The sequence below is a fragment of the Thermobia domestica genome, chromosome 11, assembly GCF_964235325.1.
Source record: "Thermobia domestica chromosome 11, izTheDome1.hap1.1, whole genome shotgun sequence".
Taxonomy (NCBI): domain Eukaryota; kingdom Metazoa; phylum Arthropoda; class Insecta; order Zygentoma; family Lepismatidae; genus Thermobia; species Thermobia domestica.
In genome coordinates this window covers 238,827,228-238,899,316 of record NC_137464.1, presented here as the reverse complement: position 1 = coordinate 238,899,316, position 72,089 = coordinate 238,827,228, and the positions used below count along the sequence as shown (strand labels likewise).

General features: G+C 35.0%; 1 protein-coding gene across 1 annotated transcript; it reads right to left on the bottom strand.

Annotated features, from left to right (window-relative positions):
• Nucleotides 1-27,651: 27,651 nt before the first annotated feature.
• Nucleotides 27,652-53,513, bottom strand: LOC145663787 (uncharacterized). The gene is made up of 5 exons (XM_081729872.1): nucleotides 53,426-53,513; nucleotides 51,811-52,022; nucleotides 39,968-40,173; nucleotides 30,966-31,101; nucleotides 27,652-28,053 (listed from the first exon to the last, which is right to left on the bottom strand). Exons 3-5 carry the CDS (start codon nucleotides 40,111-40,113, stop codon nucleotides 27,832-27,834), a joined length of 504 nt encoding a protein of 167 aa, XP_081585998.1. The 5' UTR covers nucleotides 40,114-40,173; nucleotides 51,811-52,022; nucleotides 53,426-53,513; the 3' UTR covers nucleotides 27,652-27,831.
• Nucleotides 53,514-72,089: the final 18,576 nt, after the last annotated feature.

Here is a 72,089-nt window from a genome sequence, read left to right as displayed (position 1 = left end):
TTTGCACCACGTATTGCAGAGGCTCTAGAAACAGAAGCTACACCGTCCACAATAAAGAATGCATTTCGCAATTGTGGACTGTATCCTTTCAATTCGAAATCCGTTGACTACACAAAATGCATCAAGATTATATGCAAAAACATAGTACTTCCACTCAGCTAAACGTTAGTAAAGAAGATCTTAATGCAAGAAAAGTTATTACTGTGTACAAGGATGAACTTCAAAAGGCTGCAGTTGACTTCAACACTCTCGAAGAGCCTATGGACGAAACACTACAAAGTGATGATAAAAGTTCCCACTTCCCAGTAAATGACGAAGTTGTAGTTGGTGAAATCCCTGTTGTTTATAATAACAATGAATACTTATCTCAAGATACTCTTAATGTTGGTCAGGATTTACTAAATGGTCTTCTCCAGTCATTGCCTGTTGAAGCCAATCTACGTGTAACAACTGAAAACAGAGTGAAAGTAGCACCTAACCAACGAACCTGAAGAATTCAACGCCATTGCAGCACAGGAGAAAGAGTAAATCAATATTGTGCGAAAACAAGAATTAGTCATGTCTGCTCCAACAACAGAATCAGACAGACCTGTAATTATTCTGAGAAAGGAAGCTTCTATTCCAGATTTAGTGCCATAAAATGAGGAGTAATGTAGCACATCAACTCCACTGGATGAAACTGAGCCTATGAAGGATACTCTTTATCCCAAAGAATCTCCTACTGACGCTCTGGTTTCTATGCCAGAACCACAGCAAGGAACAAAGGACGTTGAAAGCGATGCTGTTGCTGGACCAGGTGAATCAAGTCAGAAGAATATCGCAACAACACCTAAGTACCAGGCCAATATATATATAACGACAACTGTTAAAAAAGCATCTGTTCTGACGGAAGAGTCCAATAAAAAGCCTAAGAGGAATGTAGAGAAGATACTGTTAGCAATTAGCTCAGAAGAATATCGCCGAGTGCCGACTGCTAAACAAGAACTGAAAGAACTAGAGGAGGAAAAGAAACGAAAAAGAGATAAAAGAACAGCAAAAAAAGAGCAACAAGCTGGAAAATCCAAAGATCTAAGAAGACTACCACTGCTGTTGTTGAAGAGCATCACAATGAAGAAGATGTAATTGACTATGGAGACGGAGCCATATGCGTAGAATGTGAAGTGATAATTAACGATTTTGCTTTGGAAAGTGGGAATAAACCAGTGGGTTTTGATCAGTGTGATAAATGGTTCCATCTTCGATGTACCGATTTATTTGGCTATGCATGGGAAGTTCATGCAGATAAGCTGTTTCTGTGTGCAGATTGTACCATATAAGTTGTTTGAACAATCAGGAACTTAACTGTTATTACATAAAAGATAATTCAATGTGCTCAAGTAACTCAGAAGAGAACGCTAACACATGAGAAGATAACTCGATGTTCTTAAGTAACACAGGAGAGAAACCTAAAACGGGAGAGAAATCTATTTCACACGGGGAAACGTGAACACTTAGGATTTTTAAAATTATTAGTAACTCGTATTTTGTTTAGAATTTAGAAGCCGTAATACAAGTAACAAGATAACGTGTGCATATAAGCAGGAGAGAAATCTTGTTTCACGTGGAAAAACCATTTAACATTCAAATCCATTGTTCCAAATAAAGTTGTTATGTATCAAACCCTGATAGCCTGATTCTTTCATTTATAATCACTAAGCAGAAAATCATAAAGGAAATTAAATAAAATCTATATTATCCCTTTGTCAAGTTCAAATCTCACGAATATTACAATTTCCAAACATCATCTAAGGCAATCAATTACTTCTACGCAATAGAAACGATAGAAATTGCGCGCGGTCGACTAATAGCATGAAGTTGGTCGACTACTGAACGACGATGGTAAACAAGTGGGAATTTTGATGAGTTTTCGTAAAAGTACTTTTATATCACTGCAAAATTTTAAAAGTGAGCAGTTAACACACGGTATGGTACAAAAGAACCCAAAGAAAGCAAACAATTCAATTTTGTCAAATATTATGAAATCATCACGTTTTATAAGTGTTTAGAAGTAAGATTTTTTTTTCAGCGGATGACTATTGGCGAACTCACCCTACGTAGTATTTGAGGGCAAGTTTAGAGGCTATTTAACTTTATTTTAACTTTTAAGTTATCGATATTTGTTTTCTTCTCTATTCATCCGTGTTTCATTTTTAGGGCTTAGTTCTCTAGCTTCTAGCACATAGTTAACTTTACGTTTTTTCAATTACAACGAGATACTTTGTATCGATTGATAATTACCTGTATTTTTGGGCAGAAAGTGCTTCTACATAAGCACTATACCTGATATAATGTTAATTTAAAAATAACAAAAGAAGAATGTTTTTAATATATGTAAGAAATATACATTATTGTATAATTGGTTGCTAGGTAGTTGTTTATAGATACATAATTAACATGTTTGATTGCAAAACAGCTTGTGTGAATATACGTTAAAAGAGAATCAACGAATAAATTATTTACTACTCATCATCGACTTGTAATTTCAGTATAAAAGGTGAGAATACTAGTGGATATAATTACGGAAGATATTTTAAGGTGTGAACAATTACGGCCACTAAAGATTTATTTATGTTATTAGCCGAACCAGGGTTGGCGACCACCTTTGGTGAGTCGTTGTAAAATTTTGGTTTACCTCACCCGGGAGCTTTGTAAATTCATATCCTGAAGTACAAAGTAAGGGGTGAATTTACTTCAGTAATAAGGTTCATGTCTACGAACTTAACTATACTTAGAAGTGGTAAAATAATCACAAGAAAAATTATGCTCGGTGAGGCAATGGAGAAAGAAACTGGTGACAGTGGTAACGACGAACAAAATACAGCTCCTGTTGTACCTGAAGTGTTGACATTTGAAGACAAAATCTTAATGGCTTTACAGCGACAAGAACAAAAGTTAGCCCAGATGTCGGAAGAATTAAAGCATACGGTTCAGCAGAAATCCGAGGAATCCAGTAAACAGTACGAGGAATTAAGTAGACGGTTGGAGCAAATAGACCAAAATTCAGAAGATACGAAACAATCTGTGATCCAGGCGATGAAAGACCTTACATTACAATTTGATGAAAAGTTAAAAAGAGTATCAGAAGATTGCCAGGATAATTACAACCATGTAATCCAAGAAGTCAATTGTGTAAAAAAGGATTTGGAAGTAATAGAATCTTCTGTACGGCAACAAAAGATTCAGGTTACGGATAATTCTAACCAAATACGTGCAAATACTCAGTTGATATCTACATTACAAGAGGATATTAGGATGTTACAAATTAAGGACAACGCATACCACAACAACATGGCTAATGATCATTTGGAGTTCCCTTGTTCACAAGAGATGACCTCGCATTCACCCGTAACAGATCAACGTGGACCTCATATTATCTCATCTTCAAGTAATCCATCCGATGAGGACATTATTTTGGAAGGAATTCATTCAAGGAATAAAGATGGGCGGAAAAGAGATGGTGGAACCACAGATAATGCAGTAGGTAAAAATTGTCACTCAACACGAACACGAAATGGTGAAAGGAAGGTAAAGTTAAGTGTAAAGATGAGTGAAATACGTGCTATGAGTAAGTTTAGTGGTAAATGTAATGAAAATGCTACCTCTTTCTTAGAAAAATTTCAAGATGAGTGCAATATAATGTGTATAGATAAATCGCAATATATGAAACTAATCCCTCATTTATTACTCCCACCATGTTCTTTATGGTTTAAAGCAGTACGAGATCACATCAATACATATGAGGAATTCAAAGCAGCGCTGATTGCAAATTACGAAAACGACTTTTTGCTTGCAAACAGAGATGCCACGATTAGAAACCAACCTTTTAATCCTCGTTTGCACAAATCTGTTGTCGATTTTGTCGTAAATACATATAACGAATTTAAAGTCGTAAATCCGTTGCAATCGGAATCCAGAGTAATTGCATCAATTCGAAATTTGCTACCGTTTAAACTACAACAGATCCTGTTTTCTACCCAGTGTATGTCTTAATCACCTATTAACGCTTGTCCAATGTTATGAAACTCAATACCACGCTCAGAATCATCAAGCAGGATTAGGCAAAATTAAAAACAATTCAGATCACCTTGTACCTGTTCGGAATCTAAATATCCGTAATGCAGACAATACGGAATATAACCTAAGTCGAGCAAATTTCAACAATCAGAACGGACAAAATAGGCGAAGATATGTTGGGAATCCACCTAACCTAATTAATCGTGGCAATCCGTATGTTAGACCATATAACCAAAATAGATTTAAAAATAGACGAAATACATGGCGAAATTCCAGGAATACAGTAAACTATATGGATACACGTAATCGTAATTCAAGAGATGGCATTTCGCATCCAAATCAAGATAATGACACAATTCCTGTACAGAACAATAATACGGGACATAATAATGATTGTGCGGTACAGTGTACTTTATTGGAACCATACACGAGTATGAATTTAAACTAACTGCAGCTGATGTGGTAGGGGTTAAACCCATATCAGCTATAGATTCTCATGAACATTTATCTTCAAATTTATGCGATAATGTCAAACTCACATCAGCTATTGATTCTTATGAACATTTATCTTCAAATTTACATGTTCATGTCAATGATGAAAACGACCTTTTACACGACGTACCTGTAAATAATTATTCGGAAATAGCAGTTAATAGATGTCAGTATCAATTTATGCCTGTAGTAAATCGTTGTTGGTCTAAAGATGATAGTGTCAATGATGGTTTTGATGTTGAAGAAAATTTTGTATTTTTAAAATCATACAGTACAGGCGTGTCTCCTGCTAATGTACATAACGGTTCTGATTTGATTTTTCCTGTGGAACGACATTTTAATGTCAAGTTAGAAGATTCAACAATCGTAGATTCTTCCAATTTAGTGAATATGGTAAAAATCCGAAGACATAACAAATTTTTGAAACGTAATTCTCAATTAGAGTCTTTGCAAGAAGGAAAATATCGAATCAAGATCAATGACTTAGTTTTTGTTAAACAACATCCACAAAGTAATGCGTTGTTGAAGAAGATTTATAAATTTTGTGACATTTTCTCAGGTCTTTATTTATGTTTTAAGGAAATAAACCCTAAAGTTTTTGAATTGTTGAACGCTAAAACGGGTACGTCAATTGGACTTCGTAATATAGACGAGTTGAAGGTTTGGAGGCCTACCCAGTATACAAGAGAAAAATGGATGCGTTTAGTGAAAAGACTAGTTGCACCTGACATTCTTGCTCAAATTAATAAGAATGAAGGAGACTAAAAGAAAAAAAAATATAAAAGGGTGTTTTCTGTTTGTGTAAAAATAGATTTATTTTCTTCCTTTTGCTCGTTCGAACGTAGGTTACGTTTAATTTTTGATTTTTACTCAATTTAATTTTCTTTAATTCTCGTTAACCAATGATAGTTTTCAAATGATTTTTTAAAATTTTGTCCTGTTAATGCGAAGAATTATAATTCGATCCATAATTGATTAATCACAAAGGTTATTTCCATTATATTGATCTGTGTTGAAACTTTGTTGTCAAAGATTATGTTAAATATAAGATTCATTCTATTAAGCTAATTATTCGACGGCTGTCTTTATGAGCTACCTTATATGTTATTCGAATAAGATCCTTTTGTATCATGACGCCTTATTGATATAATGTATATTTTAAAATATCATCTAACATAATTACTATATAATGCGCCCTGGAAAGATCAAACATCTTTTTCTTAATATGATCGTTTTTAATAATGATTGAAACTATAGATCATTGTGATTTATGTTTTAAAATGTAATTGACTTTTACAATTTTTGACTTCGCACCCTTCAGTGACTAGATTAATAAGCGACGACGTTTCTATAATAAAAGATAAATATTAATGAAATAAAAAATTTATTATAAATGTATTTCTATAAAGGAAGCTTAATAAAGTTATATACGAGGGTCGATCAAAATGTAAAAGGACGTAATTAATAGAATATCATTATTATAAACGGACCAGTGGTTCTTAAATATAAAAGCCAAGCTCGCTTGTAACTTTTATATTCAGTCCCGTCGTCGGGCGACATTTTATACAACGAGATACTTTGTATCGATTGATAATTACCTGTATTTTTGGGCAGAAAGTGCTTCTACATAAGCACTATACCTGATATAATGTTAATTTAAAAATAACAAAAGAAGAATGTTTTTAATATATGTAAGAAATATACATTATTGTATAATTGGTTGCTAGGTAGTTGTTTATAGATACATAATTAACATGTTTGATTGCAAAACAGCTTGTGTGAATATACGTTAAAAGAGAATCAACGAATAAATTATTTACTACTCATCATCGACTTGTAATTTCAGTATAAAAGGTGAGAATACTAGTGGATATAATTACGGAAGATATTTTAAGGTGTGAACAATTACGGCCACTAAAGATTTACTTATGTTATTAGCCGAACCAGGGTTGGCGACCACCTTTGGTGAGTCGTTGTACAATATATCCGTCAGAGTGTAATTCCACATTTGTTATATTGTAGCTGTGTAATGACTGTTACCAATAATCTTTCGGTAACAGTCGATACAACCTTGAATACCATTTTATACTGATAATCAGTGGCGGATTTAGAAAATTATTTTGGGAGGAGCTTTTATTATTAATGTTTAGTTTCTCTAAAAATTACAACTTTTTATTTGAGGGGAGGTTGAAGTTTATGAATAAAGGCATAAATAATGTTTCATTTGTTTTAGAAATTCCGTAATTTCGGGGCACAGGCTTCATTCCGAAAGAGATCCCACACCCTAAATCCCTTCGAAAATCCGTCACTGCTGGTAATTAGTAACAACAACAATTTAAAAATTATAAGAAAGGAAGTCGGCCAGGAATCACAATACATGCACTATCTCTACATTCACAGATGGAATTAGAAAAACTTTTGTCAGAATGGTCGAATGCGGGATTGAATACCGTACTTTTTGATAGAAGCGAAAAGCTAACCACTTACTCAAGTTTGTTGTGCAGTTGTACTTGAAATGTATTCTCTCTCTTTATGGCCTATTGGACCTGAAGGATCAATGCCGTGCTCACAAAAGCTCTCCACTGACTTCTATTTTTACCCAATTTGATCCAGTTTCTACTCTGTATTTCTATTTCTGCGAGATCCATCTTAATTTCGTCCTCTCATCTGCGCCTAGGTCTTCCTAATGGACGTTCTCCGATTGAATTTTCAATTTAAACTTTGAAAGCGTTCCTACTCTTTTCCATTCTCGCTACATGACCTGCCCACCTAAGCCTCCTAGACTTCATAACCCTTACAATGTTTGGTGAACGGTATAAATTATGCAGTTCCTTGTTATGAAGTTTCCGCCATTTCCCATTCCCGTTCCTCTTGGGTCCAAATATTCGTCTCAGAATCTTGTTCCCAAATAATTTCAGTCTATGTTCTTCCCTCAGAGTAAGCGACCATGTGTCGCAACCATACAGAACAACAGGCATGATTATCATTTAATATACTGTGTTTTAAACTTCAAATTCCTCGGTAGGATTCGCGACGACAAAAGATTTTGAACTGAATAATATCTCGAATTCCCTGCTTTTAGTCGACATTTAATTTCTTCGTGAATATGATTTTGGTTTGTTAATATTGATCCTAGAGATTTGAAAGCATCCATTTTGTCGAAAGTAGGCTATTATTTGATATTTTGACGCATCCATAATTTGTCATATTACGATCCCGACGAATTTACATGTATTTAGTTTTCTCTGCATTTACTTCTAAACCAATGTTGCTGCAAGTGTTAATTAAGATTTCTGTATATCTTTCGATTGTTCTACTATCATCCCCTATCAGATTTATATAATGAATATACGCCATTACCTGGTGAATACCATTCAGCTCTAGGTCCAGGTTGGTATCGTTGATTTTTCTTATGGCGTGCTCCAGAACAAAATTAAACAATAATGGCGATAACGGATCTTCTTGTTTCAGGCCATTCGTGACGTGAAACCTCGTGGACAAAAAATTTCCTACCAGGACTTCAATTTGGAATTCATTTAAACATATCTTAGTCAATCTAATTAGCTTTTTCGGTACTCCTAATTCTGTAAGAATGTTGTATAATGTTTTCCTCCTAACCGAGCCGTAAGCCTTTCTAAAATCAATAAATAGTTGATGTACTGCTATATTAAATTCCCATTTCTTTTCGAGTGTTTGTCGAATGATAAATATCTGGCCGATAGTTGATCGATTTCACCTAAATCCGCACTGATAATTTCCAATACTTTCATCTGCGTATGGGGTCAATCTTGCTAATAGAATGTTTGAGAGAATTTTGTAGGAGGTAGACAAGAGTAGAGCCTCGATAATTATTACGAACACCTTTTGTTTGTTTTTATTGTAAATTGTAACAATGATTGATTCTTTCCACTATTCTTAAATGCATTCCGTAGTTTTTCTTTTCTTTTTTAAAAAGGGAGATTCCGTAATGACAGTTGAATTCCTCTTGTTAAAAACTCAGAAACGTTCAGGACTGGATAAACCATGATGGTTGTTATATAGTCTAGATCCTTGAAAACCCCACGTTCAGATGAATAATCTATTACGCATATGATCCATGTAGAAAACATTCGGAACTTTCCCTATTCTAAACAAGTTTAACCCCTTACCGCATGACATATATGGTACATATCCTTTTTTCACTTTAGCTTTTTTGTGATTTATCAAAGGCATCAAATGACTGTTTTTCTGCTGTGTGAGATATTGACGTGTATGAATAAGAGATTTTGGTGTCATCTGACATGTTCTTTGTGAGTTGTAAGTGTGCCATATATGACACTTACTTATTTCCCGTCGGAATTAAGTGAAAAATCTAAAATTCAAGTTTTAATTTATTTTTCAAGTTCCCATATGAGGATTTCCAATACTGATTATTTTTTTTTTTCGCTAAAAGAAAAAATCATGCAGAAAAGGGTTAAGGAACAGTCAGTGCGTTACAGAATTCGGGGCTTTACCGATTTTGCAGGTCCGAAGCATCTGATAGGTGGTAACAGATTATTACGTATGTGATAAATGAATGGAAAATTCGTTCGAAATATTCATACAAAATATATGAAAGTTAAAATTTAACTGTAAAACTTCAAGAATGTACAGAATCACCCAAAACGAAGCTCTTGATGTGTAGTCTTTAAGAGTATCATATAAATGTATTTCTCTCGTGTTTTAATTTAATTTTGTTTCAAAAATATGGTGTTAGGATATTTGAAGTAAAAATACTATATTCAGTTTTGCTAGTTACTTGTGTATCTTTTTCTAAAAAAGGTACTTACTTTTGTATAAATCAGGTTAAAAATTATTATATACATTGGTTAATTTTTGGGGATTCGTAATATAAATATGTTAAGAGTTAAAATTGTTTGAAAATTCTTTTCGAAATTCATGGTCTATTTTCGAGGTTTTATATTATTATCTGCATGAACCACTAATTAAATGAGTTCTTGTGTTGCAGAGAAGCGAAACAAAGTCTACTTTATCAATTTAAAGCAGATTTTTTTTTAAAAAAAGCCCAAATTTTCCAAGCAAAAAAGCGAAGCAGAAAAAAAACACTTTTTTCTAAGAAAACCGATTTTTTCCCGAGAACTTGCATGTCTAAAACACATCTACGGGATGTCCCACATGTTCCATATCTGTCCTGGACATTCAGACTCGCTGTCAAAATTTTTAAGATAATAGAATTATCAATGGGATTTCCTTTGATTTCAATGGGATTTGCCCATCACAGTAGAAACTAAGAATGGCGGAAGGATCCATGGGATTTCCCTTAGATTAAAATAGCATGTGCCTATCACAGTAGAAATTTTAAGCATAATGGAAATATCTATGGGATTTTCATCGGATTTCAATGGCAAGTGCCTGCTAGAGTAAAAAAAAATAAAATAAAATAATAATAATAATAATAATAATAATAATAATAATAATAATAATAATAATAATAATAATAATAATAATAATAATAATAATAATAGAAATATCCACGGAATTTCCTTGAATTTCGACAAAATATGCCTATTACAGTAGAAATTTTGAGAATAATTGGATTTCTGTTGTATTTCATTGGGAAGTGTCTGTCACAGTAGAAATTTTAAGAATACTGGAAATACCCACTGAATTTCCTTTGATTTTAATGGTTTGGCCCTGTTATGGGACAATTTTTTAATGTTCAAATATGATGCTAATATCCCTCAATGATCCCAGCATTGTCCCATATGAATCCTGGAGAATGTTCCGTTTTTGGGACAAGCGGGCATGTGTATTTTGGCAAAAATGAGGCATTCCAATATCGCGCAAATGATATCTCTTGGACATCGAAGAAAAGTCTCTGTGGTATGTGGATTACAACTTGTTTTCTTTGTTAAAACAACTCAATAACAAATGGAGTTTCGTCTCATATTGTGAATCTAAGGTCGTCTTCCAATCTATGCAAAATTCAATATGAAATCGGAAGTATTAAATTTATGAATTCCGATTGCAATAGAGGGCTAATGTCAAAGATAAAACTCGTTCTTCGGACGTTTGATTCATATCAATATCATTTTCTTGTTCTCTCATACAGTCATTGTTGTATAGGAACCAATGTTGAAACTGGAAGTTGTACTGAATAGACTGTACTAATAAGAACTGAATTTAAATGCATACTTGGGTCCCTTATATCATAAAGATATTTCTTAATATCACTTGTCGCTGTTGGTTTATGGGGATCAACGTTGAAACTACAAGCTGGTTGCAAAACGGAACATTCTCCAGGACATTTATGGGACAATGCTGGGATCATTGAGGGATATTAGCATCATATTTGAACATTAAAAAATTGTCCCATAACAGGCCCAAACCATTAAAATCAAAGGAAATTCAGTGGGTATTTCCAGTATTCCAGTTTGTAAGTTCATCTGGTGTTCCGCAAGGTTCCAATCTTGGTCCTTTGTTGTTTTTAATTCTAATTAATGATTTGCCTGAGGTTGTAGAAAATTCCAATTGTTTGTTATTTGCCGACGATGTAAAGATTTATAAATCAGTTACAGTTGAAGAAGATAGCAAAATTTTACAACAAAACTTGAATAAAATCATAGATTGGTGTGGTTTAAATAAACTACAACTGAACGTAAATAAGTGTAAAAGTGTAACCTCTAATAGAAAAAACAAATTAGTTAAATATGTATACAAAATTAATAATATCCAAATAGAGAATGTTACATCGATTAGAGATCTTGGTGTAATTTTTGATTGTAAATTAACATTTGGTAATCATTTAGTTAGTGTTATAGACTCAGCAAATAGAGCCTTAGGTTTTGTTATCAGAAACACAAAAAAATTTTCACAACCATCAGTAATTATCAAGTTATATGCAACCCTAGTTAGAAGCAAATTAGAGTATACGTCGGTAATCTGGAGTCCCCACTTTAAGAGAGACATCCAAGCAATTGAGGTGATTCAAAACAAATTTTTGAGATATTTATGTTATAAAACATTTAAACCAGATTCGACAACTTACTTGTCAGTGTCACTTTTACGCTCGCTATTCAACCTAAGTAGCTTAAAGGATAGAAGAATTGTACATTCTCTTATTATTTTAAGAAATATATTGACAAATAGAATTAATAGTTCAACACTGTTACTACATATCCCTTTCTATGTACCAAGATATCGCTCCAGAAATCAAAATATCTTTTATATATCTATGTCGAAAAGTTCAACTCATGCACACTCACCTATTATACGAATGCTGAGAGTCTATAATAAATTAAATGATAGGATAGACCTATTTTCAGATGGAAAAGTTAAATTTGTTAAACTTCTCTATGAAATACTGAATAATGACCATGTATGATCTATTATTATTTTGTTAACGTACTGATATATATTATATATATGTATATTATTGTTCTCGTGGCTGGATTGTACATTCTTTCCTTTTTATTTTTTAGTATTTTTTCTTTTATTTTTTCTTTTATTTTTTTCTCTTTCCATGTTCCATTTTTTTTCTTTGTAAAGTCATGTTACCATCAATTACGTAAGTCAAGAAGGTATGTTGTGGGTGTATGCCTGTGTACTTTCATATAAATAAATAAATAAATAAAGTCAGTACCTATTTGTAACAATGAATATTCCAGAAAGTAAACAACTTATCACTGTTTTATTTCCATTAAATACATTAATAGAGTGTACAATTTGGTTACTAAGTTACATTTCAAGGTATGTATCCACATTTTCCACACACACTTCTGGAATCTTTTAGGAACAATATTCGCACCTCTTCGTTACTGTTTCGTTACCATACAGCGGTAACATCTTCAGAGCTATGGGTTGGAGTGTGTTGGTCTTACAATTTATATTGTGATCTTAAGGAATTGCTGTGTTTCTATTGATTGTTGTTATTGGCCAATAGCGTGCTCTGATGTTGGCGGTGGAAACTGTTCTCTGATTAGCTGATGGTTCTTTCTGTACTGAGAAGCTGAAGCCAGATGCAAGGTAGATGGTAATCTTCGTCTCTGTTGATGGAGGGCTTGTGTAAGAATCAATAGAGCTTCATGTATTTTCCTGTCCCAGAACTGTTTGCTTTTCTTTAGGACTTCAATTTGGTCCCACATAGCCGTACGATTGTATTTAATATTGTATGCAGTGTTCGGCTATTGCAGATTTTTCAGGTTGTTTCAGTCAGGTGTGTCGCTCGTGTTCTTTCATTCTGTCTTCAATATTCCTTCACGTTTCGCGTGTGATGAAGAATAACAACAACCAATAGAAACACAGCAATTCCTTAAGACTACAATACAAATTGTACGACCAGCACACCCCAATCCATAGCTCTGAAGATGTTATCGCTGTATGGTAACGAAAGCTCAGCACAGCAACATTCACTCAAGCAGCAATCCCCAGAACATTGGATTAATAAAACTACATTGTTTATCGGTTTACTTTACTATTTCAAATTAGACTCTAAAAAATAGCACAAATGACCAGATATTCCCAAATATATTTTACACAGTCACAAACTGTGATCCCCCAGGCCAGTATGTAATTTTATAACATTTCGTTATTTTTATATGTTGTATGTATTTAATATATACATACTGTACGAAAATATAAAAAAAATAATGTTTTATAAGCACTTAGGCATAGCACTGATGCCTCATGGCACTCCATAATGAAATTTATAAGGAGAGGCCGTGAGGCATGAAGTTAATACCTCATGTAGTCAGTGGCGGATTTAGCAATATACTGACTAGGCCCCAGATTTAGTCCGCGGGTCAAAGAGGATCGCTAACTCCAGCCTACATACGTACTCCTTATTGATGTGCTTGCACTTTGTCGTTAAAGAATATAACATATTATTTACTATTACGGTAATTGCATACAAACTATATAAAGTGCATTGTCTCCTTGTTCTGGCTAAAAAAAAAAAAGTGTCATATTCCCGCGACAACTGGGTTGAATATCGGCGACGCGACGACACAGCCTGTCGCGCGTCTTCGACACACGAAGTAGCGTAGTCTGCGAAGCGTCTAACAACAACATAATAAATTGCATATCAAACATCATTTTTGGGGTAATAGCTGATCAGTTGCTACGAAATGCTCATTAATTTTATTGTAGTTATTTATTGGCATTCAAGTATACGCAACGATTAACGTGGCTGTTTAGTTTATTTTGTACGTAGGTATCGAGATATGGGGATAGCTCTCGAATAATGTAACGCAAAGGTTGTAGCGTCGTCACAGATACAGTATTATCCTTTTTATTACAAGGATAAGTAGCAACTCGATCGTAAGCAGATGAAAAAGACCGAAATTATTTTTACTTAATATTCACAGAAAAATGTTCCAAATCGTCTAAATTAATCATTCCGTAGGTAAATTCTTAATTCTAAATCAAATAACATTGCAAAATCGTGAGTGCAACGTTGGACTATTTTGAGATGAAAATAGTCATTGTGTGTTGCTCACGAAAACGCGTAAAAATACGATATACTTTGGTGCATGCGATGAAAGTGGGCGTGTCACGGAAATTGGAGTTCAGCTATTATTTTGAAACAATATTAAAATTTTAATATCCACAGCTGTTAAAACTAAAAACAGGAAAGGTGGAGTAAATTTCGATGGCGATGAACGACTGTTATGAGCCCTGTTTAAGGTAAAAGTTAGAAAAAATAAATGCGACAAGACGGCAGGTACTACTGACATTTTTTTCAGTGCTCGATTGACTTTTTGTTTGGAAGTGTAATTAAGAACAAACATGGCTTGTAGTTAAATTTTTAGTGCGCTGCCATGTACAGTACAGCTAGTAACTTGAGCATTATGTAGATTCTCTCCCTAATATCATATTCAATTAATGTTAGTGTTAATAGTCACAATGTAACCTCTCATCTTCTACACAGTTTATAAGTCTCCCTGTCTTTGTTCACAGATTCAACTGCAATTCAAAATTATAGTATGGAAGTTTGAAGTAAATACTGAGTAAACAAATAAACAAATTAATTCAATTTTCGCATAGTTTCTGAATCTTTAGCATGTTGGCATGCCAAGATTAGTATCTTAGTTTAAATTTCTTCAGACGATAATGCGTGTCTATATATGTGAGTGAATGTTTGTGGTTGATGCGTATAGGGAGTTTCTCTTATTTTGTTAGTAATTTTGTATATTCTCATGTCCATCAATGCATCTCACTGCCATATACATCATCATAATGCTTGTTCAATTTGTATGTATGTATGACCTGATGTATGTTCTTTTCAGGAACTAGAATCCACTATCTAAACTGAGAATCAATACATATTTCATGAATTAAGTAATATGCTAGATTGTTTGAGATAAGAATGTCTACAAGAGTGAGCAAATTTTGTGAGATAGTGCATTTCAGTTTATATGCATAGCTCTTAGAGGGACCCGATCTCCCTCGTGGCTAGGTGGTTAGGGTACGCGCTTTTGGCGCAGGAGACCCGGCTTCGATTCCCGGCGGGAGCTCATGTGGTTCGGATTCCACGTTAATCAGTAGGTCCACATCTCATATAGCCTCCCTACTTAACGGGACGTTAAACTCAAAATCAACTCAGCTCTTAGAGGAACCTTAGGAAGTCCATGAGCTACATAATAGTGAAATGAAAAAGCAATCATCCATTTTCTTTATAAGTAGTTGTAGGTGAAACTACCCGTGAGTACTAATTACTGTTCACCTTAGGTTAAATCTTTATAACTTGTATGTGCATGTATTACTTGCATGTGTATGTAATTGTGTAATTTGGATTTTGGGTCATGTGATTTTAAATGACCAATGGAACTAATTTCGTACTGTGAAATTGTGCTTAAGATATAATTTAAATGTTCAGATACTTATGCCCCCTCCAACCTTCAATATTCCTCAGTACAAGCTTGACTCTTAGCTGCTCGAAGAGCAAAAGAAAAAAAGAATAAATATAGTAATCTACTCGATAACTATTGCTTTGTTGCAATAGCAATTGAGTCTAGCGGTTTTTAAGAAGAAGGTGGCCTCAAATTTGTAAATGAAATCGGCCACCGTCTATCAATTAAATCAGGAGTTACTCTAGCAAACTCTTTCCTGATTCAACGCATTAGCATAGCCACAGCTACAGCCTTCCTTCCCACTTTCCCGATAATCTCTCTTCAATTTTTCTAAAAATTCTCATTATTTTGTTTTAAAATGGATGTCGTCCAATTCTGGTACTGTAACTACCAATGAGTCACACATAAAATAAATCTAGTAGACGACACAGCTTTTTTTGAATGTTCATTTCAATTTAAGCACCCGTGAAAGTTTCACTTGGTATTCTATATATATATGTAATTTTAATTCATGTTTAATTTGTACACATTCCGAGCCAAATCTGACACAGAAATTCGCAAAGTTTCGTCATAACCTTGGGCGTGCATTTGGTTAATTTAAAACGAGGCAATTTTTAATGGTGTCGTATACCCTATATCTGTCCATTCCCGGCGGGAGCTCATGTGGTTCGGATTCCACGCTAATCAGTAGGTCCACGCCTCATATAGCCTCGCTGCTAAAAGGAACGCTGTACTAAAATCAACTCAACTCAACCTATATCTGTCCAGTGGAGAAGTGACTAATGAAAAATGAGAGACAAGACGTTGTAGACTGGTAGATTACAATACAGTTTATTCAAAATTGACACCTCGCAAGTTAATTCACGGATTGAAGTCGTTGTAGAACTGGATGAAGCAGTATTAGCCATATATATTCATATACATTTTAAATAAATAAAAAAATAATATACATTATCTGTTGTATTTTTGTTGCTAGCAGTTATATAACTAATTTTACCATGCACTCTTAGAAGTGAGACCAAAAAAGTATGGGACTGTTTTTATTTGCTTCTTTCTTGTATCTTCCTTCCAGAATAGAATTATGGTATTTTTTCGTTCCCATATTTTTTACTTCCTATTAGTAGTTACTCCATCTTGTCAGATGCATTTCTTTTCTATCTCTTTAATATTTTCTTCCATTATTTTTGTTTGTGGGTGTTTTAGGTGTTTCCTTACTTCATTCTCCTTGTACTTATGACAAACTGTATTGCTACTTTCTTTTTCGTAATATTCAAGTGTTAATTTTGAGCTACTGAGGACTCTTGTGTCCATTATTTTCATTTTCAAGGTTAGTGTTTGTGTATTTTTTGTTGTTTTGAATAGTCTCTGGATGACTTCTGGCGGTTTTTTGCCCCATAACCGCATCACAAGTGCTGAGACTAGAATTTATTTTATTTTATCTTTGCTTATCTCCAAGGTTAGAATAAATCTTAACACTATTTCCAGGTCTTCCAGGGCCGATTCTTCATTTGATTTTAAATGAATTGAAGTTGGTGCGAAACTTATTTGAGGAGTAATATACTCTGATAACTTTGTTTCTCTCTTTAATATCTACATAATACATTTTGTCTATTTTAAAGTTTTCATGACATTTAACCACGTTTTCCGCAAATCCTTTAGGGAATGCTGTCAAATCTGGATTAATGAGATGCATTAGACATGTGTTTGTATCTTCAAGATCAATATATCCCCTTTCTATTATAATATAATTTTCAGCACTGCTTACTGTTGGGCTGTTCCATTTCAAATCATACAACGGGTGTCCATAGACCATTCTGAATTCTTATGAAAAAAATATATATTAAAGATGGACATGGCCAGACTACAGAAACAAAACAGTTTTGGTCTCTGATGATTTGCAACCTCTTAAAAAATCATCACAGATAGCCACTTTTGCAGCAAAGTGAGGAATTGGCGTTATGAAGGTATTATTAAGAAAGAACAAAAGTGCTAAAAACCTTTTTTGTTGTTTATTTTATACTATGTTTCCTACTCTTGCAAACCATACCAAACAGGAACATTAGAGATGTAACATAAACTGTAACAAAATTGTTGAACTTCGAAAAAACTTCGTTGTATACGTATTTTGGATATTTTCAGTATCTAAATGAAAACACGTAAGACTTGTTTTATGCTAGCAATACATGCAATGTAAACATGACATTACAAAAAAATATTATTTCCTACTTATCTGTACGTCACAAGTGAGAATTTAGCATGAGAAAGCGTAACTTTCAGAATTGGTCTATTTTCAAAAATTAATATCTCAAAAATTCCACTTTGAATTTTCATGAAAATTACACAAAGTATGCACACAACATTGTTCTTCAATCCTGTAAAGACAGACTTGCTATTATTTTTCTGCGAAAAGAGATATGAATTTTTATATTCACGTTACAAAGCTGTTAAATCAGGGATGCAAATAACCACTCGCTGGGGGCAAATAACCACTCGTGTTTGTGTAAAACTCCTGAAGATCAGTGCTGGCTACAAAAGTGTGGAGAGTGTCCAGGAGCGCAAGGTGTTACGAAGGAAAGTTTGGGTTTAGATACTAGTGACGATGACATTACATTTGCCGTTTGGGAAGGGAAGGATTTATTGAAAAAGATTGTGAACATTGATCAGTTTGTTTCCATTGCAAACAATTGGATCGTGAAAGGGGTCTGTCATGTTCACATTCGCCGCATTCAAAGAGAGGCCGTTGCTGCTGAGAAAAGATCAAGTATATCAACAAGTGATACTTTTGTCTAGCACTTTGATTTTGCAGAGAACTGGATGGTTGTGTTGCAGGAAGAGATCCAAAGTTATCATTGGGAAACATAAAAATCTCGATATTCACATGTGTTGGTTACTTTTATGGTTTCACACATACCTTGCCGTAGTCAGTGATGATTGGCTAATGACAGTGCATATACACTATGTGCTATCCAGTTGATTATGGGGGAAATATCTGTCCGTGTGATGGACACACGTTTTCTACCCAGGTATTTGTATCTGATGGTGCACTCTCCCAATTTAAAACCAGATTTCAGTTATTTGAGCTACAACTCATAAGTGACAACCTTACAAGAAAATGACTGTTTTCAGAAACTGGGCATGGAAAAGGTCCCTGTGATGGGGTAGGCGGCTTAGTAAAGCATTGTGCAACTAAATTTAATCTGCAACATGAGCCTCTTGACGCAATTAGAGGTGCCAGAGGATTCGTTGAAACTGTCTCTACATTCATGAATAATACAACATTACCATTTTTAGACAAATGTACTGTCGAAGAATATCGTTCAAGTAAAAGGAAAGAATGGTGAATGTGAAACCGGTGACTGGAATTCAGTCCAGCCACATTTGGATTGCATCACATGAGCTTTTCATTTCCAGAACTGCTCCGCATACAAAGAAACCTGCTATTTTTAGTCTCGTAACCAAATCTCGTTATACTGTAATGGATTTGTGTGTACGTGATTTTGTATCGTGCGTATTAGACAATCAGTGGTGGGTGGGACAAATAACGCACGTATCACTTGAATTGGAATATGTTACGATCTCTCTCAGGACTCCACATGGTCCTGCAACTGGTTTCAAATGCTTTCTGTGCAAGATATCTGTAAAATTTCCATACGAAGTGTATTACTCAAGATTAATTCCCCTATTCACACCGGATGCTCTTCTCGTCTGTACAGATTTCCAGTAACCCAACTAAAAGCTTACAGAAGACGTTTTTGCCCACCTGTGATACACTGGTGACTGCTTACATAAAATAAGTTTTTGTTATTACTGAACCTGTTCTTGGTCAAAATATGTACTTACATTGTTACTATGGTAATATAACACATTGGATGTGGAATTTAAATCAACAGCAGTGTTCCCAATCCCACACGTTGTTCACTATTTTACTATTATTTAACAGACCGTGTAACGTGCAATATAAAAATTCATATCTCTTTTCCCAGAAATATAATAGCAAATCTGTCTTTACAGGATTGATGAACAATGTTATGTGCATACTTTGTGTAATTTTCATGAAAATTCAAGATGGAGTTTTTGAGATATTAATTTTTGAAAATAGACCAATTCTGAAAGTTACACTTTTTTCATGCTAAATTCTCACTTGTGACGTACAGATAAGTAGGAAATAATATTTTTACTGTAATGTCATGTTTCCATTGTATGTATTGCTAGCATATAACAAATCTTATGTGTTTTTATTTAGATACTGAAAATATCCAAAATATGTATACAACGAAATTTTTTTACGTTCAACAATTTTGTTACAGTTTATGTTACACCACTAATGTTCCTGTTTGGTATGGTTTGGAAGAGTAGGAAACATAGTATAAAATAAACAACAAAAAAGGTTTCTAGCACTTTTGTTCTTTCTTAATAATACCTTCAAAACGCCAATTCCCCACTTTGCTGCAAAAGTACCTATATCTCGTGATTTTTAAGAGGTTGCAACACTGTTGCAAATCACTAGAGACCAAAGTTACTTTGTTTCTGTATTCTGGCCATGTCCATCTTTAAAATGTATTTTTTCCTTACAAATTCAAGATGGTCAAGGCACACATTTGGCTATCTCCTCTAAGATTTGAAATGAAATGTGCATGGTGTTAATTTTTCGAGCCAATCTTGATATTTTACTTTTAAGAAATTCTTGCTTCTATTTTCAGACCTACTTTTATCTCTTATTATATTGGACTGATTTTTCTTTTTACCTGTTATTTCTTTCCCCTGTTGTTTACAAATGAATCTTTCTGGATACTTATCCATCACAATCTATCCTTCCGATGTTGCGCTCATAAAACAGTTTGTAGGTCGCACAATCCTTTTCTGATTTTGCCATACATTTCTTTTTTCTTTTGTTTGCGTGGTATACAGAGCTTTGCCTTGTCTTTTTCAATACAATTGGAACATTCGTGGTCATGTTTTCCGCATTGTATGCAGATTTTTTTCTCCTCCTTGTAATGTTTACTCATGTGACCATAGTCGAAACAAAACAAGCATCTTGGGATTGTTATAAAATCCTTGACTCCGTGGAACTCATACATCAGATACATTTCACCTTCTTCAATTAGCTTCTTTCTTATAACGGCGCTCGTTTTGATCACAAGATGGCATTTGTTTTTGTTCTTGGGTCCCATTCTAAAACGTGGCTTTATTTCCTCTTTCGCTTTTTCTAGTCTTCTTCTTCTCCAAAGTTCTGTTCAATTAATGTTTCCATCAGCTCTTCGTTGCTGTACCATCAAATATACTATGGAACATCATATATACTATCAACAACAGGATTTTCACTTTTGGTTTTTCGATTTTAACAATTTGTTAAAGGTTTCTGTTATCCATTATCTTAGTCATGTCTGCATTTGAGGCAGTCTCCACAATTAATTTATTTTCCGTTTCTTTCATTGCTGTTATTTTTATTTTTTGTTTAGTGGGATTTACTAGTCTGACAAAGTTCGCCTTAACTGTGGTAATATTTTCATTTTCTTTTGCTTAATGATGATGGCAGATTTCTGTTTGTTTTTGTGTTTTCACTCATTTGCGTTCTCTTGGTTGTCTGTTTTGGCGCCTGTTTTCTTCCTACGATAGTTACATACAGTGGTTTTTCTTCTACACTTGTTCCTTTTTGTTGTCTCAGTTTCTCACTGTCTTTCTTCAATATTTTGTTTTCCTCTTTGAGTTTTTTTTTAATTTTCCATCTTTACCTGATTATTTAACACACCTACTTTTGACTGTTTTATTATCCAATCAGTTTCCTGTTAATGCTACGCGTGATTGCCGAACTTTCTTTACTTTTTTTTAGAAAGCTTGTTCTACAAAACTTAAAGCTGTTTCATACTCCTATATTAACTCCTCCTTTTGTATTTTAGCTGATTCATCCTCATCTTTCGTCTCCTCTCCATGACTTACAATTTGGCTGTAATCGTTATTATCATCTTCCATGTTGTTCTGTTTCTTTGCTGGGGTACTGTCTTTCTTTTTCTTACTGTCCTTGTTGTCTGGCGAATCCCTCCCTCTTTTGTCGTTCTACGATGATATTCTTCCTTGGGCGATTTATCCATTATGTTCGTTCTCGATAGATTAGACTTACCTTGTCGTCTTAAACTTGGTATTTCCCTTTGTTCTTGATACTTTTGATCAAGCATTTCTGTGTAGGAGTTATTCGAATGTATCGGTCCCCGATCCATGTTTATTCCCTTTTGTCTTTTACCACCAAAGAGAGCCTCTCTAGGGGGGGGGGGGCAAAATTTCGTTTAAGCTAATGAATTTCGACCTGTCTTTGTTATAGTATGTAAAATTGTCTCTTATCCAGATGGTATGCAACGGATTCACTATAACGTAATGCTGGTTGCTGATCATCCACAAGCGTTTATCTTTCTTAAAATTGGCGCCAAAAATTAACTATCAATAAAATGTCGTTTTGCACTAAAAAAATTAATATAGTACTATTATAAATCCACTTACCTTGTTTTTGTCTTGTTCTGAATACGTTCTTTCTTACTTTGTTTGTTTGTCAATAGTTATCACTACACTAAACACGTGCTATAGTTTACTACATTATCATATGCTTAGATTTGTTTGTTTTGTATATTATATTTACGCACGTTTGTATACACTCACTCACGATTTTAGTCACTTCCTCTGCGTAGGATATATTTCCTGACAAGCAGGACACTGACACTTCAAGGTTTGCTCACCCATGCAACTTTCTGATTCTTCAGTAAAATCGCAGACGTTGCATTTTTTCTTTCCTTCTCGTCCCGAGTAATCCATGTCTGAAATGTCTCAATCGACTTGAAGAAACGGAAGGAGTGGTTGGTTATGCTGATGACATAGCGATAGTGTTGTCGGCTTCTTCAAGACACGAAGTAGAAAGAAAGGGAAATATAATATTAGAAAAGCTATAAAAATGGTGTTCAACAAATAATTTAACTCTTTCTGGAACAAAAACGAAATATACAATTTTTGGACAGAAAATTCGAAGAGCTCCTATTCTAAAGATACCCAACAAAAACATAGATAGAGTTAAAGAGTAAAGGTACCTGGGAATATGGACAGATGAAAAATTAAATTACGGGAACATATAGAGATTACAAATAAGTGCAAAAAACTAGCACACAAATTACTAATAATAGCAAGAAGGGACTATCAAATCTCTAAAAGGAATTGCAAACTTACAACAAAACAGTGGTCATGCCAGTACTTAGCTATTGTGCCAGTGTCTGGTGACACAAACTTTTTATGAATATAAAACTAAGACAAACAATAAACCGGGCACAAAGAGGGGTACTTATTAGAGCCCTAGATGTAATAAAAAACATGTCAGCGGAGGCTTTACAGATACTGGCTCCAGAAGAGCCAATACATTTCCAGATACTAAGCCAGGCTTATAAAATGTGGACGAAAAATAACGAAATTACAAAAAAGTTTAGAAATACTAGGACAAATTTTAAACAACAAGACAAAGTTAGATAAAAACCATTCAAAGAAAATGGCAAGAGGAATGGGAAAGCTCAAGTAAAGGACAGAAACTAAAAGAATACATACCGACGATACAAATAAGAAGAGAGATGCCTAAATAAGAAGACCATAGAGATACTTTCTGGCCATGGGCCTTTTAAGTCACATTTATATAGAATCACAGTAGAAGAAAATCAGACATGTATCTGCTAAATGGCCCAGACACCCGAACATGTAACATGGACTTGTGTGCACTTTATAACGAGGGGAGATATAATAAATATCAGAGACAAACTCAAAAATGATACATGGGAAAACATCAGACAGGATAAAATGAGGCTATAGAAGTTTCAAGAATTGACAAAACACATAGTAGTAAACATGTGGAATAGAAGAACTAAAACAGAAGAAGGAGAGAACAGAACACAAACTAGATTTGGAGAATAAAAAAATAACACAGAATTCTGTTCACAAATACTAAATAAATAAAATATTCCTGGAATGAAAACCGGAATAGAAAGACGCTACTTTTGTTTTGTGCTTAGTGTCAGTGCTAGTGTCATATTTTTATTTGTGTCTTAAATGTAAGTATTTGGTGCGATCTCAAGAAGTAAACAAAATAATAATAATATAAAAAGAAATAAAAGACAGGAAAAAACTCGGAAGAAACTTGTACTAATCCAATATTTGTTTCGCACTGCGCCTCTTGTCGCTATATTGTTACTAATATATATTCCTTTTAGTTTATTTTCAGATGGCGGTAGAGGAAGCAGCCCAAAATAGTGCAATGAAAATTTTAATGAATGACAAATGATAAAAAAAATATCTTATGTATATTTATATTATTCTTTTACACGGTTGTCCGTTTTTGTAAAGAAAATAATAAAAAAATTAAAATATAATAAAAGAAAAAAGAAAAAGATACATAAAAGGCTTAAAGTATCAGATGTTATGCTAGAAAAATATGCCTCACCTCAACCTGCTGAGGAATAATAGCCGAACAGAAGAGAGAGATAAACTGAAATAAAAGTAAAAGAGAGAAAATAAAGGCATAGGCAAAGTTGCGACTGCCCTATAATAAGTCCAAAAGTAATTGGCAACGGCAGGGGAATGTGGTGGCCTTAAATAAAAAAAAAAAATAAAAAAGTCTCATCTGAGGAAAGAGTCATTTCTGGACAGGGTATTGACATGTGATGAGAAGTGAGTCCTGTACAAAGCTCCAAGGCGCAGTCATCATTGGTTAGCATCCCAAGAGCTGGTTCCAAAAGAGCCGAAACCAGCATTGCACCAGAAGAAGGTCCTCCTGTGTGTTTGGCGGACTGCTTGCGACATCGTGCATCGGAAATTGCTACCAGCTAGTCAGAGCATCAATGCAACTGTGTACTGTCAGCCGTTGAGCCTTGTTCAACAAAAACTCAAAACTCTGGAGCCAGCACTTTTGAATTGCAAATGTCCTGTTACAGGACAACGTTAAGCCTCACGTGGCTAGGATGATCCGGGACACCAGTCTACGCCTTGGATGGGAAACACTATTGCATTGACCATACTCCCGGACATTGCACCGTTGATTATCACCTGTTCTATCCCTTGGAAAATCGCCTTCGAGGACGCCAGTTCAAATCCCTAGTAGAGGTGCAAAATGCATTTAATACCTTCTTCGCTTCACGGCCCACCAAGTTCTACCGCGATGGAATCCATGGCCCTCCAGAACGTTGGCAGAAGGTCGTCGATGGTAATGCGGACTATTTTTGATGTTCCAGGTACGTCTTAGATGACATACGATGCTAGAAGATGGTGGGTGAAAAAGCGATAGAACGTTCTTGGTTACCTTAATAGAAGTCTTGTTGTTATACACCAGGAGCAAAAGTTATTTATGTCATTTTGACGTAGCCCTGAGTTTTCTATAATGTTCACTTCCCTAAAGGTTTTGCAGTCGACTGCAAATAACAGGATTCTTGAACTTGAGTTGAAGCTACTAGTCAGGTCACCTACGTATAATATGAATAAGAGCGATCCAAGTACACTTCAATATGCTACTCCGGATGTTACAGGTTGAGGGTTAGATATCGAACCCTCCAAGACGACTCTCTGGTTACGACCTTATGGATAGCTACTCAACAAAGACAAGAGTGGTCCGAGTATAACGTACTTGAATGATGAAGATACGTACACCTCAGTTTAAATCCTTCCAACGACAACGTCTATGACATTTCTAGGGAAATCTATTAGGCTGCTATTGCCAGGGATTGGTACATGTTGGTCTGTGTATCGAAAAGCCAAATGAGCTTTAGAACAAAAAAGGTAGCCTCGCATGAAACACACGAATCTCGACAACAATGATATCTCATGCTTCTAGTGCATGTGTAGCAGTACTACGTAAGTGGTACTACGTTGCTCTCATTTAATTCAATGACAGACACATTAATCCAACAGCAATGAACTCACTATTGACTAAACAGTTTGCGTACGCACTTTAGGCGTGAAGACTTTGGTTTGATTCGCAGTGGAAATTCATGTGGTTCGGATTCCACGTTAAGCTGTAGGTCCACACCTCATATAACCTCGCTGATGAAAAGGACCAACAAACTCTAAATCAAATTAAGGCTTCAAATATACGTGAATGAAGGAATGTTGCTGAGTTGCTCTCACTTAATTAAATAGCAGACACGTAAACCCAACAACCAGGAGTGATTCTTCCATGAAATAGACGGAACAGTGTCTTCCGTTCTTTATGTGCATGTCTAATTAAGATTTATATTATTCTAAAACCTGTACTTTCTAGGGTAAAATACCATTCACTGTCTTACTGCAAGCAAACGCCATGCCGTCTGTTCTGTAGGACTGCAAAGCCATTGACGTTAATATTCAAATTGCTATAGGTAGTGAGAGGGATGTTTTCTGCCGAATGAAACCGCGCACATAAGAACATAGCAATTAAACCAAAGGAAGCCGTGCATTTGGTCTGTTCTTCCTACCAGTGTATTGGGAATAGTAGAATTTAGCGCATCATACAGTACAGTTTGTTTATATGATTTTAATTTGCTAAGGAATAAAGGAATTTGGTCATCTTTTTATATAATGTTGTATGTTATATTGTACCACTTTTTTGATAAAACTCGGATAGGCTTAGGTTTCCAAACTACTGGTCAAAAATGTGCAAATAGGACGACAGCAGAACAAGTGAATGGTAGCGATTTGAGGCTCACACGAATTCAGAACTTAAGTGTTGAACAGAAATGTACTAGTCCATGTACGATAGATCAAGTGAAATTGTATTCTTTCGGTTCACTGAATTTTATGATAGTGTACGATTATTTCAATGGCATGTCTGTTCCTTACCTTACCGAATTTGAAACAAAAACAAAATCTTACACTAGCCATTTTCTAAGTTATCACCATAATTCTAGAAGCGGTTAACTGGGTGTTCATTAAATGATAATTTGCCAAATTAGTCATGTTCATCTTGTTACTAAAAAAGCGTTTGGAATGTCTAAGAATACAGTGATAATTTTCTATGTAAAAAGTGGGTGTCACTAATAGCTCGAAAATCATCTTCAAAGTACTGCGTAAACATATTTGATTACACGACGATTGTCAAATGAATCGCTATGAGCTATAAAAATGTATATTGAACAGGAAAAGAGAACATCTAGTGCTAGACGTTTTATTCATCAAAGAGATTGAGAGAGTAGCGAATCGATGAATAAAAGCAGTTACATTATTAAACTGCTGAATTTTATTCTAAAATATTATTTTAAATTTTAAACAATTTATTTCAGGTAACTACATTTGCTAGAACTTCCAATATAATTCAAAATTACTTAAGCATACATGTAGTAGAGAAAATGCTTAACGAAATAGGGAGTAAAATTTTGAATTCTCCCCTTGTTGCAATATTACTTCGCAAAATAACAGGCCTGATGACTTTGAACACTGTTACACTACGTGACAAAAAGGAGTCAAGGTGGAAAAATGATTCAGAGATGTTATTGGAAATCCATCACTCGCAATAATGTACGAGCATGTGTAGAAATTAAATCTTTAACATGACGTCCCACGATAATATAATTTAAGCTAAAGAAAACGAATGATTAAGAAAGAATGGTAATATGGAAGGAAACGGGAAAAACCTTGAGAAATCCCATGTACATGATTTTTCCTGTTAGTAACACGCTAATATTACACTGTGTTTGATAATACCGAAGAGTGTACTCAGTCAAACCTGTTCCCCTTTCGGAAACATCATCACACGCCACTGCCAACAACAATGATAACTCACGCTTCAAGTACACACACACACACACACACACACACACCAAGTAAGTGCTAGTCTATTGCTCTCATCTAATTCAATGGCATACATGTTAATGCAGAAACATCGAAGACTTATGCTTCAAGTGTACACGTAACAAGTAAATGCTGGTGTGTTCCCAGATGTACATATGTCTTATCATTCACGCATATAACTCGCACCCATAATTTTTTGTTATAGTTTTGGAGAAAGTGCAGAGTATGCACGAGACAATGGCGAGGGTTAAAAGGTTAGCGGAAAGATAAAAGTTAACCTAATCTTAGTCAAATTTATCCCTGTTGAGCAGGCAAGGGTTAATACTTAAAATCACTGTTCATATATTCGCATCTATTTCTGAGGAACATCGCAGAAACAGCTAAATTCATTTTGATCGTTTTTCAGAAAATTCTATAGATTTACAAATCATATTCGCAAGATTTTTTCGAAAAATAAATTCATTTTATTTATTAAATTTCCAAACAAGAAATAACAGCTCAACTTAACAAAAACATATTTTACACTACACGCAATATATATAACTATATAAACTATTAGCACTACAGAAATACTATTTTTTAAAAAAAACATACCATAATTGCTACAAATATTGTTCTGTTGAAGAATGAAACAAGAAATTGTTCAAAATGAAACAATTATGCTTCTTACTAATGTGTCAAATCATTTTTCTTCAGTTTCTTTAGTTCCATCCGCCACTGAAATATTGAAAGTATCGCTTTCTATAAAACCAAAAGACTTCTCACATTCGTATTCCAAAATTAAAACTAGTCCTACTGAATATGTGATGTTTGGTTCTAATTGTGGATTCTGGTACTGGACATAAATGCCATCGCCATATTCTTCTGAGCCTAATGTAAACTGGTTGTCGCTCTGCAGTTCAGACTAGAAAATAAAATTTATTTATTTTCTTTTGAAATGTGAGTTTCGTTTCACAGACTGCACTAGACTTTCAAACTAAACGAATCTAATATAGGGTGGCCCAAAAGTAGATATACAGTACCGTACTGATCAGCTCATTGCATTTTAAATAATTTCTTATTGTTATCCATCAGGTAGATTTAGTTTCCTTATTATTTGTTCTTAACGTCTTTTTACTTACATCTTAAGTTCGGAAGAACCGAAGCAAATAAACCCATAAACTAGAATATTATACTTGATCAATGCTGTGGTGTATATCTATCTTTGGGACACCCTGCATTGGAAACCAAAACGATAATTCTGGAAATTCCAGCTTCAATATAGGGATAAGCAATAAGGAGAGAGATACAATCTATTTTAGGTATCAATATCCATATCAAAATATTCCTGGATATGTATTACCATTCAACATTGAAACTATAAGTGCTACAGTTCTATTACTTAATAGAAAAATAATGGAGAAGGTTATTGAATCACTAAATGTAAATTAAACATAGATGTCTTTTACCGTTTTTCTCTGATATCTATGACAGGACAGACGAATTTGTATAAAAATTATTCATTGGTATGCATTGCACAGTTTGTAACTCTAAAGCAGTAGTTGCCAAACTTACGAAGCTTCTGAGCTACCGTACCGTTTTCAAATCCCACTGTAAGCTATCAACCAAAAGAACTATCAACTTTTGTTTTTTTAAAAAAAAGAAATTTTACATTTGTTTATTACCTATAAACTTATGTTTCTAGTGAATATGAAAGCAAACTACCCAAATTAGCAAATGTCTAATATACACACAAAAAAACATAACGTTTAGCAAATGTCTAATATACACACAAAAAACATAACGTTTAGCAAATGTCTAATATACACATGGAAAACATAACGTTTAGCAAATGTTTAATATACACATGGAAAACATAACGTTTAGCAAATGTCTAATATACACACGAAAAACATAACGTTTAGCAAATGTCTAATACACACACGAAAAACATAACGTTTAGCAAATGTCTGATACACACACGAAAAACATAACGTTTAGCAAATGTCTAATATACACACAAAAAAAACATAACGTTTAGCAAATGTCTAATATACACACGGAAAACATAACGTTTAGCAAATGTCTAATATACACACGGAAAACATAACGTTTAGCAAATGTCTAATATACACACAAAAACATAACGTTTAGCAAATGTCTAATATACACACAAAAAACATAACATTTAGCAAATGTCTAATATACACACGAAAAACATAACGTTAGCAAATGTCTAATATACACACGAAAAACGTAACGTGTGCAACCCCACGCGTATACAATCAACTGTGAGATGAGGCTGACAATTGCAGTTGGCGCGGAGCAAACAAGCAGTTGTTGTCGTCAGCGCCCCCTATCGTTAGCATCAGTTCAGTGGAGGAATCAAAACTAGCCAACCGGAGCGTTAACGCGATCTATCGAAAATGTCCCGGCGATAGATACTAGTAGCTCGCGATCGACGGTTTGGCGATCATTGGTCGAAAGGAAGTAATGCAGTAGATTCATAATAAACACATATAAAGAACAAAACTACTAAAGTTAATACTTTGCATAACGCGTAGATTTTTAAGCACTTTTCGCACCAACAAAAAGAAAAGGACGTTATTATCAGAATTTTCTTTATTACCAAAAGAAATTTCCAAACGAATATACATAAATGAAGAAATAACCCTTTAGTAAAATTAGAAATAGGGATCTAAGAATTGTTGAATAATAATGAGTTGAAAATAGGTTTACCAAATGTACAGTGTAGAGCAAAAGTTCTCAAAGTGAAGTTCAAGCTCATCTGAGGTAGGCATACTGTTTGCTCAGCCCAAAGAGCTCCCAACACATTTACAAGATAGTTACATGTCAGTACACTATGATTTGTCAAATAAAATCTTTATTTATCGTAAAATAAGTAGAGAGAAAGGCGGGATTATGGAATAAGTGGGGAATAATGAAATAGTTATATATCTGATTTTGTTTCGGGATGTATTCTTAGGTGACCATCGAAAGAATGTCAATGGAGACCACGCATTATATCATTCATAATATGGACACTTTCTGTTAGAGCTTTGAAGGAATAGTGGTTAGAAAAAATAGATTGTCGACAAGCCACAAACTTTCAGACGTGTGTTGTCATTATTTAAGTTCAATGACTATATTTTAGATTATACGTAAAACTTGATTTTAATTTCAAGAGCTTGTGTTAACCTTTAAACCAATCAAATGATTGTTTGTGCACTTGTCTAAACTTGCTTTGTTAGACACAGCACACACACCACGCATGACTGCATTGCGAAAGTCCCATGAATACGGTTGCTGTTACATTGCAGTAATTGGTAACCCGAGTACGGTTGACATTACAATAAATGATGATTAGTGGTACCGTTAATATTCAGCTTTTTATATTAGTATTTATTTAAGTTTCATTATGTTAATATACATGTATTCCTTATAGTATGTAGATTTTTCTGTAATTTAATAACGCTATAACGGGTGAACGATTTATTGTTTAGATAACTCTATTATGATTACCTTCAACAACAATAATCTCTACTTAATTCATTTTTAACTAAATTACAAAAATATACTGTAAAATAGGTTGCCAAATTTTAGTTGTTATAATACAGTAGAAACTAATATTAAACAGCAATCTATAACAATGAATAGTACTTGTATTGTTTAATGTTATTGATTGCTGTTTAATATCAATCATTATCTTTTGTAAGTTTCTATCTTCCGTGTGTACTGTGTTACTGTGATTTGACAAAGACACAATATAAATACTCTTAAGAGTACGTAATTAACTGTAATCTTGTTAGTAAAATGTTTTAATTAATGAGCATTTACCTGTGAAAACTCAGCAGCAACATAAAAAGTTTTGTTTGTTAAAAGTCTAACTTCTTCCTCCAGGCCAGGAATCATGAACTGGGAAGACATCACGCTCTCGTTATACGATGGAGGGAATACCAGCAACAAATAAGCACTGCGAAAAGTAAAACATTAATTGGTCACCGATATGAAGGAAAAACCATATTAAATATAGCCTATTTATTTTGTCACAACCCCATTTAACAATATGCCACTTCAAATCGCAGTCGTCCTCTTCTTTACTGTTAGTCATTACATTTTCTTACTAATAAAGCATATGATCACATGTTAACAACTCTTTATTCACTTATCAATTTCATAGCTTAATAAACATGCTGGCTAATACTGAATACCATCTTGAATTGATAAGAAAACAAGTGAATTTCTTTACAAATGTGAAATCTACGGTATACTTCCTAACTATGCGAATGCAATATTCAAACTTGAACTAGTACATCTATAACTTCTCATTACAATAGAGGAGGAGTAAAGTTAGAGACGAAACATATCTTGCAGAAATGAATCCATATCAAAAGACTGCTTGTCGTTTTCTGTTTCCGTTTTATCCATTATACCTTCAATGTTGTCCCCGGACTTTGTAGATTTTCATTTTCGATTTGAACAGTAAGATAAAATTTGAGTGAAAATTCGTTCCTGGGACTCTTCATCTGGGTTTAAAAACCGCTACTCTGTATTTATTACCGTTTTTTTTTATTTATTGAAATCAATACTGAAATCGGAGAACTAATAAATTAGAACCAATTCTGGTTTTGGTACGATGTAGTAAACGATTTTGATATGTTGTGTTGACACACTAAGTCGATTGCAGGAAACCGCATATCACTATCTATTGTCATTTGTTCTATGGTAATAAACGTTAAATCTGGAAAGAGTTTTGAATAGAGGGTTAACGTATAACAGTATGGATTGGCTTGAATTTTTAAACCAACCCTCGTATTATTCCAACATCAATTCTTGGAAATGAAATGCGACTAATCAACAGTTGGGAGAGAACAATGCTTAGGAATTTCTCACCCAAAAGGTACCTCACTTCTCCAGACAGTCTTGCTTCCTCCCGTCAGCCCATATTTGGAGGAAAAATTTAGCTACTCTCGAGAGAAACGCCCACGCATAAGTCCTCATGACGATGACAGATCTTTACGTGACAATGTAAAAATTATCAATAATAATCAGTTCCACAACTTATTGGAACTATCAGTGTTTTTAATGTGATTTTTATTAACTTATGAACCATTCATTATATATTATTAACATTATAATAATGCAAAAACTCAATGCTCTCTACGAACTATATTTTAGTTTAGTCAGTGTATTCTTGCGCTGTGAACTGGCAACGAGGGGACGCCGGAAGAGAAGTGTGTGTGTCTTGTTTCAGCCACCATGTGAGCTGAATGTACTGTTTCTGTCTTCACGAAAATTATTGAAGTATGTAAAGTCTTAGTGTTTAATTACCGAAACTAATCATTGCCTTTTGATATACCAGTGAATAATGAAAACGACATAAGAAAATAATGAAATCCACAATTCGCAATGTCAAGGAAAGCATCGACTTCTTCACCAGTTGTAGTTGACTTCTTCGAATGAGGAAACTTATAGAAGATGACGCAAAACTCATCCTTCTAAAACGGTGGACTAGTGAATTGTATTCGGTATAGTCGCCGGAACCGTCGTGCGCGTTTACAGATCGTCGCGAAATCCTTCAAGGGCCAATTTCTTTTCGAGTGAAATGTTAAAAGTAATATGAAAATATTAGTATTGTTCTAAATCATATGTAGTGTAACCCACATAGTGCATAATAATACAAAGTTATTTACAATTCTTGTTATCATTTCTAAAAAGTGATGATAGTGCTAACCAGATGAGTTTAATATGTTATGCCCTTTTTCTTAGTGATTGAAATGTGTACCAATTAAAACGTACACGATGTGAAGTGTTTGTCAGAAGGTAAGGTATCTATCAATAGAGAAGTTCAAACATTTACTTTCGTCTCCCACTACTCATCTGGTGTTAATCACGTATGGCTGTCCTACCTTGCACTTTTTTACAGGTATTGACCAGCGTGTCTTGGAGCTGACGCAACAGCGACGGTGGGTATACGGCTCATGCCTCTGATACATTTAACGCCCGAATCCTAGGACCGTGGGAGTGAGACTATTTGTTTACTTGCCAGTTCCTTATTGGATCTATTAGTCTTTTACAAATGAATGATGTTAAGGAAGACTCCAAAAGAGATCCAAGGTTCGAATCCCAATATTATTATATCTGGCTTTCGTTACGGGAACTAACTCCTCTTATAAAACAGGAACAAACGGTAGTCGAACGAAACTCCTCTTATAAATGTCGCTCCGAACAGGAACACATCTTATAAACGGGGAGATTGAGCTAGTGATGTGTCACTCGCGAGTGAGTCGGCTCTTCTGACCGACTCTTTTGGATGAGTGAGTGAGTCATGGCTTACTATAAATGCGCAACGACTCTTCAGGAGCCGGCTCTTTGGGAGTCGTGGTTCTTCGGGAGTCGTTGTTCTTCAAGAGTCGTGATTCTTCGAAAGTCGAGTTGTTCAAGAGTCGTAGTTGTTTTGGAACCACTGTTCTCTGGGAACTACGATTCTTTCACTCGTGAACCGCTCTCTTGCTTCACGATTTACTGTTACTTAATTTAGTCAGTTGCTCTTTTGGTTAGAGAAGTGGTTTCGCTGGTTCTCACTGGACTTTGCGCCTCTTCAGTCTTGTTCAGTAAGTGTGCGTTACCATGTACATGTATGTGTAAATTTGACATTAATGAATTAAAAATAGTATCAACGGCGTAGGCTGAATGTTTTCCACTTTAATGCTACAATTGGACTTAAAATGATATTTCATATATAAAGCACAAAACTAATTCGTAAACTTTTCAGTATTAAGTAAATTCAAATTTGCATAATGGGGTAGTAGGTCAACTAAGTAAAAGGCCTTAGGAGATGGTGTTTTTCTTTTCCAAGAATCTGTTCTTCCAATCTACTATTCATTTGAGAAATTAAACAATGAGAACATAAATGTGCACAATACATCTGCAATAGCGGTAAGAACTGATTACTCGTTCTGCAACTGGTAGTTTTAAAGACAGTTATGTGTTACACAATTCTTAAGGAGGAATGATATGCTGAAATGAGAATACATAATTCAAATAAACTCTTAATAATTGCAGTAAATTTTATTATGTTATAATAAGAGAGAATTAATTTTGATTACGACTTACTGTTAGTTCATTATTTTCTTGCAGAAGGTAATTTCAGCCTAAATAATGAAGGTCTGCTTAAGGGTGTTTTATGGAAATTCTTAAGGCTGTGTGATGTACAAAATTCAAACCGTAATCACCTAAGTTGTATCTGAATATCCCTAAATTTATGGAAGTACATATGGGTTGGAAAGTTGGGGCCTACGCCCCTATTAAGACTTTGTGTATTTAAACAATTCTTAAACGCAATATTATATTATTGACACAATAAATCTATTTTATATAAAAATGACAACAATCTTGTTTGTGATCACGGGAAAACAGTTGAATGATTTAAATGAAATTCTAGATATAGTTATCACCTACCTCGAACTCGGTTTTTTCATATAATTGGTTCCTCAGGGAGAGGGGGTGAGCGGTAGTCACATTAAAAAAAAGATAGTTTCTTACGATGCTGTCAAATTAGAAATATGAAACTCGGAATGTAAACTCTTCACTAAAAATAAGCAAGCCCGTATCCTGTATATATATATATTGAATTCGTGTTGTATTTTTTTTATTTATTATAAATGCTTCTATTTAATCCAAATTGTTTATGATTTTGCAGCTGAATCACACTTTTTCGTATATTACATCTGTTAATTGCATTTAGTCTGATAATAGGATTTTATGTTTTAACCTCCTCCTCTCCCGGTTGTAAAATTATAAGTGAGTCACTAAGTCGTTCAAATGAACCGGTTCATTTTAGTGAGCGAACTACTGAGCGACGAATCTGAGAGGTGAATCATTTTGCCCATCACTAGATTGAGCTGATTGTTGGAGCGCTGCATTGATTGCATAAAACTGCTAGTCACTATTTGTTACCGTTTTTGTCCTGTAGCGATAAATGTTGAAACGAAAAATGGTTGACTTCTACAACCAGTGTTTGAATTCAGACTTTTGTACAAGGAGGGCAAAAAATTTAAGGGGGGCTATGTTCCAGATTGCAATAGAGTAGCAGGATTCTGTCACAACAAAACTCTCGACTTGTTATTGCCTGTTCGGTTCCGATAACCAACATATTGCCATTTTTCCCTAAGTAACGTTGTAAAGCGTTTGTGTGCGTGTGCATCTAATTTCCAAGCTTTTATTTAACTTTGACTTTATACAAGAACGCGGTTTGTTAATTAGAACAATTAGGTTGGCCAAAAGATGAAACTAATTTTCTTTAAAAAACGAAAATCTTTGCTTTTAATACTTTTATTTCCGAAAAAAGTTTAACAGAACAAAGCAAATATTTCAATGCATGTGTAATTAGAGATATACTAGGGGGGCGCATATATATTGTAGGAGGGGGATTAGGCCCCCTTGAACATACCTGCATTCAACACTGTCTACAACTTCTGGTTTGAATAGAGGGCTAACGGAGAAGATGGAACCTATTCTTGGGACTCTGAATCGATTACAAAAAAACGATTCTCAATATCATTTAGCGAGTTTGTCCTAGTAGTAAATTTGAACTGCTTCTGCTTTTTGATAGCGTGTTGCGGGTGATAGTTTTACGCTCTCTTCTAACCCTGAACCAACTGAAAAAAAATGTCGATATCTGTTACTGTTTCTGTTCTATGACGATAAACGCGGAAACCAGAAATGACTAGTTTCTACCATTTCTAGTTTGCATAGAGGGTTAACGAATGGGATGGAACCTACTTAGGGATATTGAATCTATTACAAAAAACTGCTTCTCGATATTTCTTGCCGTCTTTGCTCTGATGCCTGTCTACAGACAGACAGACGGACATACTCGTTCTATAAGATTTCCAACGTTTATGCATAGATAGTTCGGATATCTAATAATGTTCGGTTAGTTGGAGTGAAATAATACTTTTGCTGACCAAGAATTCTCGTCCTTTCTGAGACATATTCAATTATCAGTGACACTAATAATGTGTCAATGATGTGGCAGAAAGAATATCCCTATTTGGGAAGATAATATATACAAAACCAAAGAAATTACTGTATTTTTTTTATTTGTTCCTGGAAAGAACAAAGCATTCCGTTTAAAATCAACGTGCTAGTAGCAATTTACCATCTCCTATAAAGAACAATGTTCTCCCGACTATACTATGTTGCATACGCCCCACGCCCCACATGTTTCTTACCATTGTATACGCAATCCACTTGAAGCTATTCCCCTTACAAACCAGAGAGTTCTCGACAGAAAGAACTCCGAGAACTTCTACACATTAAAAAGAGTGTTTTTAATACTTGTTATTTGTTTTGTTAGAAAGTATATTAACAAACAGTCAAGTTACGGAATTTCAACGAAACCAATGCGCTCAGTGATTGCCAACTCATGGACGAATCTCGTAGTCTTGCATTCAACCGTTGATTTAAATTTGGTATGGAAAAGATTAAGTGTGTAAACTTTATTGAGAGTTTGTTCCTAGACAAAAGTTATCCAATTTGTGACAGAAATCACTTTATAGATTATACAAATAATCGTATCAGTGTATAAAATTTGAAGACGTTTGGTTCAACGGCATGTATCATCTGATCGTGAAACTATAAATGGGAGTAATTTTTAGATTAGTACACTAACACAAAGCAGTCTATGAAAGCGTTAAGTTTGGTAACGATTAACTGAATTAAACGTCTCACCGTGTCAGTTAAGAACTATCAGTGTTTAAATTTGTGTGACGTTCAGTTTAGTGACCGAAATCACTCTTCCAATGACAACATCAATGTTAGAATTTTCGACGATTAGTCCTGTGATATAAAGAAACTAGTAAATGTGCGAAAATTTGGTAACGACTCTATCAACGACTTCAAATAGTCTAAGAGTAAATACAACTTGGTGACGATTGATTGAAGGACATAAATCATCTTATACCATTGACACATTGAATGTGTAAAAATTTGGTAACTATTGATTCAGTGTCACCTATCCAAGCCATGAAATTATAATGAGTAAAATTTGGTTTCAATTTCTTCCGTGGCAAGCTATACTATCAGTGATACAAGTCATCATCAATGTATAAACTTTGATGACGGTTGATTACTAATGAAAGTTACCATATCAGTAATATTATAAATCGTTATATTAGTTGTATTATTAATGTGTAGACTCAGTGGCTATTGGTTTAGAAATAACACGCATCACTATTGGCGAAAATATCAGCTTGTGAAACGTGGAGACGATTGGTCCAGTAGCACAAATTTCACTACCAATGACACAAATCTGTCTGTCGGTGACATTATGTGTGTGTTGTTGTGTTAAATTTGATTATGGTTTTCTCAGTGACCACTGTAAAGCCGGTCTCACAAGGATCTGAACTAAGGCCTCAATTCAGGTTACAACTTGACAGTGTTGTTTAACTGAAACTTCCTTGCAATTTCTTTTATCCTGAGGTGATGTAGGGGTCTCAGACGATCCTTAAAACTAGGTAGGTTTTACCAGCAGAGCCTCTCGTGGTCGATGTATTAAAGAGACGAAAAACACTTGAAGAATGTGTTACGCACAGGGCAATCAACTGACGTAATCGTAAATATTATCGTTTTTCTATTTCACAATATAGTTCATTCGAAGAGGATGAAATAACCATAGCAGCTATATGTGCTCTGTTGTTAATACAAAATCCGCCCTCCCCTCCCCCCACAAACGAGAGAGAGAGAGAGAGAGAAAGAGTAAAGAGGAGCTGCTGGACCAGGGAGTGAATTATTCGCCAGAATAATGGATAGGAAAGCACCTTATTTTCAATGGTGAATAATGCACAACTTACAAAAAATCCTCGGCCCTACAAAAAAAAAAAAAAAAAAAAAAAAACCTACAGAATGGACTATTCAGAATTCCATATACTATTGAAATTAGTAACTCCGAAAATTCGGCAGCGAGATACGAACGTGAGGGAGTCTGTATCAGCTGAAAAAAGGTCTATAGATCCTTGCATCCACCAGATTGTAGAATTGAAAATCAAATGACTTGTCCAAATATATAAATGAGGGCAGTCATTAGGCGCGGAAAGCTAAAATAAAGAAGAAAGAGCAATTTTCTAGTGTAGGTACTGAGTGTATCCGGTCAGCTCACTACCCACAAAAATGCTCACAAAGCCCATAAAGTAAACTCACACCGTGCAAGGAACCCCTATCATGCACTACGCTCGGACTTTTTGTATTGTGCCAGCATTGTAGAGCTGTTCCCTAAAATTGCACGAAGGCCACACAACACTGATGACAATTAATTCTTATTGTTTCTGTTTTTGGTGCTGGTATACTTTTGGCGCACCACATCTGATTTTTACATTTACAAGAGTAGGTTTACTAGTGTAAAATTATTACAAGTGCTTTACGACGGATAAAATAAGTAAGTTCATATGAAAGATGCCTGTATAAAAAATTATTTTCCACCAGCAGTGTACAGAAGTTGTATTTTGTTTACAAGTGGAACGCTACTAGTATGAAACCATGAAAAATGCTATTGAAACGCGTGTCATTGCCAAAACTCATTAATTTTCACTACCCTCGCATATGCTGATACCCACCTTCGCTGACGCGCCTACTCCATTCAGACGCACCCCCTCGCTGACGCTCGGGCCGTCCAGCTTCGACCTGCAATAACGGTTAGGTAGCATTCCTGCTTTTTACTGGTGACCTAGTGCAGGTTGTTTTGTGTATTTTGGGCTGTAGTTTTTATGCATGCATCCGGACGCTGTATTTATACGGAAATCGTAAAAGAATTATAATTTTTCAACAATTGCTTATGATCCCCCCTTGAATTTTAATTACGCCATGTGAATATTTTAATGTCGCCCAGCACAAATCATTTAGAAAACAATAAGGAGGAAATTAGTGAAGGATTTCCAATTTATGAACAATTATTCGAGTGGTTGCGCCAAAAGTAAATCTGCACGCTTTTTTTTAACATGTTACATTTTTTGGTATACAAATTGCACAATATACTTAAATCACCTATTTTTATTCTTTTAAAAGATGTAACTACATTTGTTCACACTTGTAGTGTTCGGGCGGACACTACTTATTTTACTGCATACCTACTCTGAGGTCTTTATTCTTGCATTTTTTTAAATAATATAAATTGTGCTTCACGTTATACAAAAAATCATATTTTTCGTATAACTCTATTGTCCAGGCAGCATTGTTTTGAAATTACAGCGAGAAATAAAATTGAATGTCGTCAGACGCTACTCTTTTCTGATTGGTAGTTGTATGCAAGTCTAGGAGAAAATAGAAACTTCTATTTCTTCCAAGTCAGGATCCAAATAAGGACAGCAGAAAATTTGAACATGGACTAAGGGCAAGTTACTTCTCACACGATCGTTAAGTAAGGTCGTGAGTTTTAGATCGTGAATTGCAGCCTTATTTCAGTCCCGTCTGAGACAGGCTTAAGTGAATAAAATTTGATTACATTTAGCTCAGTAACAAAGACAACTTTATCAATAACTTTATTAACGTGTACATTTGTGAGCGAACGACTTGTTCAGTGACACTATTATTATCTCAAAATTTGATGATGAATGATTCAGTAGCATGATCACCCTCTGTGTGCAACAAATAACGCTATTACTGGCAATATCAATTTGTAAAATTTGATTATTTATCCTAATTGAGCGATTAGTTGTTTCAATAATCCGTTGATGCGACGCCATAGCTGCTAATTATCAGCAGGCAAAGATTGACAATATATAGATTATTTACTGTATACTAATTATTTACTACAATTTAAAGGTAAGAATTTAATCTTATACCTGACAAGTCCACTGTATAAATAAACTGGATGAATTGTGATATTTGCTGTTCCATTTTCCGCAGATGTTCCGTTAATGATAGGCTTCTTAGAGATCACTGGCTTCGGAGGCTTTGTACTCACTGTTTTGGTCAACGCTTGGCCCATCGAAACTGTTTTCGCAGATACGCTCACTGTGTACACAGATGCTGCATCGAGATTTGTGAACTGTATCAAATAATTGAACAATATTATAAAACAATAGTTAAAAAGAGTGAAAAAGAATTACTTATAATGTTAATTTGAAGAAAATTATTGCATATGTAAGAACACTCTAATTCTAATGCATTCATTGGCTCTAAGGATATCCTCAGCCGTATCATCACACTTAGATTCCAGAGAACTTACCAATAGCGTAAAAGTGAAACTCGGTAAAAATGTCAGTAAGGAATTAATTATTTATTTTCGTTTGGTTTTATTCACCACCTAATGCATCTTATGAAATAAGGAACCTGTATTGTTCTCTGCTTAGTGTGGCTTATCATGGCTTTTGCTAGTGACAATCTCGAATATGAATGGAAAATAAGGCCAAAGTTAGCAAAACAAAAGAAGACATTAAAGGAAAAGAGAATTATATTTTGTGTATCGTTAACCGTTTAAGGACCATGTATAAAAATATTATACTGAAAAATGAACTTTTTGCGTATATCTAATTGAGATGACATTTAAAAAACTATTCCTACAGACAATATTGTTTATAATCTTCCACTATTGTTTTTCTTCTTGATTTCTCTTACTGATCTAGATAATAAAGAGTTAACTGCATTTCTGTACAACAAATGACAGCAGTAATCAATCTTGAAACATGGTTTCAGCAAGTTGCCACCAAAACCAGAGGAGAAATATTCAAAAATATGGTTTTATGGAGTAACCATTGGGACACAGAGGGTTAAGTAGTGAACTATGCCAAACGTTCCGAATGGAATGTTGTGTTATAAGAAGCAAAAGCATGGATGTTATGAAACAGCGAGAATTAAGAAGTCCTGTTAAAGTTTGAAGTATAGATATGAGAAGAATCCAGAAATATTAGTAGATGGAAAGAAAAAAAAAAAGGTTCATTGTAAACAGTTGAACGAAAAAGAATAATAATAATACAGATAATTGAAAAGAGGAAAAGGAACTAGTCAGAATATTAGTTTAGAAGGAGCAGTATCAAGAGGAATCTGATAGAAGGTAAACATTAAACGGTAGAAACGAAGAAGCAATGTGTGCTTGATAAATAATATTAAAAAGGGTAAATCCTTATGATAAACAAAGACGTTGGAAGATATTATTGTGGAGGGAAGCTTTTAATTTTGAAGCAATTAAAGTGTGAATAATGTTAGAAATATTTATGATAAGTGTTTCCAAAACTATTTAAAGCCGACTTATATATACGTATTTCAACATATATAAAGATATTTCAATTCCCATTTACGTTGGGGGGCGCGGTGGCTCAGTGGTAGAGCGTTCACCTCTGGTGATTGGGGGTCCCTGATTCGATCCCAGCTCCCGCCGTGTGGACTTTGTGGTGGACAAACATCGTGCTCGTGGGTTTTCTAGGGGTTCTCGCGTTTCCTCCCACTTTCTTCATTCCACCATTTCATTCATTTCTCATCTTCATCTTCTCCTTTAGCCTAACCGGCATAATTGTGCGACGTAAAACTTAAAGATTTCATTTTATTTCATTTTTCCCATTTACGTCAATGAGTTACCTAAACCATACGTGACAAGGTTGTAAATGTTTCAAACGTTTAAATTGATCTAATCATCAAAATATTAACCTAAAGTCACAGAATTGTATATGTTTCAAATATTATCCATTCAGTTTAACAGCAAGAATTCCAAAATCCAGACTGTTTCATGTATTTGTTGTAAAAATCTCTCATCAATCTAAACATCGGATGAATATCGTATTCGAAAAGTTGACAATTATACATGTTTCAAATATTTTACTTAATTTTAACATGAACTACTTAGCTGAGCTAAAATCTACAGGGTTGCATATGTTCCAGGTATTTCCAACAATCCTTTTATCAACGTGTTTTCTTTGACAGAAACCTGAAGGTCGTATATATGTCAAATATATTCATTAATATTATCATCGATCAGTTTTTTGAGCCAGCAAGTAGAGAATTGTATAAAATATTTCTCATTAATTTTGTCATCATTGAATTTCTAAAGTGAGATAATAGAAGATTGAACAAAATATTTTCATTGATCCTAACACCTACGAGTTTCTTGAGCTGGAAATAGAGACGTGAACAATTGTTTTATTTAACGTACCATCAACTTGTTCTCTAAAGCAGGAAATGAAGGATTGTATACGTTACACAATTTTCCATCAATCTTGTCGTTCTATGGGATTGTGCTTGATATATGGAATGTTTGTAAGGTCCTATCGGAAAAGAGTACAGGAATTGAAAGTAGAGAAAATAATGTGGCAATATATATATATATATATATTGACTTTCATCACTACTAACTAACTCTACGTCCTACGAAACTCAGACGTTCAAGGCCTAATTCACGAAACCTCTCTGTCCTTAGCAACTAGATCATGATTCTACTTTGTATTCTTATTTCTGCGACATCCATCTTAATATTGTCTCTAACCTACGCTACGTCCTTTTCCGATTGAGTTTCCTGCTAGAAGATTGAAAGCGTTTATTCTTTGTTACATTCTGGCAGTGGCGTATTTACGATTTTGTTTCAGGGGGGCTTTGCTAACTTTCGGGGGCGCTTTGCCTGAAAATTTGAAAATTCGGCAATATATTTCATATACTTTACTATAGTAATTAAGATTTTGGGGGGGGGGTAAGCCCGGAAGCCCCCTAAATACGCCACAGCATTCTGGCTACATAAACTACCCACCTGAGCCTCCTAGACTTAATGGCTCCCAATATTAGGTGAACGTCACAAATTAAATAGTTTCTCGTTATGTAGTTTCCGCCATTTTCCAATCCTGTTCTTCTTATGTTCGAATATTTATCTCAGGATTTCTTCACATACTTTCAGTATGCATTCATTCCTCAAAATAGCGAATATATTTCGCAAACTCATACAGAACGACATATATAATTATCGTTTTATAAATTTAAAACTTCAAATTCCTTGACAGAATTCGCGAAGACGATAGATTTGTGGACTGAATAAGAACACAAATTCGACATTTAATTTCTTGGTGAATATGCTTTGGTCTGTTGATGTTAGATGTTGGAAATTATTCACTTTGTCGACAGTACTATTTGATGTTTTAACGTATCCGTAATTTGCAGTATTATGTTCACTACTATTCAGTGAAAAGCCTTGAAACAAGTCGTCTTCTGTAATTATAGAAGATATCGAGATATGTTAGAAGAAGTTAAATATCATTTGTACGTGGACAACATTGCATTAATAGCAGAAAGTAAGTCATGGAGATGACACAAAAAATCGAGAAAAGTTTAAGATAAATATTAAACAAGAAGATCGTTAAAAGTGCAAATTTGATCGGTAAGTTAGACTACACTTTTAGTTCTTTTCACCCCTTGGTTATATGAAACGTGGACGTACACTCATGTCCAAAATGATTGTCATTATATATATATATATATATATATATATATATATATATATATATATATATATATATATATATATATATATATATAACTGTCTTCGTGTAAGAATATAATTTGATAATGATTTTGCAGAGTACTTTTAGTACTGATACTATGTATATCATCGGGGAATGTAAATTTGTGGTAAATTTCATAGGAAAAGAATTATAAATACGAAAATTAGAATGAGTAAAACAAAATGTTGCTAAATGGACAAGAAAGTTTTATTTTCGTTTTATTTTTCTTATTTGCTGCTCTTTTGATATGAAATTTGTCACATACATGTATTTGCCGATTGTACACATACTAACATTATAAGAAATACCGGGCGAATTCGTTATCAAATTATATTCCCACAACAACATATTTATAGACATGCGACAATAATTTTGAACATGAGTGTGCATCTTAAAGTGGGATTCGAACTACATGGACCTCTCACCTGGAATGAAACTCAGGTCTCCCCGGGGTCGGGGCCAAAGCATATATGTTAATCGTATAGACACAAGAGAGCTCTCGAAACTACACGAAAAAAGAAACTTAATATTTTCCTTCACGTAGAGAAGGTTCAACGGAAATGTGAAGATATTCAAGTATTTCGAAAGTATAGTCTACTTAGACGGAATTAAAAATAGTTTGAAGATTGCATGGACGGACAAAGCAAGCACTCTACAGATAAAAAGGATAGCTTATATCAAAGAATCGATAACAGTAAAAGAAAAAAGATTTTTACAGAATTTTGTGTGCAGTCTATCCAGAGGTGTAGCCAGCAGGTTTATGTAGGAGGGACCCGTACTTTTTCAAGAGGGGCCAGCTACAATGCACAAAACAACAAAAATTGTGTTGCAGTTCGTGTTTTTGAGACCTGAAATAAACGGAAAATTTTGGTTTAATTTGGAAAACTAAAACACTGCTTTTTAGCTTCTTTCTCTTCTTCTTCTTCTTCTTCTTCTTCTTATTATTATTATTATTATTATTATTATTATTATTATTATTATTATTATTATTATTATTATTATTATTATTATTATTATTATTTATTTATTTATTTACTTATGTATTATTTTTTATTTTTATTCATTCATTTATTTTGCTTTTTCTCCATAAATTATATTCCAGGCAGTTTTTATTATTTTTAATCAAGAACTGCTGCCCCGGACCAAACGTTATACCTTTGTGCAGAACTATTTCAATATAAGCTCTCGTAAACATAACCTATCTATAAAAGTAACCAAGAAAGTTGTCACCTGGGGCGAAGACGTACCTAGAAGATAAAAAATAGTCCCCATGAGCATCGACTACCTTCTGCCAACGTTCTGGAAGGCAATGGATTCCATCGTCGTAGAACTTGGTGGGCCGTGAAGCGAAGAAGATACCAAGTGCATTTTGCACCTCTACCAGAGATTTGAACTGAGTTAATTATCCAAGGAATGGCAAAGGTGATAATCGGAGGGTACAATGTCCGGAAAGTATGGCGGATGCAACAGCGTTTCCCATCCAAGGCGCAGAATGCTGCCCGGGGTCATCCTAGTCACATGGCGCTTAGCGTTGTCAGATTCAGAGTTTTGTGTTTTTCTTGAACACGGAGCAACTGCTGACAGTGCAGAGTTGCATTGATGCTCTGACCAGCTGGTAGCAGTTTCCGCTGCACGATGTCTCGAACAGTCCACCAAACACACAAGAGGACCTTCTTGTGCAGTGCTGGTTTTGGCTGCTTTGGAAACTGTTCGTGGGATGCTAACCAATGACGATGGCGCCGTGGAGCTTCGTACAGAACCCACTTCTTTTCAAATGTCAACATCCTGTACACAAATGGCTCCTTTCTCAGACGAGACAGCAAAGAAACATAGGCGTCTGCTTGCGTTGCCTTCTGGCCCGGAGTCAAATTATGTGGGACCCATCGACTCAACTTGTAGTATTTCCCCAGTTGATGGAGGAGCTGCCGAATGGTTTCTCCACTTACACTGAATTGTAGTCGAGTTCCTCACATGTCTGGCCACTGTAGCCTCAATTGCTGTCTAACGTTCTTCAATTTGTACGTGTGTTGGTCTTCCGGCACGTAGTATGTCTTTAAGTGTTTCGTCACCGTCCTTAAATTTGTTAAACTACCACTGCACTGTCCGCGTACTCACGACACCCTTGCCAAAGGCCTGGCATATCTTCTGCCCCTCTCTAGCGGCATTTGACTCCAGTTTGAACTCGTACAGCACACCGCGCCCTTATGACGCTCTGTGGAGGTCTCATGTTCACTCTTCCTTACGCAAGTTCACGGTGTAACTGAACTGTCACAACCAGGTAATATATTGGATATACCCACACCAACAACTGGCCTTCGCTTCATCTTCATTCGCATTTAACTCACGGTGCGAGGGCCAATGGATCACAGTCTCCCCCCCCCAAAAAAAAAGAAAACTTTCTTGGTTACATTTATACATAAGACTGATTTTTTAAATTGCACTTAATTTCTTTAAGATTTCCTACAAACATATTTATTTATTGTTCGTGACCAGTAAACATCATCATTATTTTAATAACAGGTGTATCTCACTTCTTGTTTTACAGCAAGTAGTATTAAAAAGAGCGAATGAAATCCTCACTGAAAACTGAAAGAAAACTTTATTCTTTTAGCACTAGGTACAGCATAAAAAATATAATGTACTTACTAATTAGTTGAATACCATTGTTTTATGGTAGTATAAAGGTAACCAAGAAACATCTGTCACTTTTTATGGAGGTCTGTGTTCAATTCGCTCCCCACACCGTGAGTCGAATGCGAATCGAGATAACGCTTAGGAAAGTTGTTGGTGTGGGTATATCCAACATAATACCTAGTTGTGGCAGTTCAGTTACACCGTGAACTTCCGTAAGGACAGAGTGAACACGGGACCTTCATAGAGCGTCATAAGGGCGTATATGCTCTACAAGTTCAAACTGGAGTCAAACGCCGCTGCAGCATGGCGCAAGATATGGCAAACTTTTGGTGAGGGTGTCGTGACTACATAGACAGTGCAGTGGTGTCATAACAAGTTTAAGGACGGTGACGAAACACTCAAAGACACACCACGTGCAGGATGACCAACACACGTACAAAATGAAGATCTTCAGGCAGCAATTGAAGTGAACAATGGCCAGACATGTGAGGAACTGGAACTACAATTCAGTGTGAGTGGAGAAAACGTTCGGAAGCACCTCCATCGGCTTGGGAAGCACTACAAGTTGGGTCGATGGGTCCCACATGATTTGACTCCACGCCAGAAGGCAACGTGAGCAGACATCTGTGTTTCTTTGCTGTCTTATCCAAGGAAGGAGAAATTTCTGGACAGAGTGTTGAATATGATGGGAAGTGGATTCTGCACGAAGCTCTCCGGCGTCGTCGACATTGGTTAGTATTCCATGAACAGTTTCCAAGACAGCCAAAACCAGCACTGTACAAGAAGAAGGTCCTCCTGAGTGTTTGGTAGACTGCTCTCGGTATCGTGCATCGGAAGCTACTACCAGCTGGTCAGAGCATCAATGCAACTCTGTACTGTCAGCGGTTGAGCCGTGCGCATGAAAAACTCAAAACTCTGAAGCCAGCACTTCTGAATCGTAAAGGGGTTTTCATGTTACAGAACAACGCTAAGCCTCACGTGGCTAGGATGACCTGGGACACCATTCTACGCCTTGGATGGGAAACAGTATTGCATCCGCCATAATTCCCGGACATTGCACTGTCCGATTATCACCTGTTCCATTCCTTGGACAAGTAACTTAGAGGACGTCAGTTCAAATCTCTGGTAGAGGTGCAAAATGCACTTGGTATCTTCTTCGCTTCACTGCCCACCACGTTCTACGACGATGGAATCCATGGCGTTCCAGAACGTTGGCAGAAGGTAGTCGATGCTGATGGGGACTATTTTTGATTTTCCAGGTACGTCTTAAGTGACATATTGATGTTCAAAGGTGGTGGGTGAAAAAGCGACAGAACTTTGTTGGTTACCTTTACATTTATAGTAGCTTGTCAAAATGTTTGTCTTCAAACTATCAAACATAAATCGCAGTAAGTAGTGTAGTCTGCTGTCACAGAAAGGTGTACCATACTATTTTTTCGATCGGTATAAGAAAGAGATACCATACTATTTTCCGATCGGTATGGTAAAATAGTATTTTTCTATACTATTTTACCGTAAATTATTAATTATATGTAAACTTTGTTATTTTTAAATGACTGAAGCGAGGTAATCTTGCGATGATGTTTTAAAAGCTGGTCATTTGGGTGGGGGCTGACCCTGATGGGTTCCCCCGTGGCTACACCCCTCAGTCTATCTCTATGTAAAACAATAACATGGTCGTTTTGACAGACAGTATCTATATTCTTACAACTTCGTCTTCCCTGACTGGTCGCTTGCTGCAAATCTTCGGCTATGATCCCGTCTTCACAAAGGACTTACCTCTTTTTATATTGTCCATAAATATTTATATTTTTCTTTCTCTTCTAAATTGCTATAATCCTTCTATTTCGTCTGTATAAAGTTTATTCCCAAATTAGGTTGTAATCAGTTTCATTTTGCATTCTTAAGTTATTGTCTTTCCCACTGTTTCTAATTCTTCCTCAATGAATTTCCGTTTGATGCAGGTAAACTTTTTCGTTCTCTTGTATATTCATATTTACTGACTCTCTAGCCACTTTATGATTACATCACTTTTATCTAAGCTTCTGTTACTTACAATGCTTGACACAAAACATTCTGTAAGTGTCTTTCTTGTACCACGAAATACTTTTCTGTTCTTCGTAATAGGTTTATTCGCCAATCCTATCCTTCCTATCATTTTCCATTTCATATTTTACTTCTTCACTAGTCACTTTTTGCATTCTCTCTTCCAATTTTTGACAAAGTTTCTTTCGTTAGAATTGCAATAGTTTAATTCGTTTGTTTTTCGTTCCATACTATTCACAATTTTTCCCTCAGATATTCTAAATACACTACTTTTATTTTGAGATTCTCCAATAAGATCTATATTATCAGCATAGCGAATGGAGTTTACTCTACTCCCTCATACATAAATAGCATCTTCTATAGTAAAAACAATTTTGACTATTTCCTCTAAACACTCGTGTCGTGGACAAAGTTACCGAATTTTGTTTCCCATAGTTATTTCCCTTTTTATTCTGACTCTTATATTCAAGCTGCTCATGAGTCTTTTATCCCTTCGTTTCATCCCAGTTAGGGTTGAAACAGTTCCGGATTCACAAGAGGAAAATAGTTGTTAAAATACAGTTCGTTTTACGTATTCTTCACACTTTCACTTCAACCCGAACGTCGAATCCGCCTTTCCTGTTGGTCTAATGGCTGCCGAGAGAGCTTTCCGATATGGGGTTTTTGATATGATTCCTGATAAAATAACCTTGAAATTTAAACGCACTACTGTGGGGCGGAATTCATCTTAAAATGTAGGTTCATGTTTCATTTAGCCTTGATGTCGAAAGGAAGGCAAAACTTGACTAATCAACTCACTTATCCATCAAATACCAAACGGAAAAATCTCACCTAACGCATTTGGGAAGAGTAAGTTACTTTCTATGTCAGAACAGGAAATTGAATACTTTATTGGCATTTACTTTGTTAATGGGTATACTTTCTTAAAAAAGCTGTAGTTCAGAAAGCAATATTAGGAGCTCTTGAAGATAACCCAGTTTTACTCTTCTCTTTCTGATCCTCTGATCTCGTGTACCGTAGTAGACCAGCCATCCTGAACAAAGTTGTTTCCTGTAATTTCCTCATTCACATCGAGCCAATGCCAGGATTGTACCTAACATACAGGCCCCTCGGCGCTTCCTTTGTTCCCCTACTTCTCGGATAGCGTGGTCGCCAAAGAGCGTCATCCCTCACATGTGGCGGCCTCAAGGCCGTAGATGCGGTAATGCTAAGAAATGTGTATAAATAAAATAAATAAAGCTTTCTGGTCTTAGTACTAAGATCGAAAGAGTACAATGAAATGAAATAAAATCTGTAAGTTTTACGTCCCACGCTTCTGTCGGCTAGGCTAATGGAGACGATGATGATGAGAAATGAATGAAAATGGTGGAATGAAGAAAGTAGGAAGAAACGGGAGATCCCCGAGAAAACCCACGCACACGGTGGTTGTCCATCTTACCTTCCGAAACGTAAACTAATATTGCAGTATTAGTGCGATATAAATATTTCTTTCTTTTTTCTTTTCTTTTTCTTTTTTCTTTTTCTTTTTCTTTTCTTTTTTTTTTAGAAATCACGCTTTTATTATTCGTCGATAATCAATTGATAAGAATAATCCACCCTTTGTCAGTCACTTTTGGTAAATGTTGAACTGAGTCGTCTAGTTCCAAAACGACTCTTGTCCATTTCTATTAAACCGAGAAAAACTGTAGGATCGATGCATTTTATAGATCTGGAAATATTTGAGGATGTTGAAGTTTTTTTCACATGAACACACCGAAGTATCCCCAGTTCTACAAAAAATGCAGATTCTACATTTTTTAAAGTTTACTGGAATTTTCTTTAAATGGACAAGAGCCAATTTGGAACGGGACGACTTAATTTTTTAATTAATTCTGATATTCCAGCATGCAGCAAATGCACAACTATGAATATACTGTAAATTTACATAGGATATTCCATGTTTCCTTTTAGAAATACGGACGCCCTGAACGCAACTCGTGTAAATTGCACTAGATTTTACAAATACATGTGCAGCGATAATTATTCAAATATTTTCCCCAGATACAATCCTCTGAAATCATAGTTACTATAAGAATCCTTATAACACAATTTGTAAGAAGCGTTATCAAGTTACAGTTACGGAACTCCAATAAGCCTTGTAAGAAGCGTTATCAAGTTACAGTTACGGAACTCCAATAAGCCTTGTAAGAAGCGTTATCAAGTTACAGTTACGGAACTCCAATAAGCCTTGTAAGAAGCGTTATCAAGTTACAGTTACGGAACTCCAATAAGCCTTGTAAGAAGCGTTATCAAGTTACAGTTACGGAACTCCAATAAGCCTTAACAATGTGCTTTCTCAAATCATTATTTCACATAAAACAATATGAAATGTATATATGTGTTTCTATGGACAATTTACTGTTCAGTTCCCTATAACTTCATCTCTGTTTCTCGGATGAAAATTACAACACTAACCTTACTCCAACTTCCTTAACATTCCTACTAAATTTGCCAAGTTTATCCTCAGAAACCTATTTTAAATGAACAAACACGAAGAAAATTAGATGTTTGAAGCATGTAGCTAGAAGAGAATGCTACGATTACCCATGAGAGGAACGGTAGAATAATAGAGACGAATGAAAGAAGGAAACGAAAATTAATGCATTTTCGCTACGATAGGTAACCGAGGAGATAAATTTAGTACGAATACCGACTTAATTCACAATTAAGAATGACTAACAGAAGAAAATGTTGAAGAAAGATCAGCAATGTACAGAATGTACACTCATGTCCAAAATTATTGTCGCATGTCTATAAATATGATGTTGTAGGAATATAATTTGACAGCTAATTCACCTGGTATTTCTTACAATGTTAGTATGTGTATAATCGGCAAAGACACGTATGTGGCAAATTTCATGTCAAAAGAGCAGTAAATAAGAGCAATAAAACGAAAATAAAACTTTCTTGTCCATTTAGCAACATTTTGTTTCACTCATTCTAATTTTCGTATTTATAATTATTTTCCTATGAAATTTACCACAAATATACATTTTCCGATTATACACATAGTATCAGTATTAAAAGTACCCTGCAAAATTATTATCAAATTATATTCTTACAAGAAGACAGTTATAGATATGCGACAATCATTTTGGACATGAATGTACATTATCAGGAAAGTACAATTACATCAACATGTCAAACAGTTAACTCAGACAGAAAATTTGTAGCCTCCCCAACCTATGGAAAAATAAGTAAGAAATATTTCATTAAATCTTATCTCGTACTCGTAGCTCAGCACTTCCGTGCTGATCGAATGCTCAGTAATCTTACCTCGTACTCGTAGCTCTGCACTTCCGTGCTGATCGAATGCTCAGTAATCTTACCTCGTACTCGTAGCTCTGCACTTCCGTGCTGATCGAATGCTCAGTAATCTTACCTCGTACTCGTAGCTCTGCACTTCCGTGCTGATCGAATGCTCAGTAATCTTACCTCGTACTCGTAGCTCAGCACTTCCGTGCTGATCGAATGCTCAGTAATCTTACCTCGTACTCGTAGCTCTGCACTTCCGTTTTGACCAAATGCTCAGTGATGGGGTAATATTTGCAGCATAGAGATGGATTGTAAGAATCTACTTGTTCCACATTCACTAAAAATGATCGCAGAATTCCATTGACCAACGAAGGATGACCCCACTTTAGCTTCAAGGAGGTGGATGTCTTAGCAGTAATGTTGAGATAAGATGGAGGTTCAGGTTCTATTATAAAAAGAAAATAAAGAATGGAATATTAATACAGTATAGTTTTCACAAAAAAATATTTTACTATGAAAAGAGGGGGTAGTCAAGAATCAAACGTTTGAAAAGAACTTTTAATTTTAGGTTATGTGAAATTAAAGAGATCAACATCATATCTCTGGATTTTCTTGTAGATCTCGCGTTTCTTTCCATTCTTTCATTCAATCAGATCACACATAATTAATTTCTTGCAATTAAATTCATTATTTTCGCCTACAAGATTATGCTCAGTTGCACCACTTGAGGATTAAGATCGGATAAGATAATCCGTTAATTATTATCTTTGAATAAGAATCTTACATCGTTGCACTAGCAGTTTGTGAGATAGGGTTAACTTATTCATGTATAATCGGAAGTTGTATAAAGCTACGTTGTTTACGATATGACGTAATGTAATGTCGTACGTTTATATGTCTAAAAAGCGCGTGTAACAATTGAAAACTGAATCGCGTAGCATGTGCTATGTTATTGGATATGGAAAGAAAGACAGCGAAGAATTTCACTCCTCAGGCGAATATGTCCTATTTCCGATGGATACATACAGATATATATATAACCTTGAAAACAAATAAACATGTGGTGTATCAAATACTGGAAACGAAGCTACATTTATGATAATACATAGGGTCAGCATCTTGCTAAAATAAACTCGAAATTTCAACGAAGTAAACAAATAATTAGGAACACGTTCAGTAGTGCCTTCTTCAACTGTCAGTAAAATGGGTAGTCACCAACATGGTTTATTCTCTCAAAATCTTTGAAATGTATGGGTCGATTTAAGTTGCTTTTCCGTAAAAAAGATTTAAGAAAACCTCTTGTTTCTCAAATATAGAAAGTTTTGATTATAAAGTTATCTATTTTTTTGAGTTCACAAATTATTTTATATAGGTTTGATACCTAGTTTCGAATTCTATCTCACGGATTGTTTGGGACGTAAGTTTTGTATTCAGCGCAGGTCCTATGTGACATTTAGGTACAATTTAACGTAGAATTCCAACCACACACTCTTCCACCGGTAATCAAACTCAAGCCACTTCGTGCATTGGACATCTACCCAAACAAAAATGCCTGGCCCATGATTTCTGGTTAACACATTGCCCTTATTGATTTTATTATTGGTTTTCAAGACCAGAGATAATTCAAACAAATTCAAAACTGAATCATTATGTTGGGCTAATGACGAAATTTTATGCTTACCATAAATCGATTATGCTTATTAACCATTACGCTACAAAATAATAACCTGACAACCTGGTAATGATTTACTACAAGAAAAGGCAATACATTCAATGTCAGTTAAATAGTCTGTACCTTTGGTTCAAAATTTAAAACTGCTACTATTACAAGTTATAAATAACACAAACCTGTTTCCTTTGTGATGGCTTTCACAGTGGCTACCTCGCCATCTTCGTTAATCTCTTCATGTCTTCCTCGGACCTACAGTAATGAAATATGTTACTTGCGTTACCAAAGATTCCACCACAATAATCACACTAACAAATTATTATTACAACTCATCTTCTCCATTGTTCTTATTATTAGCTATTGTTACCTTTGTTCATTTTTATTGTGCTGCCACAATGTCTTGAGCCGTGGCAAAAATGCGAACTAAAGCTCACACCCTCACCCACCCACGCGTTGAGCCAACAAGGGTTCAGCTGTTGCTAAGCGAGAGAAAGCGAGTGGAATTCATTCAGCCGATAGCAGCGCTTGCAACGGAAGACTACGGATTAAATCAATAGGGTATATCAATAGTGTTATTACTTCTATTAAATTTACGGTAACATAGTTCCTATTCTCGTTTGTTAATTGATATAACCCTACTACTTAGAGGTTCAAGATGGCCGCCGGACAGATAAGTACATGAATATTATTAACGTACTCTCACTTTTTCTCAATTTTTCACTAAAAAAATACTTTTAGACATGTTTTGGTTTGATAACAATCTTTAAGATACTTTGAACAATTTATATATGTCTGGCGCCACTACAGCTTATTATTTCTTACAATTTTTAGTGTTAGCAATTTTATATAGAACCGATTATTTGGCTTCATGGGTGGGCAATTTTGTTCACAGCTCGTATTTTAATTTTAAATCAATTGCAATCTAATTTTTTTTTAATGATAAACTCGACACGGATTTTTAGCTGTGACAATAATTATAAACACCCGAAATGTTAAAATAGAATGGAATAAAACCCTACTACTACACATTGAAGTTTCTAGAACTCTGATCATATTCTAAATTTATACTGTGAATTAACTTTACCAAAGCTGATAAACAGGACTTAATGTGAATTGATTTTCCAGTCTCAGCTTCCCAAAAATATTGTTCCAAATTTCTTTATCTGCTAAAAGTTCTCAAATTCTTGAATGATGCAATGTTACGAGCGATTTGCCTGCTTACATATGTCTTCAGCTGTATCCCAAGGGTTATTTGGAACTGAATAACAATCGTAAGCTTACGCTAGAAATTTACGTGACGTTTCTGAAAAAAAAAAAAACTGGCTAATTATTGGGATCCTGCAATGTGATTTTCTCCCGGTGGAGTCACTCGGTCGAAAAAATGTAACACGCAGGTCAGCCACCCTTAATGAGGTTTCCTCATTCACACCAAGCAAATGCCGGGACGGTACCTAACTTATAGGTCCCAGGCCGCTTTCTTCCTTTCCCAATCCTTTCTTCTTTCCCTTTCCCCGGATAGTGTGATCGCCGAGGAACGTCATTCCTTAAATCATGACGGGCTAAATGACCTTAGATGCCGAAAGAACAGAAATCTAAATCCTAAATTTTAAATCCCTGCAGTGTGATTTGCAAAATTGTGATGTCGGGACATCTGTTTGCTACGGCGACGACTTTCCAAAATTTATGTGGGTGCATATCAATGGTGGGACGAATGTCTCCAGGGAAGTCTCGATGTTTCTTGATTGATTTCCTTTTAGTTAAAATCTTTTATGAACACTGTCATAAAGAGCTGTGCTCGATTCTATTCACAATATACTTGCATTTTTTTTATTGTGTTGACGGCCTTTGACTAGGCCAGAGACAGGCAAGGGAAAGGGGAGTGTGTTGCTTGATTGCTTTTCTACAATCACATTTGAAACAAACAATTATGTTTTAGTGGTTAGAAATTTTAACTTCCATCTGAATGTTTTAATTGTTTGTTATCTTCTGATAATTGCAAGTGAGAAGTAGTTATCTTATTTTGTTTCTATCTAAAAAATCTGTAGGTGCGGAGCACCCATAAGATTATTTGTGTGGGTGCTGGAGCCTCGGAGCACCCACGTAGTCGGTGCGCATGTCTGCTCGTCCGTCCGTTCGTTACTCCCCACAGTATATCTTGAACGTATGGAAATTCTTCAATCCTGTTTTTTCTTTCTTTGCAATATATAGCTAGAATGATTTCCTCTGCCGAGTTCGTTAATAAACCCAATCTATTAACACCCTAACGGATAACGACAACTATTTGAGATCAAACAGTTCAACTTTGAGACCATTTTTCTAGTGATGGGATGGACAAGTATGTTTTAAAAGAGTTCCATTGGATATAGCGTCCTTAAATTAGTATAAAAACACAATTACTAGTTTATCCTGATGTTAAAAAAGCTTTAGAACAAGTTAAAATTAGCAAAAGGATTACATCACATCAGCATTGAGCTTCGTAAGTTAGCACAGATGACATTTAGTAATTTTTACTATTCTTGCGACAGCACGAATTATTATTTTATGTACATTTTTAAGTATATAAAACCTAGCCCTTTAGCCCTTTGGGGATCCCATAGTACAATTTGTACCATACGGGGTGTTTCATGGTACATTGCGTTATAACTCTCCTATTTGAGCTTTTTCGTCCGGTTTTTTGTTTGTTTGTTTTTCAAGTCCAAAGGCATTGTAGAAGACATTACGTATGGTTTCACACCTTCCTGCGTCGAGACATAGGAGGTGATGACGTCATAAGTCTAAAATTTATATTTTCGTGTAATACTTTTTTGGGGGGGGTTTATGTAAAGTATTTTTGGTGGGCTTATTTTTGCACGTAGAAGATTGAAATTTTGCACAAACATGCAGTCCACCGAGTAGTATTTACCAGATTTTTTCAGATTTCTGCGTTAAATCAGGGGGGGGGGAACCAGAGGGTCAAAAAGTTGAAAAAAGGGATATTTTTACCCAAAAATCCCGTTTTTCCTCATTTTCCCGCCTTAGATACATGATGGAGACAAGTGAATCGTACCGCCTGAAAAGCAGTTCTATTCTGAAGAAAATGATGTGCGACACAGGGAAGTGTCAGGGAATTAGGGAAGTGTCAGGGAATTTTGATCAAAATATACTTCTGTATAGGGGAATTTTGGACATTTTCGGTCTTACTTTTTGCGGACTTATTTTTGCACCTAGAAGATTGAAATTGTGTACAAACATTCAGTCCACCGAGTAGTATTTACCAGATTTTTTCAGATTTCTGCGTTAAAACAGGGGGTACAGAGGGGCTAAACGTTGAAAAAGGGAAATTTTTACTAAAAATTCTCTTTCACGGGATTTTCCCGCCTTAGATACATGATGGGGACAAGTGAATATTACCGCCTGAACGGCAGTTCTATTCTGAAGAGAATGATGTGCGAAACATGACACTAGGGTAATTAGGGATGTCTCAGGGAATGTTTAAAAATTTCCCTCTGTATACGGGAATATGGGACATTGTCGGTATATATTTTTTTTTTGGCGGGCTTACTTTTGCACCTGGAAAATTGGAATTGTGTATAAACATTCAGCCCACCGAGTAGTATTTACCAGATGTTTTTTGAGATCTCTGTGTTAAGACAGGGGGGGTCCAGGGGGCTAAAAATTGAAAAAAGGATATTTAGATTCAAAAAATCCCGTATTTCCTCATTTTCCCGCCTTAGATACATGATGGAGACACGTGATTCATACCGCCTGAAAGACAGTTCTATTCTGAAGAGAATGATGTGCGAAACATGACCCTAGGGTAATTCGGGATGTCTCAGGAAATTTTTCCCTGAGATCATGGTGTTTTACGGTAATTTGGGGCATGATGGGAATTCCTGATAAAATTTCTCCCGCCCTTGGTATTCAAGATAGAAACTTGAAATTTGGCACACACATTCAGTATGCCAAATATTATTTATCAGAATTTTTTAATATGGCTACGTTCACGCAGGGCCTCTCCTGAGAGGCCCAAAGTGCGAGAAAAAAAATTCCCTCCTAAATTTTCCCTTTGACATCATTTTTCCCGCTCCTGGTATATGATATGAGAATGCAAGTGGTATCATTTGAAAGCCAGCTCAATTCTGAAGAGAATGAGGTATGAACTATGATCCTAGGATAAATAGTGACGATGCAGTAGCTGCTTGACTGAAAGTCTAAAAAATAGCCCCAAAACCCCGGATACCTTAAGGGTTAGTGGCATAGCGTAGAACATTATATAATACGAGGTTATGTTAAAGAACTGAGGGGACATCATAGTCTAGTGCTTAGAGCGTTGGATTCATGTTCTCGTGGTCCCGGGTTCGATTCCCGGCCAGTGCTTTACCAATTTTCGACGTCTACCCAGCGTCGTGAGGCAAACTGGGAAATCACGTGAATAAAAGCCGTGACGGCCACTAGATCTTAAAAATCTCCCGATACCTCTGTTAGAGACATGGCGACGCGGCGCGCTAACCACGGTTCGTTGCCAGGATGGACGTAGTACTACCAATCGCTAACAGATGGCGTGGAGCGGCTCAGGCCCACAAAGCGGGCAGTTACACCAAATGGTTTGATTTAATGTTAAAGAGTTACGTCAAGAAAGAAAATGTAATTATATCAATTTATGAAGTTAGAGTGAAATTAGTGAATTTCTGTGTTCATTTGTCTGAAACTTAATATACTTTTCAGCAGCGGGACTCTATATGAGACTCCTTTCGTCCCGAAGCCGAAAACAGTTATCACTTCAACACTATAGGAATCAAAAATAGAGATGCTGGCAATCCTTAGTTGTTAACACCAGACATGTGTCAATTTTAACGGTAATGAGACCTGATAAATCTGCAATGGAAACATCGTTGGCAAGAACACCAAAATCGACTTGCGATAAACAGCACCATGGCGAACTATATGTCACCCTACAAACTAACGGTGTCTGTATCCCGTGCTCGTATTTCTGGTAACTGCCTTCTCCTATATAGTGGAGTCATTTAGGCACCAGTGGACAGACTGAAGACAGTGGACAGTCTTCCCCTGAGTCTGAGCTACTGCTTCTCCCCTAAGTTTTCGCCTCATCTGAAAATAGCGTGCATTATCAACATATCATGGTGTTAGGTAGAAGGCATCACAGCTAGCAACGACAAGTGTGAACTATTAGAGAAGTGGCTGACAGACTGATGCGTCTTGCTTTTTGTGTAAAGAATAAATTCAAGCAGTCTCAGATGAAACTAGATCATTCTAATATTGAGCTTCGATGAGTACGAACAAGGAAATAGTATTTACCTTTAGTTAAATTTGCAACATAAATCAGAACATGTGCTTACCGAAACAAGATACTCAGCTTCAGACCGTAATTTCTTCAGCGTGTAGCAATACATGGAAGGCCAAGCACCACACGCAGTCAAAGGTGCTGTCTCAGATTTGATAATTCCGTTCTCCATGTCTTCGTAAGTGACATTGAAACCAATCAACTTTCCTTGGATATGTTTCGGAGGAGCCCATCGAAGTCCTAACATGTGGCGACTTTTCTTATATACAACTAAGTCTTCAACAACTTCAGGTACTGTACAAATGTAAAGAATAAATTAATAAAAATGTAATATCACTAGCTATTCAAAAGATTAGGGGAGACCGGGGCTATTTGAGTATAGTAAGGGAAAACTCAAAATTTCCCAAAAACTACGCACTTAAGAGTTTAAATAATTAGGCCATAATCTACGTACATTATTATAGTACAACATATTAAAGAATAAAGAACCTGTTAAATTATGGAAGTTCAGGAAACGAATTTAAAATAAAAATGGCAGAATTCGAGGCTAGTAAAAATCACGGGGCTATTTGGGTTTCTCACGGGGCTATTTGGGTACTTCACTGTATCAACATTGTTTACATTAATTACATTAGTGTTCATGTATATTCTGAAAGTATACCCTTTCCTATATAATTTGTAAAAAACATAACTTTATAGTAAAAGAAAATAAGTGAAGCAATTCTTTAGGAAAGGGTGTTCAGGATAAGCTAAAGCTCCTTCAGCATTGTAATAATACAAGACTTTTAATTTTCTTATATGTTACATAATACCTTACACCTATAGATTTATCTTAGAATGATTTGACTTATTCTCTTTGAAATAAACACTTGTAAAAGCAAATGAGAACAAAGGCAACTCCTGACAGAGTAACATAAAAAGAAACTTCGGATAGTTTTACATTTTCTACATTAATTTTTAGTAAATAAAAAGAATACACTATAATGAAAACTATAGTTCAAATTTAACTTTTAAAATAAAAAATGAACTCACAATAAGATTTATGTTCAAAATCAATTTAACGAGTAGTCTTGTCAATTAAAATTAAGTGTATAGTAACATAAAAATCAAAATTTGTGCTGGAGAAAGCAAGGTGCATAAAAATTATTTTTTATATAAACTTATGAAAAATCACTAATTTCTCGAACTTCTGAAGTACGAGACAATGAAAGTTATCAAGGAATATGTAAAATAGAGGCACTGGTTGCATACAAACTGTTTTTACCATAAGGTCCAACATATATCTCATGGTGCCAGTGTTTACAATGTTGGCAGCAAATACATTCTTCTTTGCTCATAGATTCTTTAGAGTAATATTTCACCTTACAGAATCTGCATGGTTCATTGTTCTCGGATTCGTTCTCATTATCACCATAACGTGTAACGTAACACTTGAAGGTACATGCTTATTTATTTTTGTCTTCGAGCAAGCTTTACCAGATACCTCCATTTATAACTTCTGTTTCGTGCGAAGCTGTTGGACATTTCCGGGAGAAGTAAGTAGACCTGTACTTTGCTTCTTCTTTGTGGAGATACATTTGACATTTTATGCAAGAGTGAGAAGAATTTACATCATTGTACAGTATATGATGGAGTTGCTGCTCCATCATATACTGTACATCCCATGTACTCTTAATTATATTTCCCAGACTGGATTTTAAAATTCGATTATCACTTGAACTTCCGGGCTCTGATGGACTGATGTCATAAAAATACACTGTTCTATCCAGTGGTTGTAATATTGTAATATATGAGTGGTGTCAGGTGGCAATCTCAAAAGTTCATTGCCATGTTTCTCACAGAATTTGAGAGTTTGTAGCGAACAGTGAGAAATATGTCCGTCCAAAATTAACAAACATTTTCCCTCAGCCCAGTTTTTCTAAAACCTCGATCCAGCGAACAAACAAGTCTTTATTAACGTAACCACAATCTGATGAGGAAACTTGAGAAGCCGGCGATAGATTGTTTACAAATTCTTGATTCATATGCTGATCTTTAAAATAATAAATTGTGGGATGTATTGTAAAACTGCGTTCCAAGCGACTGTCATAGTGACATTTTTGCCTCTCTCAACGTAAATACCACCCATTCTCCCACCTTTTTGGCAATGACTTTGCTTCATCCACATTGTATACACGGTGTTGTTTTTGTGTTGAGACCCCACCGTTGAAGTAACGGATTTCAATAATTGAATATCGGACTCCTGCTTCCTTATTAACGCCCTCAGCACGAGCTCTTGAAAGTCCCTCAGGCTTTCGTAATAATAAATTCAGATATCTTTTCATCGAACTTGAAAACCAATCTTCACCAGCTAGTATCTGAAAGGTATGTATAAGAATTTGATTTATTGTTACATATCGATGCACAACTTTACGAATCGTTTCATGGTATAGCTTAGTCCTTTTTTCCGTGAGAATCATAATTCGCAATATCAACTTCCTCCTGTTCTTCTGTCAGTATTGTGGAGTGTCCTATGACTTTCGGTTTTGTACATTGAATTGTTCCATTATTATCACCCAAACTAGTCTCACCCTTTCGAACTGCATTTTCCTTCGCAAAGTTTCAAAAGGAAAATTGCAGAGCTATGAAGCTCCACGTAAACTCAAATCACTTTTTGTTACACTTTGCATGGCCTTCTCCATATCTTCATTATTCCACTTGCTGTATTTATGTTTTGATTTGCATTTTCGTACTATATAAAAAGAAAATGAAGTGTTTTCTTTTACATACATGCATTACATAGGAGGTTGAACCATAAATACAAAACTAAAATTCATAAATTAAAAATATTCACGTAAGTTTATACGTGACTCAAATAGCCCCGATTGGCTCAAATAGCCCCAATTTTTTCGACTCAAATAACCCTGTTTTGCACATATATACATAGGAATGTACTATTTTCACATGAAACAGCGGAGAGAGCCAAAAATGGCGACTATAACATGCGGGCGTTCTGTTTTACGCGTACGGTAATAATTTTACAAAAAATGCGTTTACACAGATTTAGCACCTTATATTATACAGACATTATTTAACATCAGACCAAAATACGAAGCATTGCAATCCACTTTGCTTAGAATTGTCTCATATTTACAGGAACTGATGAGAAAGCAGCAGATCAACGATACATACAAACTTTCCTTTACCAACGAACTCACAAATGAATGCAAATTCAGCACATTGATGCGCATATTAAGTGCGCAGTAACATTTTTTCTTAAGTTTGACCCAAATAGCCCCTTGGCTCAAATAGCCCCGGTATATTATTTGTCTACTATAATCCCAATTTTGTCTGAATCTACTTTAATAATCAACTAGTAAACATCTAGAATTGTCCAGGATTCTGTTTGTACAAATAGTGTGTGTGTGTGTGTGTGTGTGTATTTTTATTAAAGAAAATGAGAAGATTCATAAGTCAGGTAACAAGACCGTGGGGAAAGGAATTAGGGCAAGTTAACTTATGCTTTGCCCAGGCACACACCCAAAAAGTTTTGGTAGGTTAAGTGAATTTTTTGAGGGAGGGGGTCAAATATACAAGACACTACATTATTTAGTAATGAATCGGTATTCTTTTGCACCTGAAAATATGATAAGTAATTGCTAAGTACTGGGGCCTACATTATCAGAAAAAAATGATAAAACAAATTGTTTTCATAAGAGAAAAAAAAAGAGTACGGATGAAATGTAAAATAAAATATTTTGTCTATATCAATTATTTGTCTTTTAAAAAGTATAGTTTTATTAAGAAGGTGTACAAATGTATGTTGTGTTGCGAAGTTTGGGAGGGATCCAGATCGGTGGCCCTGGCTTTGCCACATTCCCTCTAGATAGTATCTTGCATTCATACACTCTCTAACGTCAGTTATATCGGCACGTGCGCAACCGTTCAAGTGCGCAGTTGACTAGACCTTAGATGAAACGTACATCTCAAGCTGAAATTTGTCGTCAACTTGTTGAGATTTACGGTGTTGGTGTTAGGTAACTGAACCGAGTGTGGACTTTTTTTTTTCAGTGAATTAGATACAGTAGACAGGGCAAAATGGCACACTACCTTGCTTCTACGAAATATATAAACAGAAATGCTTCTGTTTATATGTTTCGTAGAAGCAAAGTAGTGTGCTATTTTGCCCTGCCTACCCGGGCAAAATATACTTTAGGAACGTTTAAAAAAAATCTAAAAAATAAAAACTTCAAAATAAGAAAACAAGAAAAATCTAAAAGTAAGAATAAAAATAAGGCAAGTGAATATTGATTAATAGAAAAACATACAGAATGGCTGAAGAAACATTTTCAAACAAATATATTTAATAATATCAATGCAGGCCTAAACTTTATTTGCAAAACAACGTAAAAATTACGAACATGTTAAAAGAAATTAAGGAATATTAAAGAAACTAAAAATGTTTCAGGATTATGCCGACAACACACAAGATGAAAACTGAAAATGAAGCACTAAGTATAATTGAACTTTCACAGACTTCACAAACATACATCTTGGCCCTTGGAGATAATCCAGCACATGCAGCTTGACTCCAGAGGAAACAAAGCAGACAACGCAACAAACCTTCTAAGGCTTTGGGCATGTTGTAAAATTCGTTACAGTAGATACATGGCGCATCGTTATCATCTTCGTGGCTTCCAATCTTTGGCTAGGGCACTAGACTTTTATAGTCTTCATTACTAAGATCAATAAAGATCCTACGTTTCCAAGTTCTTTTTGATCTTCTTTGTGCTGCAGGTCTAATTTTAGATTCGCTCTTTGCCTTCAGTTTCATGAGGTATGGACTACATGGGAGGAGTTGGCTTTCTTTACGTGCAGACCTCTTTCTTTTCTATGTTCGCGTTTTCTTTACAGCTCGTGGTACTGGAGAAATGTGCTCAATGAAGGTTTTAGGGGAAACTGCTACAGAAACCTCCGAAGCTCTTTCCTGCTCTGGTGTAGATGGGCCTGAAGAGGAAATATCCTCAATGGAAGTAGCGTTTTTATCTTGTGGGTTTGTGACTTGTTCACACTTTGCATTCGAATGCACAATCGGTTCACTTTAATCTACTGGTTAAGGGCAATCTAGTAGCAGCTAGTAGATACAAATGGTCTGAAAAAATATCTTGGTTGAAAGGACATATGCTAGTTGCTTTGAATCCATTAAGCGCACTGAGCGTTGTTGCAGATTTCAAATAAGCATTTGAAAACAATTTGGCGACTTTACTAATGTAAGACTCACGGTTCTTTCGAAATGTGTTTTCAACCACCTTTCCATCTCTTGATTGTAATATGTGACAAATGTATTTGAAGAAAACTGCTTTAAATGCTTCATAATTTCGCAGATTAAAAAAGGGCAAAATGGCATATACAGTATTAACTCTGCCATCTTGCTCTGATGCGCAGGGAAAACAAAAATAGCTGCACATTATGTGAAAGCTTAACCTTGAAGTTTCTACGCTTAACTTACCTCTTGTGGAATGTACTTTACGATTGATACGTTTAAATGTCTGTACTTCCTCGTGCTGTAAAATAATTCATCAAAAACAGAAAAAATAAGAGTTTGACCTACCAAAATCACTTTTTCTTCGATTACACCTACTGCGTTTTACCTATACACACGCCATTTTTGCTCACTAGTGGTGCTACATCAAACTGTCATTTAAATCATTTATTGGCTGTTTCTAATCAAACAGTTTTCGAAAACAGCCAGTGTGCCATTTTACCCTGGTATGCCATTTTGGGCCGGTCTCCCCTAATACTATTCAAAACATAGTTGACGGTGATGCGATTTTATTTATTATAAACATGATATTTTTGTCACAAACTAAATACAACTTTCTTACAAGGCTGTCTATAATCTTTATTATAAATTAACTAGAAATGTTACAGTTTCGGAAGTATATCACTTCCTTCTTCAGACTACTACTCCAACTGAAATCGTAAATGTTATTTTTGTACAGTTCCATTCAAATGTTGATTATTCACTTCACAACTTTCTACACTGGTATTGATTGATAGTGAGAAAGTGGCATTTTTTGATGTCCTGCGGGAGGGAGGGTCCAAAATACTTAATGATGTTTTTAAATAATACATAATTCTGAAATTACAAGAGAGTGAATATTCCTAAATAATTTAATAATGTTGAAAGTTTGTAGCTTGGAAAATTATCTACATAAATATCATATTATGTATATATTAATAATTTTGGCTTTGAAACTAACTTAAGTAAGAAAAAATAAATATGGTCAATTAAAGAAAAAACTTACATTAATAACACAAGGTTATTCTTTTTAATTTTTTTAAAATCAGATTTTGATCTTCTACTTGAACATTTTGTACGGTTGCCGTGATTGATCCAAAATATAGACAAAACCTCAAAATGAAGACCCATACAAGATACAGTGTCCAAACACTGAATAAATATTTTGAAATTTTTTATCTAAAAATCACCTTTTTAGGTTATCACACAATTGTTTACTGTAATACTTAAAACACTATTGGAAACTAACATGTTTTATATTTTTTTCATTAACAGAAATATAATAAATCATGCCATTAGATTACATATATTAAATCTAACCAAAACAACCCTGGAATGGAAAAACGACACACTTTTTAAAAGCATAACCTACTTCATTAATAGTAAGTAAAATATAAGTTATATGATTTAAAAAAAAAACAATTTTTTTTGTTTATTATTTTAGCGATTCCCGACTCGGAAATTGTCGATGAGTTCCAAAAACTGTCAAATACGGACACTTTCCTATTTCATGCTTTGTACGATACGGACAAGGACACGGATCCAAAATACAAACAGTCCGTACAAAATACGGCATATGGCAACGCTAACATTTTGTTAGGTATAGGGTTTAAAATATCTCACGGATACAAGAAACATGACATTGTTTACATGAATTTTATATAGTTCTTAAGCTGTTCCGAACACACGGATTATTTTGTGGGCCACATATCTTGATTTTATGTGATAAAATAGTACTGGAATATTTTCTAAGGTATATTATGTATGTTTCGGGTAAAACAAACTTAAACAATTAATCCAATGTTCTCGGGATTGCTGCCAGAGTGAGTATTGCTGTCCTGAGCTTTCGTTACCATACAGCGGCAATATCTTCACATAGCTCTGAAGGTGTTGCCGCAGTATGGTAACGAAAGCTTAGCACAGCACTACTCACTGTGGCAGCAATCCCGAGAACATTGGATTAATAGTAGACGCCAGCAAAGCTTCAAGATCATATAAACTTAAACAATGTTGATAACTTTGTGAACAGACTATCTTTCTCCAAATATGGACACATTAAAAGAAAACTTAACTAGTAGGCATGAACATCATAATCATAATTCTACTAATAAATTAACTTATACTATACTCACCAGCAGGTTTAGTTTTTGCAGTGATGGTCAATGGGTATTGATAATTTAACCCAGCAGAGGATAATGCATAGATATTCACTTTGTAATCAGTGTAAGGCAATAAGTTATTGAAGGTTAATGTAGTATTTGTCACTTTCCCAGACAACAACGTTCTGTTTTCATCTTTCCGCTTAATTTCATAGTTGTAGCCGTAGAGAAATCCGTTGATTTGGGAACAATTAGGAGGCGGAAGCCAGTTGACAGTAAAACTTGTATTTGTACGACTGGCAACTGAGTTGTTATTTGCACTTGGTGCAATATCTGGAACTGAAAATTTTTAATTTTTTGTTATTAGAATTCAAGAAGCATAATCTGTTGCTATATACATAGTGTACATCATTTCTCGTTGTAATGACGCATTAATATATGTGAAATTATTTTTAAAAAAGTACCTAAGTCCTTCATATTTAGAATTGTTACACATGAAATGTTTTTTGCGTAGTAGGAAAGACAGCCAATTTGAAATAAATTTAAATGTGTGTGTGTGTAGGTTCTTTAAAACTCGTAATATTTTTGACACTCTTGCTAATGTAGTTATTTATTTATTACATTTCCAAACAATGCTATGCGTAAGTATGGAAAGTCGGAGAAAAGCTATTTACACCTGTCTGTATCAGAGTGCAAACATTAACAGATACAAACATTATAGAGTACAAACATTAAGAAAACCAATGCAAATCAGCTAACCAAATTGAGTCATTCGCAATTTCATTAAGGGAAATATGATACATAACACGACCGGAATATATTATATTTCTATGTAGAAGTTTGATGAACACTATATACTATTTACGAATCGGATAAAATCCATTGTCAGTAATGTGTCATTGTAACACAGTTGAGACTACTATCTAAAATTTACATTATTTTAGTTACTTTATTACACAAACATTTATTTTTCTCTTCTAAACTATTAATATTTTCTTAGTGCTTAAATGATGAAACACTTATAGTCCAATGTTGTTCGCCTGGTATTAGAAGTAAAATTAAATAATGCTGTTGGCAGGTAAAAATAATTTCGATGAGGAAACATTACAAGTATTATTGAGTGCTTTAAAATTTTAGAAAAAAGTAATTAAACCGTATCCTTGTATTTAACTATTCCGTATAGATCACATACTTATATGTATAATTGATTTTTATGAATCTCTTGGATTAATTTATATTTTATACAGCGAATTACAATTAAGTACAAATAGTGAAGCTTTGTATAGCGCAAATAAGCATTGGTGAAGTTCTAGATGGCCGGTAGACATCAGGTGATTATATTCGTACTAAAATAATAGTGTTTTATAGTTGCTAGTTTAATTTAATGATATGCGAAAATCGGCCCTGAAAGAACTGCAATTGTTGGGAAAATAATAATTATTAAATTTCTTTGAAATCTTAATATCTCTCTCTCTCTTTTTGCAAAGATTAGCCAGAACAGGAATTCTTTTTCTACTTTAAGATGGAAAATGTGCTACAAAGTGTCTAAGGCTCCTCATGCAGAACAGAAAGTAGAAATGAAATGTACTCAACAAATATGATTAACTCTGAAACTTAAATTTTTGTTTTACTGAATATTGTGCAAAGGTGAGACATACCTATCAATCAATCAATCAATCAACAGGAAACATTGAGTTGAAAGAAATTAAATGATTGACGGTAAATTTTCATGTGTAGTTTTTGAGGGACGTGAATTTTTATGGCGCTAAAAGGTATATTGTTCATGGTTAATGCTTGATAGTTTCTATTCTGTTGAAATAGATGGTTTATTATTTATTTATTTATACTGTGTACGAAAGAAATACAATGTTAACTAGCTGATAGTCTCTATAACTGTTCTTTGTCTTGTACTAAGGACAAATAATAGTGTGGAGGTGATATTATGGAACCCCTTCATTCCAGCTTTACTCCAGAATTCCCAGTCTCATACTAATCTTCTGTGAAATGACATATAGAATTGGCTGTATGCGAAGTTAGGCATTAGTCTATGCTCATTCAGGAAGATACTCCTCGGGTGATTATGGTTGAAAACACAACTAATGAAATAGTTGTGGACTTACCTTTTTCTTGGGTCCCGATCAACATCCTTGAAGAGCGTCCTTTGGCCACGGTATAAGCTGTCACTGTGATCTCATATTGAGCAAAGGGTTTTAATCCATATAGCGTTGCAGATGTGGACGTAACATTCAATTTTCCTGAATATTCTTCACATGACTCAGGGCATGTTGCTATGTAGCGCAAACACTGAAACAAGAAAGAATAAAAATTATAACTCCTTACAACGTATCTGCAGATTTTTAACTTATGGACAGTCAAAATAACAATGATACTATGGTTCGTTTGTTATTTAGTATCTCAAGGGGGGCGCGGTGGCTCAGTGGTAGAGCGTTCACCTCTGGTTCTTGGGGTCCCGGGTTCGATCCCAGCCCCCGCCAAGTGAACTTTGTGGTGGGCAAACACCGTGCTCGTGGGTTTTCTCGGGGTTCTCCCGTTTCCTCCCACTTTCTTCATTCCACCATTTCACTCATCTCTCATTATCACCGTCTCCTTTAGCCTAACCGGCATAACCGTGGGACGTAAAACTTAAATATTTCATTTCATTTTTTATTTAGTATCTCACATTTATCTCCTAATGTTATTGTCAGACTCACTATCTCATATTACAGTCACATATTTAATATCTCGTATTTACGACCTAAAGCTACTGTCACATACGCACACTATCTCACAATCTTTATATTTCCTGTATATTTATCTTATGCTTACTGTCTCAGTATCTTCTATCTTACTACCTTATATGTACAGTCTCATAATTAGTGTCTCATATACACTATATTTCATTTATTATCGTTATTCTATCTATCCTATATTTTACTATATTATATTTATTGTATTTTATTCATTATCTCATGTTTACTATCTCAAATACAATGAAATACTTTTAAAGTGGACTATGTATTACCGTCGTAAGGTGTCCAAGATAGTGGGAGAGAAGTTCTGTAACAGTAACAATTCTAAAGTAGTGTATTGTATAGGGAACAACATACTAACGTTTCCTGATACCGAACAAAGATTTACTAGAAAAATAAGTCTGATCAATGCTCAACCGTTTGCCATTTTATTAGTAAAAGTACTACTTACTGGGTTTTCTACAGCAGTGTTTTATCCAGTCCCCTCGGTTTTTCTTGAGGGGGAAATCTGATGTTCTATGGGGGAGCCCATTAAAAACGTGGAAAGTTACAATGTACACTCATGTCCAAAATTATTGTCGCATGTCTATAAATATGTTGTTGTATATAATTTGATAACGAATTCGACCGGCATTTCCTATAATGTTAGTATGTGTATAGTCGACAAAGAGATGTATGTGGTATATTTAATGTCAAAAGAGCAGTGAATAAGAACAATAAAACGGAAATAAAGCTTTCTTCCCCATTTAGTAGCATTTTGTTTTACTCATTCTAATTTTTGTATTTATAATTCTTTTCCTATGAAATTTTCCACAAATATACATTTCCCGATTATACACATAGTATCAGTATTAAAAGTACCCTGTAAACTCATTTTCAAAATTATATTTCTACAAGAAGGTAGATATGCGACAATCATTTTCGACATGAATGTACCTTATGCAACCCATATACCTTTAAATACTTTGTCGTCAATATAATTTCAGAGAACTGTACCGTCTTATTTTCTTCTTCACTGCTATACATTAATTTTTAACTATTGAAATATAAGTATTCTCTATATACAATTTTAATTACTAATAATATTTTGATCAGATAAAGATTCATATTTATTCAATTATTAAAATATTAATACTAATCTAGAAGGTTCTTACCTTTTCCTGAACCAAATATTTAAATGCACATTTTTAATAAACTAACATATTTTATATTTTAAGTTTTAAAAGAAGGCAGTGCAATTCTTCTTGGAAGTGTATTATACTAGATTTTTATATTTCTTATATGGAAAAGTTCCAGTTCACGAGGACCTTTCATGAATCTTCACCACACATGTGAACTTAAGTGATGTGGTGTAAGTTGTTTCAATTTAGTACAAATTCATACGATATTTGAGAATGATCTTTCAACTTTCCACACACACACTTAGTATGGTAGCTATAAATGTACCACATTGACTTGACACCTAATCTTCCGTTCAGAGCGCTGCTATCGGCTGAAGGAATTCCACTCCCTTTCGCTGAGGCTCTCTCGCTTAGCACATCTGAACCCTTATTGGCTCAACTTGTGGGTGTGTCAAGGGTGAGCTTTAGTTCACATTTCTGCCACGGCTCAAGACATTTTGGCAGCACTTTAGATGTCGTAGTTAGGTATGCGCACAAGACGAGTCGAGACAGGATTTTCCTGACAAAATTCGAGTCGAGACACGGCTCTTCCAATACAGAAATATACATTTTTTCGAGTCGAGACATCACTTTTACAGCACATTTTCGAGACGAGACAGCCACAAATCTTGTCTTGTGCGCATCCCTAGTTGTAGTGTAGGAAAACCGTCCTCATTATCATCTATTTGAAGTTTACGTAAGATATCACTCAACTTCATATTCTTCTCTTGAAACTTCTTTAAAATTGAACGAAAACCCTTATATTCAGTTACACACTCTCCAAAATTCATAGAAAAAATCACACAAAGACTTGAGTACTTGTATTGCATTATTCATAGGCATAATGTCACTACAGTTGAACACTAGGGACGATAAGGAAGTTTTGTCAACCATATCACCAAATCTTCTATCAAAATTTTCTAGCAACGTTATCACTAGGGCCCGGAAGCTGAGGAAAAATCCCCTTTCTTACAAGTGCCCGAGTACGAGGCTTAAAATAATATGTTCATTTTGCGTCATTGTAGGCCAGAAAATGATGGATTTTATTTGTCCTTTTTTTGCCTTTTTCGACGATTTTTTTGTTTGTTGGTCTTTTTAAAGCTTTTAATAGGTCTTAATGGTTTTTGTTTTGCACTTCATCTTTCGACAATAAATTTACTGGCCATTAACTCGAATCACCACTACCTCTTAAACACCTTTTCTTTAGTAAAGAAAATTTAAAAGGTAACACATTCCTCAACAACTGGACTGATAAAACTAGATCTTCAACGACCATAAGTCAGATAAGGAGGTGTAACAATGTCCTCCAGCAGGAGTGTGAGATTGGGGAAGTTTTCTTATTTTAGTTTGAACTTCAGTTTGTGGAAGAAGGAGAGATCGTTAACATGCCTAACATTAAGCCTAGTAAAGTTAAACCTAGTAAGGGAGTCTCGTAGCACTACGCTATGTGTTGTATGTTTAGAGCTGAATGGCGGGAATCGTTACAGACAGTACCGTAACGATTATATGGAGTAGTCTATTAAGGGGGACTATTGGACTGAAGTCCTCCTCGAATTATTTTTTTAAAAATCATTTTCTTGCACCTGCAAATGGAGATTTTGTGACCTGTGTAGTGCATATCTCCCCGAAACAAAATTTTAAATACGCCACTGGCTGCTTGAGACTGTATTGAAACTCAGAATTGCATTAGAACCCGCCCTACATCCTTCTGAAAAAAGTCTTCTAAATTATTAAAATCACTGTAATAAAATGTAAACCATAGGTTAGGACTAGGAAAGGGGTAACAAATCTCTTTGCCCAGGTGAAAATTATACTTTGAGCCGCTCCTGAGAAAGACCTAATAAAAATTCATTTTCGTACGTCTTGCTGCTCAAGGCTGCCGAATTAATGTCCGGCGAGGTAGTAATTTTGTTCTTTACCTACAATTTAAAGCACAAATTATTTAAATATTTTTTATTACGTGCCAACTGATACACAGATCAATTATAATTGCAGTGTTACGGGTCAATGTTGTGTTCTGGCCTTCTCCAAAAGTGTCCAACTTCGAGTTGTCCTCCAGAAGTGTTTAAAATGCAGGATTTAACTTGGACAACAGAAATAATATAACAAAAATGCAAATTGAATGACAAAGTAAAGCATTTTATTGATAAAGTTTCTTTCAACGGTAAATTGTATACTACCAGAAACTTGTATTTCTTGAGCATTATATTCATTAAATATGTAATTCTAATTAAATTGGGTCTTATTTTACGTCCTTTTTTCCAGTTTTTAG

What these genes read in the sequence shown, in the direction of transcription:
- LOC145663787 (XM_081729872.1), bottom strand. Translation starts at nt 40,113, where the DNA reads ATGGGCCAAGCGTTGACCAAAACAGTGAGTACAAAGCCTCCGAAGCCA. An exon ending in TTATACAGTGGACTTGTCAG is followed by an intron (nt 31,102 to 39,967) that starts GTATAAGATTAA and finishes TACTTTTCGCAG; the next exon opens with TGCTTATTTGTTGCTGGTAT. An exon ending in TTGCTGCTGAGTTTTCACAG is followed by an intron (nt 28,054 to 30,965) that starts GTAAATGCTCAT and finishes TTTATTTTCTAG; the next exon opens with TCTGAACTGCAGAGCGACAA.